At 43.0% G+C, this 72,089-nt stretch overlaps 1 protein-coding gene across 3 annotated transcripts; it reads right to left on the bottom strand.

Moving 5' to 3' along the window:
• Positions 1–22,187: 22,187 nt before the first annotated feature.
• SLC38A1 (solute carrier family 38 member 1) lies at positions 22,188–64,965 on the bottom strand. Of its 3 annotated transcripts, none has more exons than XR_012623595.1 (17): positions 64,751–64,965; positions 56,087–56,299; positions 48,371–48,446; positions 47,682–47,797; positions 41,840–41,913; positions 40,118–40,210; positions 39,727–39,808; positions 38,460–38,542; positions 37,546–37,604; positions 37,288–37,413; positions 35,005–35,084; positions 33,727–33,827; positions 30,469–30,587; positions 29,802–29,943; positions 29,595–29,692; positions 28,377–28,564; positions 22,188–25,096 (listed from the first exon to the last, which is right to left on the bottom strand). XR_012623595.1 is itself a non-coding variant. In XM_074827387.1 (17 exons), exons 3-17 carry the CDS (start codon positions 56,203–56,205, stop codon positions 28,463–28,465), a joined length of 1,470 nt encoding a protein of 489 aa, XP_074683488.1. In that variant the 5' UTR covers positions 56,206–56,299; positions 59,838–59,891; positions 64,751–64,965; the 3' UTR covers positions 22,188–28,462. The 3 variants fall into 3 exon arrangements, 2 of the variants coding, with proteins under 2 accessions (XP_074683488.1, XP_074683487.1); XM_074827387.1 differs by adding an exon at positions 59,838–59,891 and having other exon boundaries at positions 22,188–28,564; XM_074827386.1 differs by having other exon boundaries at positions 22,188–28,564.
• Positions 64,966–72,089: the final 7,124 nt, after the last annotated feature.

Raw genomic sequence — 72,089 nt, 5'->3', positions numbered from 1 at the left:
CTTCCTGCTGCATCAGAAGCCCGTATGTTTGGTCCTGTCCACCGTGAGCACTGGGATCAGATTGTCCCCTTCCTCTTTGCAACAGATTTTTATCTGCTTTTAACTTTTTTAATTCCCTCTCAATCTCCTTCTTAGGTTAAACAGCATTGAAAGGCCTACTAAAATCAAATATGCGGCAAGTGCTCTGTCTATCCTATCCAAGGGGCCTGTTACTCTGCTATAAAAGGAAATGAGATTGGTTTGGCATCCATTGTTCTTTAAAAATTAGTGTTGGTCCTTATCTTCTTATTATCTTTGAAGTACTTATAAATTGGTTGCTTGATTATTTTTTTTCAGAAATTTTCTGGGGATCTATCTCTCCCTCTTTCCAGCAATGAATTTTGATTATTGCTTTAATTTCAAATTCAACTTATGCCAAAAAATGCATTAACTGGAAATAAACTAGGTGGATTAAATCATTGTTCTAATAATGTAGCGTTCTGAAGTCTCTGTCTTTGGTACTTGCATTCTCATTGCTTTTTAGGAAATTTTAAATTTTAAAGTTCTGCCATGTGTATATCTATCCACATAAGCAGACTGTGTGTTTTGTTTGTCAAGATGCCTCGGATACTTGGCTGCACTGAGAACATTATTTCGGTGTTAGAGCTTTTCATTCTTCCCTTGTTTTAAAAAACTGTTTGATTGAGATACTGTGTTTTTATTTACATGCAGTATGTCTTTGCTTGCAAGCTTAATTGTTTGGAAATATAGCATGATATTCTATAAGCAAAAGTATGTGGGGTGAGTTAACTCACATGAATGAGGAATTCAAGACTTCTGCTTTATAGCCAAACAGAATGAGAAAGGTTGGTCTAACACCTAAAAGTATAGACAGTCAGAGTATAGACAACGGAGCTGTTATTTTTTTCTTCTATTTTTTTTTTCTTGTGTTTTTAATAAATGCTAGGGCTATGTTGGAAACAAAGTTATCAAACCTCTGCTGTGGATTTTTGGTTGATTGGTTGGTTGGAATTTTTTTGGTCTTCTAACTCATTAGAAGAGATTAATCAGCTATTGGTTCTACTATTTGTGTTTGAACCAGCCATGTTTACCATTTAGTAAACTAAATACAAAAAATCCCCTTGACTTAATCTTTGGCAAAACTGAGCTTCAAAAGAATCCAATGGGTGGGATCAGATCAGATAAAATTTGGCAGCACACATTTCAGATTCACAGTATTTCCATATCCAGGAACTGTGCCTCAGTTCCTGAGAGTTTCCTGCTCAATTAAAGTATGTTTTGGCTCTGAAGCTGAAGATCTTGGTCAAAACCCTAGGAAATTGGACTTTCTCAGTTCTTTGTGGATAGCAGCAACCCTTTTATATAGGATCAGAGGAATGTTGTAGTGGTCTTGGCTGGAATTTTCCTCTTGCCATGCCAGGTCGTGGTCATACTTTGACTGTGCTCCGTGAAGATAGACTGGAATCCTCTGGAATACATCCCACTGTAGAAATGAAAGATGTTATTAACAGCAAGATTGAATATCATGGAAAAGAAAAGGCTTCCTGTGTTTAGGACTATGAGGAAACAGGATGTGAGATAATTAGCCATAATTTATAATATATAACCATATTGTTTCCTCAGCAAGAAATGGGATGGGTGTTATCCTGTCATGGAGACACCATTCTTTAATTATTCCAAGAGTTCCCATGAGCATTTTGCAAATATTCTAGCAGTGAGCTGTGACCAACCACACTTGTGCACAGTCTTAAGACAAAAAATGCTTGGAGCTTTTAACACCAACATATAGCATGTGCACACCTTGAGATTTCTAACAAAAACCCAACGGTGCACTCCTTAGCAAAAATAGCCCGCATTCTTTTCTTATTCCAAATTATGTGTTCTAATTTATGGGGTGGTGACCTGTCTGACCAGTGTAGCACATTGGACTTAAGCTGAACCACATTATGCAATGGTCGTCTTGGCAACCCTGAACAGGCTTACTGATTTCACTCAAACTTGCTGTAACAGGTTGTGATAAATAGTACTGAAAATGTTAGGTGTAACTACCGCCCTTCATCTTAGAAGAACTATAGGAGATAGCTAAGTAAAAGCCAAGTTAAGCTCAAATCAAAGGCACATGTGGGCTTGAACTCTTTGGGTGGAGAGGTTTTGCTGAGGGACTGTGTGTGACAGAGCAAGAGGAGGATGAGAGGGAGCAGAATTAACCAGTAATGCCAAGAAAAACCTGAGAGTATAGCTGAAATATTTAGAGAAGCCATGTCTTTTACATTTGTACAAATAAACAGAATAAGCAAAAATATGGTGAAAGATTCCTTATTCCTCTATCAACCTCTTTTCACACTGAGCTGTAGGATCTCACGCTGCTAGCCACCCACTTCCATGAAGTGGTGTAGTGGTGCATAATGTATGTGAGTCAACCACACACACATGCTTCTTGAATGCCTGGGACAAACTTGGCATGAAACACACATGCAAGCTGTACATTTTGAAGGTACAAAGTGTACTAGGAGCTGGTGGCACTATGAGCTACAGCTAGGGATTGCATGTTTCAGGCTGTAATTGTGGTTATGATTACTTTAAGATATTGCCCAAGGATGTACTACATTATTGCAGCTGCATAGGTCACTCCTTCAAAAACCTCACAGTCTCAAAAGGCCAAGGAATGGCAAAAAAACCAGTATCAATTTCTGCTTTTTCATACTCTCCTTTCTAAAAGTACTAGTTTATGTTTTATATTTCTCATTTCTTGATTTTTTTGCATTAATCTCTGCATATTATTTACTTAAATAATGGCTGATTGGTGATTTTAAGATAGATCAGTGCCCTTATCTTTATCATTTAATATTACCTAAATAGGCAGCTTGGCAAGACTCAGCTTTTGATACCTCCTTCTCCGCCAACCCTGAAAGGCCCGTGCCTGCTGTACATTCAGCCATCTATTTGGGAAACTTTACTGTAATCCTCTTGGTATAGAAAGCATATAAATGAAAATAAAGTATACTTTTCCCATGTGGCAGTAGGAAGAAGAACATTTAAAATTATATGCTGAATTTTTAAACGACTGATTCTTAATATACGTCATGTAAAATCTTGTCTTCTCTTTCCTTTTGACATAGGAATAAACCCATTAACGTTCTTGATTAATAAGGGGATGGGTAAACTGCACCTTTGTGGTTATTTAATAATATTTCAGCTAAAGCAATTAACTGCAGATTCATCAGTTTGTCTTCTTTAGCTCATGTCTTTATTACAAACAGGTAATAAATTAGGCATACATAGGTATTATGGAGGAACTGAAGGAATCCCATGAAATTAAACCTTTCTGAGGCCTGTCACATAGAAGCATTGTTTGATATTTTGTTATTTGCATGTCGACTTCTAGTTTGTACCATACAGCTGGAGTCCATAGATGGAGATACTGCTCCTATTGCATACCAGCACTCTCATACATCAGTAAACTTATAAAATAGTGTTCCTTCCCTATCTTTTTTCCTTCTTTTTGTTTACACTAAGGAATGAAAGCATCTCATCTTATCAAGAGTTTATGCAGTCTGAACCATAGTCTGAACCATGGAGAATACTGTAACACTGCAATTTAATAGCTTTGTTTCATGTGGATCAATATTTTTGTACTCATATGAATAGCTAAAAGTTTTTATTTTTTAAACAGATGCAAAAGGTCCATTAGTTGATTTTTACATGACAAATAAGGGCAGATTGATTTGTCTGATCTTTGTTATTTAACCTTGAGAGGTTAGGAACACTCTTTGCCCTTTGCTGGTTCTACTGTAGAAGAGCCCCATATATTTAATTTAAAATGCTGAATCTTTAGCACAGACTTACTTTCTCCAAAGTATTGATTAACTTCTACAGTTCAAAAATGCACAGAAAAAAGAAAAAATCTGGCTTGAAATCTTTTTCTTTCTTAGTTGTCCAACATTTTGAGTCTCGCAGTGTCATTTGCCCTTTCTTGAGGTTTTGAATACACCAGACTTCTCAAAATTTCCTGCAGTTGCCATTCCCCCTGTTGAGGAATTCTGTATTCATAACTCTGGTTTAGCAATGGCAGTAACTGGAGGATGAACAGGAGTCTCTGAAATTCAACATACCATGCTATCTAGTCGTGATAGAAGAGAAGAGATAGATAGAAGAGAAGCCAAAGAACGTGATGCAGAACAGTGTCTCCAGAAAATGTTTGTCTGTTCATACCAAGAGACATTACCTTCCTCTCCTGTCTAAGCTGTCCATCTCCTGAAAGTTTCAATTTCAGGAAAAAGAAAACCCACAACAAATCAACAAAGAAATCCCAAACTGATGGCTCTTTACATTAATATTCTGTGCAGTTTGAAACATTGATTCTGCTGGCTGTTATGAGGTGGTAACCATCAGCAAAAGCAGATGACTACAGATGGTAATACTCTCTTTGATTGCTCCACCTGAGTCAACCAAGCTCATCTGGAAATACCCAGAGAGGGCAGGAGATGATCTACGTTCCCTTTTGATCATGCTGGTAGAGTTGGTGAGGTGGTGACAAGGAAAGATGATTCTATTGGATTGTTTCTATTTTGAGATAGCTCATTTCATCTTTTTGGTAAGTCTGAGTCTGCCAAGTCAGTTTGTTCCTCCCCTGTGTTCATTGCATGGGTCCTCTTCAGAGAAGGCAGAAAACAGAAATGTAGTTCAGTGTCCCATGAGTGGAAAGAGGATTTGCTCTGAGGCAGCATCTCTCAGGGGCTGGGTACCTTCTCAGGGGACTTTCAGACTGTTTCTTCTATTAAATTCTATTAACTAGTTTTAGAGCTGTGTATGTTTCTTTAAATGCATTCAGCAAATGTCAAGTCCTAAGCACAACAGGCAGTAATCCAAGTGACTAAAATAAGAACAAAACTTGGCCATAACTTTTAAAAAAAAATCATTTCAGGCTTCAGATTATGTGCTGTATAGCTCACATGAATTACATCGATGCCAACACCACCATCATCAGCTTTTCCAAACAGTCATTTAGCTTTGTATTATTATCAAATACTTTATGTTGATAACATAATTTGGACATTAGTGATTTACTGCACCCAAACTGGGCTATGTTATTACAGTCCCTAGGCAGTAATCCTCAGCTGATCACCCAGAAACAGCAGTAGAGTCACCCATGAGGTTGCTAGCTAATGGTCCAATACAAACTGAAGTGCTGCTAGCTATCTAATAAACACATTTTTCATAGCAGACTCGCTAATGAGGGCACCACTAGAAAGAATGTCCCTTAATCATATATAATACCACTGGTGTATTTTTAGTGCATAATAAATGATCTTTTTACCCAAAACAAGAATTAAGCATCCACTCTACTAAAAGTACACTCGCTTAATACACTCTAAGAATAATAGTACAGTATGTTCAAAAGTCTGTTGAAATAAATAATTTCTGGCACTTCCCCCAAAATAACACTTCAATGAGCCTCTGCTTGTCTGCAGCTGCTCGAGTTGACATGATGGAAAAAGGCAGCTAGGTGGAGGAGTTGTTAATGTTATGGTGCTCAAACTAATGCAGCCACCTTCTGGACTGAACTGGAGGAGGTGCTTAGCTTTATGCACTGGGAAGAGTTTTGTCAAATCACTGAGATTACTCACAGGATATAAAATTAAGCACAAATGTAATTATTTCCTAGGTCCATCATCACATGCCTCAGGGTTTTTCTAGGCTGTTTTGGTTTATTTTGTTCTATGGTTACATTAAAAAATGATTCTCAGCAGTTAAGTTAGCGTTTTTTCCTGTGGGGCTTTTTTCCACCTGAAGTTTCTTAGTCCTTTGAATTTAAAATGCTAAAATAAAATCTAACCAAAGCTGTAAGCACCTTCACACCTGTAAATAATAACTAAAAATAGTGAAGTAACCTTTCCAATAGGGATTAAGTGAGCTGGGCACCTTCTGACGCCCATTCCAGGGCCCCTGAGCCGTGGGGCACACCGCATGCTGTGAGGTCTCCATCTCTGCTGCTCTCAGCTCTGTGTGGGGGAACAGTGGGACTGCCATGATATGTACCTGTCACCCAAGCAAGGCTCACGGAACACAGAGGTGAAAAACAAATTTTGGAGTAGTGTCTGAAAGGAAAAGCTATCATCTCTTCAATGGACCCAGAGATGAAAAGAGTGACTGGTTTGCAACTATTATGTAATGTCAGAAATCAGAAAGGATCTGAGCTATCAAACCCAATTAGCCAGCTATCAAAGGAACCAACACTGCCATAGTTACCTTATTCCCCCAACACCTTGCTGTTACGGCAGACTTGTTTAGGTGGAGTGCCTGCAAGTAACCATCCTTGTTGCCCACAGCAACTCCTTAGAGAGCCATTGCCCTTCACAGTCTGTGTGTGCTTTTCACACTGGATGTATCCTTGTGACCCATACAGGATGGTTGTGTATCCATCTGTCTATCAGACAGAATTCACAGAATCACAGAATGGTTGCGGTTGGGAGGGACCTCTGGAGGTCATCTGGTCCAACCCTGCCTTGTTCAGGCAGGGCCACTTAGAGCTGGCTGCCCAGAACCATGTCTAGATGGCTTTTGAATATTTCAAAAAACACAGACTCCCTAGGCAGCCTGTGCCAGTGCTCTGTCACCTCTCACAGTGAAAAAGTGTTTCTTGATGTTCAGAGGGAACCTCCTGTGTTTCAGATTGTGCCCATTGCCTCAGGTCCTGTCTCCGGGCACCACTGAAAAGAGCTTGGCTCTGTCCTCTTTGCACCCTCCCTTCAAATATTTGTACGCACTGATGAGATCCCCCTGAGCCTCCTCTTCTCCAGGCTGAACAGTCCCATCTCTCTCAGCCTCTCCTCATATGTGAGGTGCTCCAGTCCCTTCATCATCTGTGTGGCCCTTTGCTGGACTCTCTCTAGTAGCTCTATATCTCTCTTGTACTGATGAGCCCAAAACGGGACCCATCACTCCAGGTGTAGCCTCTCCAGTGCTGAGCAGAGGTGAAGGATCACCTCCCTCGGCCTGCTGGCAACACTGCCTAATGCAGCCCAGGATACCGTCACCTTTTTTGTGGCAAGGGCACTTTGCTGGCTCACGTTCAACTGGGAGTCTACTAGGACCTCCATGGCCTTTTCTGCCAAGTTGCCTTTGAGCAAGTATGGGAAAAAAGAAAAGAAAATGCTATCAAATTAGATGAGCTGCTTTATAAATTTCCAAATTGGTAGACTAGAGAGCTAAGTACATCATATAAATGCCATCCTCCCAGGTAGTGAGAAGGAAATGTTATAAAGTGTTAATAAAACAGAAAGCCACGTTTCTGCTGAGGGAGCACATTATATATTTTGTAGCTATTAATAGCACTAAGCTGTTATGGGGAGTCAGTAGTGATCTGCTCAATTTGACATTAAAAATGTGGCTGAGTCCATACCTGAGGTGTGACAAACCTTACGTTTCAAGTATTGGGGTACACTGCTCAAAAGGAACATTTTAAGCTCCTAGTATAAGGGTGGTTTTTTTTGCCTACCAATCTCTTCCAGCTCTTTTAAAGTCTATAATAGAAGTGCTAGAGACTCCAAATAAAATTTTATACCTTTTTAACAAAAATGAGATCCAGCACTGAGACTGCACCTCTCCAGCAGAGATGTAATGGATACTCCGTGTTCAGGCAACCCCTCCAGAATAAGTTGGATAGGTTGAACATTTTCTAGCCCTGCAAAGGCAATGTTTCCTTGATGCCATCTTCCTGATCAACATACCAGCTCACGTGGGAGACTTGTGATGTGGTGGCCCAGAGGGCACTGCTGCCCATGAGAGCAATTATTCTGCTCCCCCTGCTTGCCAACCACTTTTCCAAGAGGACTTCAAGAATGAGTAGGGAATTGTTTTAAGAGTGAGATGAATTTATCAGATGGCAGTTGCTGGCTTCTGAATGCTCCCTTTTTTGCGGTGGGAGAGGTGGACAGCCCTGCCATGCTGCTCCTCAAAGCTGTGCAGCTTGCTCCCTGGAGAAGCTGTCCCTGAGGTGACCCTGGTGTGAGCTGGGCCCTTGGGATTACATGTGGCAGGGGGACAACTCTTGTCAGCCAGCTTGTACATGGACTCCCCCAGCTTCTGGTAACACTGCCTGGGGCAGTAGTTCATCAGGATTTCTACATTCATTTTTGTAAAGCAGATTTCTAATGTTTAGAAGGAAAAAGGTGGATTTTCAGTTGACTTTGGACTGGCTAATCTTGAAAATTTTAAATGGAAACAAAAACTTTGTCTATGCTAGCTATGAGTGCCAATATTTTCTCAGTGTTTAATTACTTAGATAATTGTGGGAAACGATGCAAAATCCGCTTTGAATAGGGCCTCTTCTCCAAATGAGAGTCAGGATGAACAGTTGGAAAGCCCCTTCAGACAACCTTCCTGGGGCAGCTCCTGCAAAGCAGTCCCCAAGCAGCTGTTATACAACTGGGGTTGTGGAAGATGAAAAGTAGCTCAACTAGCCACATGGTGGAGCTAGGTTTGAGGAGAGGAAGGTCAAAGCATCCAGAGAGATGCTCCTCCTGGCTTTGGGAGAAGAGATGCTGCCTCCTAAACTGCTGGTAGGTTTCCTGCTTGGTATCTTCCAGACATAAGTGATCAGTAGGCCTTCAAATAGAGAGCAAACACAAAAAAAGCAGTTCTCAACAGGAAAAAGATTTAGCAAGCTGTTCAGCAAAGCTAAATAGCAGGATTGAATGCCAGTGGGCACAGGACCCCAGCTACAGACCCCACTGCTGCAATAAAACCATAAGATTAGGGGAAGAGTTTAACTTTCTAGATGCTTGAACATTGTGGCTAATTTCCACCAGAAGAAGTATTTCAAAAGGATCCAAAACACAGCCTGTGACTCAGAATAAGGCTGTGATTATTTCTGTCGGCACTACTAGCTGTGAACGAGCAGCAGCATCCTGTATTTCCATGAAAAAAAAAGGACTGCTGCAATAACTCCTTTCAGACAACTTTTCTTGTTCACTGCAATGAAATTGGTTCAAAATTAATTATCAAGCAAGTATTGATTAGCCATGTCATTTGAAGGAGATGCCAGGATTTATCACTCCTGATGGGTCTTTCCACCAGCAGGCGGGAGAGCCTGGCGAGCCATGCCCTGCTCCATGCCAGACCCCGAAGTGGTAGGTGGCAGCATGTCCTTCAAGAGGACAGTTTGGTGGCTGGGAACTCCAGTTCATGACTGAGGTGGTTAGGAGAGACCACAGGCTCTGCAGAGACACTGCTTTTATGTCACGTTGCAATCTCCCTCCCTCCAGCAGTTCTCCTGTCCTCTGCAGGCTATAAATGACCTGTCCCTGGCTTTCCCCAGATAACCACTTATTCACCCCCCTCCTTCCCACCCCTCACAAACACTTCATTTTACAGCAGCAATGCCCCTTGTTTTTGCTGTAGTTTTATCCCAGTTAGCCTTTTTTAGAGACGGCTAAAGGCGGCAAGCTGTGATTGAGCACAGTGACTGTCCCTTAGGGAAAGGGGTGGCCGGAGATGTTGCTAGTTCCTATTAAGCAGCGATGCCAAAACTTCACAGGATCAGGCTTTATATGACCGGACATATTTAGCATTTTAGCAGTACTGTAAGTGAGGATGTGCATCGTTTCCTGGGATTGTCAAGCCTTTGATGGAACTCTTGGTATGCAATGAATAATATTATTACAATACTGTACTTTCTTAAACATAGTGAGCATAATTAAAGTCCCACCCGCAGAGGTCAGATCCATCTGACTTGCTATTGTTAAGAGTTAAGAGACTTGCATTTATTTTAACAATGGCTTGTTTAGAATATGAAGTCAATGAATTTCTTGTCTTTGTGGAAGGTGTCATTTTACTATGCCAGGGACAATGTGGAGTTCTGGAGTAAAGCTAAAAATAGAGGTCAGATACTATTGGATCTGTTTGTCACTTAACAAAAAATAAAGCCGCTTTGATGAAATCAGTGAAATTATTGTTTGCAGCAGTGTACTATCTGGTCCTGTATATTTAAAAATGGGTCTATACCTTTAAAGGTAGGATTGCTAAACCAAAAACATTGTAGATTATATGAAGCAATAACACTTTTAAAAATTCAGTATTTTTAGCTATTCTGCTTGCTTGTTTTATCACAGTGAACTAGTTTAGACAAAAAATTATATTTCTTATTTCTACGTCAGTTTCACCATCTGGAGCTTTTGCAGAAGCACAGAACTGGTGCACTGTATTTGTATTGAGCATTGCACTGGAACATTTAAGGGGATCCCATCAGGAGAAAAAGAGCTTGAACTATTATCATCAATAACAGCAAAATAATTATTAATGAAAGCAATTAGCAAAAAACTACCTCTATGTTTTAGCTGATTAGTCTACACATTTGATTGCCTTCTGTGTATAATTAGTTTCATGGTTTTACTGATATGGCCACTTAGACCCAGATCTTCAGAGGTATTTCAGTTTGGAAATCTAGGGCAAGCCTGGTGCTTGTGTTTATTATTAGGAGCCTAAATAACTTTGTGGAGTCAGACATTAGTGCTGATAATGGAAACATTAATCTCTACCTAACTCTGTTACTGTGAACAGTCTGGTTGTCAAGCTCGGAAAAAAAACAATGAAAAACAAAACTTCTTTCTCACTCTTTAAATAAGGAAAGCAGGCAGAAAGCTTACATCCAGCAGCGGGGAAAATACCAGCTGAGTCCCTGGTGAGTGGCATTCCACATGGCAGCTCATGCTGCCGCAAATGCTTTCACAGGGCGACCTACACAAGGCATGGGAAAGGGCAGGATGGCCAGCAGCTGTGGTGGGGACACAGGCGGGCAGCCCTCCTCACCCTCTCAGCAAGAGGACCATGCTGTAACAACCTCATGAAGTGGTGACATGGTGGCAATTCCAGGCAATGCCTCTTCTAGCTTTCTTATGGCAAACAACTGGAGCACCACAGAGGCTGGTCATCTCTGAAAGAGATGTCTCTGCAATGCTGCAAACCCAGCCTGCTCCACTTCCCACCACGTGCCATCCCCATGGTCACCCCTGGAGAGCTTAGGGCTGGCTGTGCTTGTCCTCTTGGTCACCATGTGCTCGGTGGGCAAGCCATCACCTTCCCTGAGTCCAGATTTACTGATCACTGAAACAGGAGTAAACTTAATCGTCCGGGGCTGCAAGTATATGTTATACTACTTTTCCTTCATACTTGTGTGAGAGAAACACATCGGTACACATTGCTGCATGTGGCACTGATGCACGTGCTGGATAACTGAAATAAAAGATGCCGGCAGCATCTGGCAGTGTGAACAGCCAAGCTGGAAAGGAATAGGAGGGACAGTGCCTGAAAGCCACTTCTCAAATCCTTGTACAGATCTCTGCAGTTTTTCTCCTCAAGCTGAAGGGGAGAGGGGAGATTCAACACACTGGAATGAGTCTAAATTTCATTTGTGATTGATTTTGCTGTCTTGCTTACATAACCCACCTAATCCTTCCTCCCAGCTTAGTAAATTGCAGCCCACAGTTCTCTTCTTAGGCATCAACCTGAAGGATCGTGATGAAAAGCAAATCTCGTTACCCATCAGCAGTGCAAGTGATAGGGAATGGAAAGTAAAGAGAATTATAATGTTGCTGCCTAGGTTGAATGTTTTATCTTAATTTTTATCCAATATTAACTTTGACACACAAAAAACATTGTGCCAATGGGGTGGGGAGTGAGGTAGAAATTGGACTACAGGATTGTCCGTGATGTCACGTCCCGCTCAGATGAGGGGGACAAGTGACTCAGATTCGCAAATCCCCAATGGAGCGGACAACAAGTCTCCAAGTCTAAACATTTATTAACTACTCACAATGTACTAATTGAACACACGATAGTTGGCTAAGTATATAGCAAGTTGTGGCAAGCAATATAATATGCCTTGCATTGCTTAATAGGAAAGGGAAAAGAGGGAGATAGAGGGAATGGGGAAATACAGATCACCGATCTGGGTTTCTGCGCTGCTCCTGCCGACGAGGGTTCCGGGAGGCACGGGAGACATCCGTCTTTTTCGCTGGCATCCGTCGTCTTCGCTTCACTGCACTCTCCCTCCTCGGGCCGCGCCACCCCCCCCACCCCCCCTTGATTTATACCCACTTTCCTTGGGTCCATCCCCTAGGTCGACCCACATACCTACGTATCCCATGTACGGGGAGGGGTGAGGTGTTTCATGGGATGATGTAATTAGCATGATCATGTTAGCCCTCGTTAGCATATTGAGGGGTGTTAACTTTAATATGCATTTCGTGGATAATGAAGCAAAGGTCATTCACCGGACAGATGGCCCTTGAAGTTTTGGCCAGGTGCACCAGAGCAGAGCCGTCCTGTCTTCACAGGGCTCCCTCCTCCAGTCCCATCTTGTGTTATTCGGGCAGCCTTATCAGCTTCGACCTCCACAGAATGCACCCTGTGACTCATAGTTTTGTCTTGCGAGTGTTTGAGGCATTTCTTTGACCAGCCTCAACTTTTGCTTTCTCAGGCTGTTTTTCTTAGTTTCTCACAGGCCTGGTTTCTCGTCTCTCACACGTGACCAGAGAAGTCAGAATTTCATGCTGAGGGTGCGGGATTAGGGTGTCAGGGTCCATGTTTATTCCAGCATCCCCAGTTAAACCCTCAGATGAGTAGTCAGGAATTACAAAGAGATACTGAACTCTCTGGAAGAACGCTCTCACTGATACTGAACTCTCTGGAAGAACGCTCTCGCTGACATATCCTGGCCAGTAGTAGCAATGTGGAGCACTTCTTAGAAATATGCTCTTATTTATTGACCTAAGCAGGAGCCGAGCTCTTCTGGCAATTTATACCCCGTGGGGAGACCGAGCATCTGGGACATCTGACCTTGCACACCCTCCCTTGGTACCAGGGAGGTGCAGTTTTGTCTTTCATTCTTTATGTGCAAAACCAAGGGCAGTGCTGAAAATATTCAGGGGGGGCACAGGTAGCCCCTAGTTCAGTCCCTGCCACCTTGAAAAATGTTGGGGTTTTACATGAGTAACGTTGGTCTTATTTCTTCAGGCAGTTGTTTTTTTCTTAAGGTAAATTTGCTCTTTGCTGAGACTGAAATAAGATATGGTCAATGGGCACATGGGGAGCAAAGGGGAAGGGTGAGCCTTTCCTCACAGGAGCCTTTATTCCTCAGAGTGTTTTGGGAAGCAGTGGTAGCTAGATATCTGCTGTCCTCCAACCATCTGCACCTGGAAAACTGCTCTTCTGGGGGGAAGGGCTGAGCTAGGTGTTCAAACGAGCCCCTGCAGACTTCAAGGATGAACTAAAGGAGGGTCTCCTGGTAAGACAGCACCATCTTTCCTAGGCCATCCTTCACCAAGAGCTTAATCCAGCCCCTGGCAGAGCAGGGACACAGGGTCATTGCTCCAGCCTGCAAATGATGGATGGAGGTGATGCTGTCAGAGTGCACACAGTCCCGTTTCTCTTTGACCAGCTCTGATTAGGAACCTTGTGTTTTGCAGCAGTAGCAGAACAAATATAATCAGGAAGGCCACGTGAAATCAATTTCTGTTTAATTATTCATTGCATATCTCTATGCTGTATTGAGGAAATCATTCCAAACCTTATAGTACCCAGCTACTTTCAGCTGCCTTCCTGAAGGTAAGCATGTGACTCTGGTTTCGATTGCTACTGTAAATACACAATTATTTATAAACTACCTCACAGGGACCATATGGTCCCCTTTTGAATAAAAATGCACAGACGGTGCTGAAAAGAAATCTGTGAAAGAGAGGCATAGTAAATTGGTACGTAGCATACCATCTGCTTCCATGTGCGAGCGATGTTATAACAAACTGCAGGAGGCACAGCTAAGACAACTGTAGAGATTCAACTCCTTCATGGTGTTTGCAGATCTTCTGCTGGTCTTCTGCCTAGTATCAATTTTGTGTTGTCATTTGCTGCGGCAATATACCAGGAAAGCCATATTGGCTAACTTCTACATGCTTGGGACTAACAACGCTCTGTGGTTTTGCCTGCATATGATTACCCAATGAACACCCCTTAATTTGATTTTAATTGCTTTGAGTTTTGCTAAGTTTGTGAAACACACTGAGTATCACCAATCAACTGGGCTAAAGTTAAAATGCTTCTGACAAGGTTTATTCTGTAAAACAGGAAGAAAACTAATGTAAAACTTCTCATTTATTGAAAGATTTTCCATACAAGACCAAAACTTATTACAGATTTGGTTGGATGGTGTTAGAATAACGTTTGTGTTAGCTCTCAGTTATCACCAAGGAGCTGTGAAAGCTGCAGAGATCTGTTTTGTGTTATTGTAATATCAGGATGCCATAAGTACAGGTGCCAAATGGAAGCATTGTTGATGCCACTCAGGTTACGGTGCAGCAGTGCAAACCCTTAAATGGGTCACTGGCTCCACAGGGAGAAGGTAGCTTGTACCAGCAAAAGAGCAATAATGTAGGTGGTTATGGGTATAAGCACATTATTTCTGTGCTTTGCTCTGTTCAGTGTTACAGAAGCCAGGCTGCTGGCGGTCCTTTGAAAGCACAAAGGCAATGACTGAAAATTTATGGGTTTATTATGGCAAGAAAAGAATGGGGTAGATGACAGGTGGGACGGTCAGTCCTAATACCGACCCCATGCGTTTGGGAATGGTTCAGCAAACCTGTCTGGCACATGTGGTGAGTTACTTTTGCTCTCAGTGGTTTGGGAACTCGATGGGGGCCAAGAAGCTGGCTCCGTCCTTCCTGCCCGGCCCCTGAGAGCAGACAGGCAGAGAGCGAGGGTCCCCAGTCTGCCCCAGAGTCTCAGGTCTGAGCTGCCTCTGCAAAAATGCAGCCATGGCTACACCACCTGGGCAAGGGGGAGAGGGGAGGCACCTGAAAATGCTTGGGATTTTTATAAAAACTCAGGAAAAAGATATTTTCAATAAAAAGGCAGAGGGAAGGCACATTTTAAGAATATAAATAAAGCACACTTTCTGAATTATTATAATTATGATAATGTAGCAATATAACAAGTATTATTATTACTAATATTATTGAAATGCATTCAAATTGCTTATGTTTTGACACTGAAATTTCAACCACAGGACAGAGGCTGAGTCAGACAGAAGAGGACAAAAGTGTTAAAAAAGGGAGTTATAAATAAATGGAGCTGCCTTATTCTCCTTCCCTGTCCTCCTTGAGGCCCTCAAATGCAGGATTGCAGGCGAATGAGCCTTCTGGCCAACATTTCCTTGCCTGGCCAACTCTGAGGAGGTGTTGGGTCTCTTGTGGGCACTTTCTTCCTTTGCAGTTTGTTTTGTGCATCTCTGCAGAATGCATTGAACAGAGACTTCACCATCTTGACTGGCTGTGCACTGGGGGCAGTTTGAGCCTCTCTCCTGAGAAACAGCGGTATGAAAGCCTGAGATGAGAGGGCAGCACATTCTAAAAATGAAAGCATGGCTCGTCAAGGGACCTATATTTTTACACAAAGCTTTCTGACCCTCTGTCAGTCTTTTCTTACTTCAACCATTGTTAAGGTTATGTGTGCAACCTTTTCCTCTTACTCTCCTTCTAGGCATCCCAGGTGACACGCAACTTGCATCTCTTTACGGAGTCTACCAAACTCCTTTGGTAGCCAAGATGGAAGACAGTCCTTCTAAAAGCACCATGTGCTGACTTGAAACAGAAAAAGCAGCAGCCACCCAGTGTCTTGCAGATAGGTTAAGGCTGTCACAAGCAACGTGAGATGGGCAGCTAAATGACACACACACATTAGCGTTGTGGTATGACTATTTTTTTCAGATGTTGAAGCAAAACATGGGGTGTCTGTCTTATCCCAGACCTAACCGATGAAAAATGAAAAAGTCCCAGTGAGGCTTGTGGTTGCTCTTTGTTTCCTTTCTGGGTGAGGTGGATTTGTTCCACAGGTCATCAGGAACTTGTGCACTGCAGTAACACTTCTGTTTCTGTGTGTTCAGATATAAAACAACAGTGCAGGAGGAAATACTTTTGGTGACCCAGTTTCACCGGAATTGAGAGCAGATATATTTTCTGTAGCATGCAGTACTGCTGCAAAGCTTATTGGTTTAGTGCTAAACTGCTGGTGTCTGTGCTGATTTACCTCTTGACTTGGATAAGAAAGATAAATTTGTGTCAGTGATTAGTCTGCGTGTGTAGCCCACAAGGAGAAATCATATAGCTAATGATGTTTTTGCACAACTGACTGTGGAGATGAGAGAAAAGAGCAGCAATAGCTAAACACACACATAGAAATATGAGTGCATTTGCAAAGTAATGTTGCCCCAAGAATAGAGCAGTCTCTGGTGTCCAGTTGTGCAATTCTCAACAGCCATCACTAGCCATGTTGGCTGCCTCCTCACAGCTTGGGCCTCACGCATTAGATGGGATTTCACTGAGCTTTACACCCACACTTGCACTTGCCTTTAATTTTTTTATTCTCAGTTAAGATTTGCAGTAATGTTGCCCTAAAAGACCTGGAGCTCCTACAACTCCATTGTGGTAGTTTTCATTCCTTAGAATGTTTTCCTCAGCAGTACAACACTGGCATCCTTTGCTATTTATTTTCCTGGGTTTTTGTTGATTCTCCACATCTTTACTGAGTTGGTTTAGGTGATTTTTCATTTCTTACTAAGATTGGAACCAATAAAATATAAATCCTATATCAGCAGTAAAAGATATAAAGGCTTGAAGCCTACCTAGCATTTCTTTCGTCCCCTTCATCCCCCCAAAGCAATTAATGTATAACTTAGTATCTTAGTAGAGACCCACTAAGACAGTTCTTCAGATTGTGAATGTCTGAGACAGTTCTTCAGATTGTGAACGTCTAAAACATTTTATCAGATTATATAAATCTAAGGCTAATTCCATTGACCACAGCGGACCTCAGCCATTTCACAGCAGGCTGCAAACCTTGGAAAGTCTGTGGAAGTAATGCCTGAGAGTAGCTCTGTGTATCTAATTAGTAATTTGTCTGGTCCTTTTCAGTAGTGTTCCTACCACTTAGTGGTGGCTGCTAGTGACCTTTGTGAAATAAGCTTTGTACCAACCCAAGATCTTTGTGGCTAAATTCCTTTGCTCATAAAACTTGGCAGTCTAAATGGCATCCTTGTGAGCCATTAATTCACTTTTAATTCTTCGAAGATGTACAGCATTTGTATATGGGTTCTATATAGCTAATCCGGTCTATTGTAAGTAGACTGGGTTTTCTGCCTTTGACTCATCCAGATCCTCCTGGAATGTCCCTGGGATTGAAATTTTGCTGGGGAAATGTATGTCAAGGACACATGAAATCTCTTTTGCAGCTTTGAGCCATAGGACATCCCAAAGTTAGTACTTCCCCAGCAAGGTAGCGGAGGTGATACCAGCTGTGTGCTGGGACAGTACTGCCTTTGGTGGAGCACTTACGGAGGTCCACTGAGACAACACCTATAAAGTAGTGGGGTTGGAAACACTGCATGGTCTTATTGTGGGTAAACGCCCTCATCCTGTCTGTCCCCTTGTGAAAAGTACACCTCTCAGAGCTGGCTTCAATGAATCCTGCTCTTTGTGGGTGTTGTTTTCATTGCTCACCTGTGCTAACCACAGTGTTTCCTCAGAGGTAGGTGAGTAAAGAGCATGTTGCAAAAGGTGTTTTCTAGATGTTAATTTTGACCTATTTTGTTTACTGGCATCTGGACTGTTTGTCAATACCAAAATAAAAAAAAGCTTTCCAATTTTAGATAACTGTCCTGAGCCCTCGGAGTGGTGTTCAGATGTCCTCAGAGGAAGTATGGGTCATTTCTTCAGTAAACGGGACTAGTGATCTATTGTGCTTGATAGAGGGTTGTAATGTAAATATAGACATGTTCTTACTTGAATGAACTGATTTATAATCATCCTCTCTTTTAGGATAGTGAGGTTGTCGCCAGAGAAGTCAAGGTGTTGGTGATGTGTTTGCCTGGTGTGTTGTAGTGCCAACCCACTTGCTCAGTGCTTTAGCTGCCTGCATGGGGGTTGCAAACTTCACCCCAAAGATGGGGTGCATCTTCTGCTTGATGGGCTCATGCTCTGGTTAGCCACAGGAAGGAACTTCCTTGTGACTGACCAGAGCATGAGTCCCACCAAGAGCTGAGTTTGCCCCTGTGTAATCTGGAGCAGGCAGGGACATGCCGGAGCACGGGATGAAGGAAGATAATTAGGTGGCACGCATGTGTCTGAACACACTTCCTGCTCCCTAGAGAATACTCTGCATCTTGGTGGGCACTGGCAGCCCCATACAAAAGATTTCAGGCCATTCTTTATTCTTTGGCACAGAGCAGAGGTGAGGATATCTTCCCCTCCCTGGATTAGATTGGTCCTGAATGGTACAGCCAGTTATCACATTTTACCCTAGGAAATCAGCATCCCATGTGAAGATGACACATCTGCTTGTGTAATGATACTGAGTGTGTGTTGAAGCCATGAGCACAACTAGAACTCAGTCATTCAGGCTTTTTTGTCAGCTTTCATTTCACTACCAGAACGCTTTAAGAAGACAAACAATTTCTGCATTCCTGGGTTTTATTCCATTAACTATGGGAGCTGTGGATTCTGGTTATCTGCCTCGGGAAAGTGGAGAAGTTGACCCTGTTTGTTCTGCCTGGAAAGATGCCAATTAGCGCTCGAGTCAAGTCAAAATTTAACAAAGGCTTGAATGTTCCTGTGCCTGTTGCTCAACAAGATTGTTTATCAATTTACAGGGAGGCCACGCTGCCTTTTCAAAGTGCTGCTGGAGGCCTGCCAGCAGTAGTAACAGAGACTGCACTCATTGTTTAAATGCCACTGGATGCGAGAATGGCAGACTGATGCCTGTTTTCCTTTCATTTTATGATGATCTAATTGCAAGAGATATATAATTCCTTGTTATGTCAGGGAAGTTGTTTCTCCAGCATCTGGTACTTCTCTGATTATCTACAAACAGCATCTGAAAATTAATAGGAGATCCAGCTTTCATGTAAGAAATACTAGTGGGAACTGTTGCCTGCACCAAGCCCGAGGAGACTTCAGAGTCTGCAAGAACTAGTTTTGTCAGTGAACATATAATTTTCTTTTTTTTCTTTTTCTTTTTTTTTTTTTAACATCCTAGAAAATTACAGGCTTTGGTTATGGTTTGAAGAAATGTGTTCTACAAATGTTGTAGCATCTGTATGCTGCTGTTTTTACTGCAGCCGTTGTACAGGTCATTAATCTGATCTCACGTCATAAAAATTTCTCCACCCTCTTCATGAGTTTTTTTGTTATCATAACACTTTCCAATACCTTGGCGCCTAACTCCGCTATGCTCCCTTATAATTATCCGGGGTAGAACAACTGCTTTCTTATCCTCAACACTCTTGGCTGCTGTGGTGGTGCTGCTGAGCCCCGTGCCTGCCACATGTCTGCGGCAACTGCACATCCAGGAGCTCTGGAGGACTAGTCCCAGTGGCTGGAGAGACATCTGGCCAACAGACCCTCTCATCCTCATCAGCTGCTCACCAGCATGAGCTCATGGCACAAGCCTGGAGAGGGGAAATGGCAGCCATGGGTGCTCCTGCAACTGATACTTGATTTTCACCTCTCTAATCACTGTCAAACACCTCAGTGCAAGGGCTGTTGCCATACAGTGTTGTGCAAGGGGAATGGTTGAGCAAACCCCTCCTAAGTGAGGTGAGGGGAGCTGACAGCTTGGCCTGGGCTGTGGGGCAGGTCTGTAACAGGCAGTAATGGGGATGGTCCAGCTGTTGCAAAGCCTATGTGAAGTGAGCACTGCTGGGAAAGCAGTGGGGTTTGGAAAGAATCACTTTTGGGAGCTTACCTGAGCACAGGTCCCAAAAGGTATCCAGGAAGGAAGAGCTCATGGGAGCATGTCATGGGCATGGTCAGTGCCTGGCACATTCAAAGGGTATAGTCTGAAGTAATGATTGCCACCAAAAACTAGGTGAATTTCGCCACCTTTTCATAACTGGCAAGAGGACAGTGCTTAAGTTTTGCTGACCACTGGCCAAACACTCTCCCAAGGGGACACTGAAGGCAGGAGGAGGAGGATCTGGTTACCTTTGGGAAAAGGACCTGAGACTTTAAGCCAGATGACATTTTCCAAGGAGGGGATGTGGTCCTTGTCTCCATGGTATGTTCTGACTCCTGTGATGATATGCTTCCCTCCGTTTTTCCAGGGCAGCAGCCTCTGTGGGCCCATAGCACAGGGATCTCAAAGAGGGCAGCAGTTGGCCAGGCACCACCATCAGCCTCACAAGGTGGCTTTGCTCTGCAGATTGGCTTCCGGATAGGCCTGCCCTGTGCCACCTCAGCTGGTTGCAGTTTACTTTCTTAGCCCTATTGTCTAAGCCTTGGCTGAATGACACCTTTTTCCAAGAATCCCAATAACTTCATGTTTTTCAAGCAGTGAGCCATGGCAAGGCTGAGGCACACTAAGCCAGCAGCACTGACCCTTGCCAGCACCGTGGCATTTAGCAGTGTAACACCAACAGCTTTGAGTCTCCATTTTCCGTAACTGTAAGTTGAAAGAGAAATGCATGGCACTTAGTATTTACAAAACACAGATGCTAGGCTGCCTGAAAACTTCTTTCTAAGCACACTGGGATCTGTGTTAAGAAGTCAGTATTTCATCCAGAGGTTGCTAACACAACTGACTGCAAAGCAAACGGTGCTGCTGTCCTGCATGGGTCTGAGAACAGGGTGTAAGAAGCGAAGCCCACGTTCAGTTTATCGCGGGTTTGTGGTTAGAAAGGCTTGGAAATGGACTTATCACTTGTCCCTGCTCCTACCATCTCCACCCTTCACTTAAAGTTGGCATGAGTGGTTACTTCTTGGTGTAGTGGGAAATGAGACACCTTAACAGTGGCTTGAATTTGGGCTTCAGCCTGAAAACTAACTGCAATTTCACATGAACTTAAGTCAAATTAAGACCCGACTTGAACTATATGGGGGAATCTTCCTTCAGACAGAGCTGCATCCCTTGCCCTAGGAAATAGTAATTTTCCTTTTTTTTTCCACCCCCAAGTAGGGACTGGTCAGGTGAACTCAGAGATCTGGCTGATTTTGGGAGTACAAGACCATGCCAAGCCAAAGATAGAAGTGTGTGACCGGGAAGGATGTTGGCATTTTTTCCTTTGGCTGCATGGTTTTAGGTGAACTTCAGGTGAAGCTGTCAGACTGTACTGCAGAAGGTGACAGATGTTTGTTGTCACCTCTGCAAGCAAGGAAAAAAAGAACTATAGATTCTCCTTTTTTTTCCTCCGCTCCACAACCCATGTTCCTGTGTCTTAAGGTATGGCTATGAGATGATTAGGCTTGGCTGGGTAGAGAAGTGGGTGCAAATGGTATGCCAAACAGAGGAGGCTATTAGACCAGGTCAGTGCAGAAGCTTGTACCTCTGTGCTCCCATGATTATGACTTGGAGACATTTTCCTGGGCCTGGGGACTGGGCAAAGGCTTGCCAAGGATCCTCCCATCACTTCTCCTGCAGAGGACCCCAGGGAGCTGTGCCAGAGGTGTTGGCTGTACTCACCCTGTTCAGTCAAGCTCTTCAGTCTTACGGCTAGGACTCTAACCAAGAGGTCTTTTTATAAGTGGTCACTACAACCTGAGCACTAGTAAAATTAGTGGTCAAAGGCAAAAAGTTAGCATTTTCCAGTCCCTCTAAGGCTTTGACAGAGGAACTTTGGCAGATCTACTATCTCGGAATGTTTAAGACATTACTGTCTTCTGATATCCTCCTCATCCATCTCCTAATGGCTTCTGCTTCCATAGATAGCAGAGAAAGTCTGGCAGGGTTTAGCCACTTCAGGCACCAGTCTGGCATCGGAACTCAAACCCAACCCTAACAGCAGCCCTTAAGCTAAACTGCCTGACCTGACCCTGAAACAGACTGGCAAACAAGTCTTCAAGGAGTAGGCAGAAACAAGCACTGGGCTTGAGAAACACTGTCATCTTTGGCAACCCCAGTCTGTGGTGACCATAGATCCCTGCTTCAGGTCCCTCTAAAACTGTATTGGAAACTTTATTTTAATGCTCCATAGACATCTATTGATGTTTTGCTCTATATACTGCACCGAGTCTAATATAGTTGGCTTTGCAAGAGCTGGATGCCTTGAGTTCAGTGAAAATACTTGCATAAGAGTAGGAGCACATGCTATTTAAGGCATTATAATGATGTATAGTCATCCCTTTGAAAGAATGAATATGGCCTCAACATTTGTTTAGATCACAATTTTAATGTTTAAAAACTATAGAGGTAACAGAGATTATAGAACTTAATACACTTTTTTTTTTATTTACACACAGAAACCGAAAAACTGCATCATTTATTTGGATATGAGCAGCACAAAGTATGGTGATGTTAGCAGGAGCAAAATATTACCAATGACTGACTCCAACAATCTATTAGAGACGAGCTCATATCAAGCGTACATCATTCAAACAGTATTGTTTATACTGGATCTGGGTGAGCCTTAACATACCCTGGGACACTAAAAACAGGTTTCTATAAACAAGTTAAAGTTCAAGTCATGTGGAAAAATACCTTTACAGTTTATATTTTGTTGGCTATAACACTGAAAACAAAACGTACACTTGTATTAATTTGAAAAGCTCTGTAGAAGTGACTGCATATAGGTTTTTTTCCTCTAATTTGTGCTCATGGTGAAAGCAAATGTTATTTCAAGTTTCATTTTCATCCAAGACCATAAAGTAAACATGGAAAAAAATTACAATTATTTTTAGATGCATTTCTCAACCTCAGTTTTTCAGCAGTCCTGAAAAAACATGTTTCTGTGCTTTACCAGCGAGAAAGTCCATTCAAGACTCTTGACGGAGGCACTCTCAGGACATACACAACCTTCCCCTCCCATCATCCTCACCCCTGGACATGCAGCTATCCCATGACCAAAATGCTGGCCTCTGTCCATTCATAGGGTAGGGTGTGCAAGCAGTCCCCGGCTGGGGATACTCTCATCAGCCTCAGGTGCTAGTGTTTTGGTCGTATGATAGCAGCGTGCCTGGGTCTACGGCGGAGGAGCAGCTGCAAGGCTCTGCAGGAAGGGAGCTGGCTAGAAATGGCACCAAGTTGCTGCCCATCCCTGGCTTGTAGTACTTTTTTTCTGAACTACAGGCATTTCTGGGGGCTGAAAATGGAAATGCAGAAGTCTTGCCCTGACTTCTGTTTGTACTAGTTGGGTAAATACATGCCTGGATACAACATGGCATAATGCTGGGTCAAACTGCTGGCTGCAGTTTGCTCTGGTTTCTGCATAAAGCCTTTTCAGCACTTCTACTACCACCTGACCTCAGCTGAGGAGGTAAGAGGTACCTGGGTACCAAAGGGGCCCTTTACAAGGGAGATATTTTACCCAGCAGAAAGACTGGCTAACTTGCTGTTGAGAAAACAGGGAGTCATGCACTGGAATTAATCCTAGCGATTTCACTGGACCTTTTATTTCTGTTTTTCTTGTTACATTAGCAATGTAATTTCAAGTTTAGGATTAAACTTGTGAACTCTTGGGAGAAAGGAAAGGATATACATTTTGCTAAGTCAGAAGCTAAAGTATTTGTATTTCTATTAAAATTATTCTTAATATGCAGAGCCTATCTAACACTTCTATATCATAGGGGATAAACAACTGCAAAAATATACAGCATCCTATTTATTTACAATATATATATGTACATAAAAATGAAATTTCCTACAATACAACACAACTGCATAGATTTGTCTTCAGAAACATAGGCATGTGTACAATTTGTGAATTCTAGACCTTTCCAGCCCTGTAATTTTTATTAATTCATTCTCTTTTTTTTTTTTTTTCACAGTTTGTTACAGAAATCCTTACATTAGATACAAATAAAACATTCTTTGTGTAAATTATAGGAACTAAGGATCTTCCTGACACCAAGGGCTCTGGGGAATTGTTTAAGAAAGCACCCTGGCACCAGTCAATAAAGCCATCTTGTGGAGCTGCTGATGGAGCTGAGTACATTCTGCTGTGCCTTTCTCCTACAGGCACTGGGGGAGGACGGTAGGACTGGAGGTGGGAGACCACCACATGGAAAGAGTTTTATTTTGACCAAGATGCTCTTTAGCCTTAATGTAAGGTTCAAGCAAAGAAATGTATTTATTTAAAGATAAGCTAGAGATACCATTGTTACTGTTAATATCAGAGAGCTGTGGTGCTTATTCATTGTAAGGCAGATGTACAGACAACCCATTTATTCTCCTACCTGTATTTGCATGTGTGACCTACTGCAAGTGGAGCACAAGCTATGGGTCAGTATGTGGCTCAGGAAAGCAGCCCTCGGGAGCAGATGGGGATGCCCATCCCCTGACCTCGCAGGATGAGACTGGCCATTCTGCCCTAGGCTCGCAGACGGGCCAGGCACTGCTCAGTCCCTGTCAGCCCTACAAAGTGTCCGTGCCGGTCATGGATTTGGCATTGGCCCTCTGACCAGGAGCAAGTGTCACCCAGAGAGGTCACTGCTCCTGAGATACTGTTCCCAAATAACAATTCACTGTGTTTTACTTACTAGGCATGTTTGCCATTGGACAGAGAAGGGCAGCTGTATTCTGCAACTGTAAGAGTGCTTTAAGCTCATGACTATTTTCTTTGCAATATGCTGTGGACTAGGAGAGGCAGCAAGGCTGTCTTTTAAGTGTAGGATTAACTCCTACAATCTTATTAGGAGGCCCTGCTTCTAATTAGTCCTTCCTTGTCCCTCACCAATCTATTGTTGCTATTATGCAAATGAGAATTTTAAAGTATTTTGTTGTAGTTATTTGGAGTAATTTTGCATCCAGTCTGACATTTGCAGTGCTCACAATAGTGATAAAACTCTCTATGAAAAGAAAGCATGCTACCACCTACTAAGTAGATACGGTACTCTGGATCCTATTAATTTAACAACAGAGAAACTCCTACAGCATTTCACTGTGCTCTTAAAATCCTAGCTAAAATGTGGGACTCGTACATTGTTGGCTACAAGTTCACTATTCCAAATGAACTGAATAACAGCAGTACATTTTACAGATAACCTCATACAAATATTGTCATCCATCACTGATGTTGACAGTTACAGCAGGGTCTATTGCATTCTGTTAAGAATGTATAAACCTGATGAGAAAACAAAAAGCACGTTATTTCACGTTCATTACCACAGACATCAATAAACACATGATTCCTTTCCATAAATATCTATAAATATGATGCCAGTAAATCAGTCTAAGCAAAATTCCCTCTTTTTTTTTCAGAGACCCAGAAACAAAGTCTGTTTAAAGACTCAATATTTTGGGTATCTATTTTTCAGTATCTCAGATATGCTTTGATGGTCCAGTACATTGGGTAATTTCACTCTATGCACACACCCAGCTCATTCTTCTCCCTATTTATCCAGTAAAACTCCAGAATACAAATAAACTGAGAAAAAGAAGGCAGAATAGCAAAGAGGAGACAGATGGGTAGTAATGGAAGAGATCTGGGAAGATGCAAGGAGCAATCAGTCACTCAACAGCCCTTCAAGTCGAAGGAAGCTGGGTGCCAAAACTCAGTGGTTGGTATTTTAAACACGAGACTGCGGACTATGGGGGCAGGGGTGGGGGCGGCACGGGTGGGGGAGGGAGGCGTCGCAGTTGTGACCTTGCTGGGACCCTGTGCAGCAGATCAGACCTCTAGCTCATACCTGGGTACTTGAAAGTTGCTCACAGGATCTCCTCTCTCACAACCTCACAATGCAAAGAGCTGCACTGCTCACAAATCAGTAGTAGAAGGATAAAGGGAGGGAGGAAAGCAGGAGAGCCCTGGAGCATCTTGAGGATAACACTGTGCAGTGTTCTCAGGTCTGAGTTAGGTTTTTTTAGGATAAGATCCAGAGAGATTATAAGGCACCTGAAAATGTGACCCCAGCAAGCTGAGTCAGAGAATGGAGTGAGATGCTGGACTCCTGCTGCAGTGACCACGGAGGGTTGGGTGCCTGCAAAAGAGGTGCCACAAACTTACATCCCGAGCTGGGAAGATGCCTGGAATGAGCTGTGAGGAGATAGGAACCAAGCACAGGTTCTTCTCTCCAGAGCTTGACCAACACCTGGGCTCGTAGGCTATGGTATGGACTTCTCTGTGAATACAGGCAGGGATCAGTCTCGTAAAGAGACAGTGCAGAGAGAACTGGTGACCTACACCACTGCAGGCAAGGGTTTGAGACAAGCTGCAGGAGAGCACAAGTGACCTTAGCCCAGGGGTCCTGGGTAGCTCAGCAGTTCGTGCCTTAAATGCTGGGCTGAGGGGTGCTTGGGGGGCAGGATGCCACACCGGAGACCTTGCTCAGAGCCTGTGAGTGAAGGTCTGAGGGGCCAGGAGGAAGACAGTAAGGGAACCCTGCACTGGAGTCTAGCAGGTCACTTTGCCCGGAGGGAGGAGGCTTCCAATTTTGTTCTTGCTGCTGGGCTACTCCAAGGACTTGGGCAGCCTGCGGAGTCCACTCTACCTTATTTCTGGACCCTGGTGGAGTATCAGCAGAGCTGGGTACCTCACTGCCTAGGCTGAGGTACAGATCTAGAAGTCTGGGTTTAATAGGCTTACTTTCTGCAGCATGAACATTCTGCATCTCGATGCCCAAATTCCAAGGAAGGCCCCAAATTAACCTCTCTGGATGTTACCTGTAGAAACCAATTTTCAAGGTCCTGAGAAGTGCTCTGTGGTCTCAACTCTCAGTGACTTCAAGCCATGTAGGACAAGGCAATGGCAATTGAGACTATTCAATATCTCACAGAAATCCCAAGATCCTGAATTCTACATCCCTAACCTTAAAAAGAGCAAGCTGCAATGACAGGTTCCCCACAGCTGATGACACTCTCCTTCCACAGTTACAATGGGAGTCGGAAATGAACCAGCTACTGGGAACAAGAGGGTCACTGCATACTGACAGGTATGGCTCGAGCATACCGAGGGCATCACTCAGCCCTTGGGTGTGATGCGGGGCTCCCTTTAGACATTGGTTCTTTCAATGGGAGCCAGGTTCATATTCTGAGACACTTTTGAGCTCACATGGTGAATGACACAAAGTGAACACATTTATGCTGCTGGCAGTGCACTAATAGAAGATGTCTGCTCAGGATGGTTAACAATCACCTGCTTAGCGTTTGAGTCTCTACAAGTAGTTCTCTACACCAGCTCTAAGGCAATAGGCAAATGCTTATTTTGTGGACAACAGATGCAAGTTACAGTGTTGCTGCTAGTAGTAATTGGATGTCTTTTATGGAGAATGGATGAGAAATGTAAATGAAACATTTTAAATATAAAAAGTGTTTCTGTTTAAAGAAATGTTACAGATTTCAATTTCCATTAGAAATCCAGTAGTTTGGCAGGGTGAGTCAGATCCTGCTTCTGCTGCTGTCAAAAAACCCGCTGACTTCAGTGGGAGGAGCGTAAGATGCAAGAAAGGAGCCAGTCTCTACAAGGTATGTACAAATGAATCCCAGAATGGAAAAGGCATGAGGTATGATTATATGCGTAGGTTTTGATCAAACTGGAGCTTGGTATTTTTTTTTCTGAGAGAAGTGGGGCATGAGTAAACGGTTTAATGCTGAAGAAAATGCAGACTTCCTATGGAAATCTCCGAGCGTCTGCAGCTCTTCAGACTCAAGTACTCATGGTCTGGGGTCAAGTCTAGTTCTGGTCAGGCTCCAGCTGAAGTGTGCCAGGGGAACGGTGGCTGATGGTGGTGGCTGTCCTCCTCCCGCTCCCTGCACCCCTTCACGAAGACACACACACACACACACACACACACACACACAGGTCTACACCCAAAGCCATGAAAGGGCCAAGCCCTAAAACTAACTCATTTACCAGAACGTTAGAGAGAAGCACCAGATTTAGGACCTACGCTTATACAACACTCATTTACACTCTCGTGGTGCCTTTTGTGCCTGTATCCAGAGTGGTACACTTAACCCAGTGAGGCAAATGGTGCACAAAACAGCAACAGAACAAATAAACAACAAACCAGATGCGTACAATTGGAGAGCAGAGTTTTGGCTAAAAGACAGGGGTGGGGAAGGGTGTGAACTGACATCACTCCAGTTGGTATTGATAACAACAGGCGCTGCTGCCCTAAAGGAGCGGAGGTTATGGTTGAAGGGCTAAGGATAATAACAGAACAATGCAATTCATGGGTGGAAGAGGGGATACAAATTAATTGTGATGAATTCCTATGAACAACACTCTAGATAGTCTCACAGACAATTAACACAGACTTAGTGCTGATCTGATAACTCAGTATTGGGGGCAGAGTGATATGCCTGTTGGAAAAAATGGGTCTGTTTTCTGCAAGAAAATACACCCATAACAGTATTTTCAGTACTGGATAATCATTATTTGGATTTGATTTGAGTAAACTCACAAAAGATGGAATAGATAAGAGAACGGATGGTTGTGATTTTGGTGTGTAGCAAACAGGGGTGTCTTCTTTTCAGAAAGAGGTGAACTTCAGTGGCCTTCGGCACTGCCTCCTGATTGTACCCAGTCATAGATGACCAAGGGAATGCTCACTAGGGAAAACATTATCCCCAGTGCCAAGAAAAGAGAAGCCTGGAACAAAAAGGAGAGAAAATTAATGACTAAAAAGAAAAGACAATTAATTCAAGTATGTTAACTTCTCCTCTTAAGGAGATTTACAAGGTGATGTATCAAAGTTATCAACTAAAATGGGATAGCATTTCTGGTAAAGACCAGACCCATAGATAATTAAACAGATTAGCATCATTAATAATTACTCACTGAACACCAAAACCAATTTTTTTCTTCTTTCAATTCAATTCTTAAACACCGATCATCCCTAAAGAGGATTAAGCGAGTCTGTTTTTAGGACCAATTGGCTCTGCTCTTTTCAAAGCCTCATGGAAATAAGTCTACTTTTCCCATCGAATACATGTCCATCAAAGTTCAGCTCTTTTGCCTTGGGGTCTGTGGATGGAGCCACAAGTGAAACACGGGTTTCCTGCCTGCTCAGAGCAGGAAGGTCTGACCTTACGATGCTTCCAGTACACGCCCCATTAGACTGGGAATACAAAAAAGTGTTGCATATTTTCAGCTGCAGCTCTTCCTGGGGCTCAGGAAATCTTTCCAAGGCCCATTCCCATCTGATCATGCATGCCAAAGGGCTAACATTTCAGCTGGCTGCTTCTGGGGGAAGAACCCTAAGTCTGACTCATTAAACCATAAGAAATACCACAAACAGAGAGCTTTGCACGCTTTCTGGATCTACACACTGTAATGGAGAAAGCTTGCTGGGCTGAAAGGTTTACTGAAGCAGGCTGGAGGGGTACCCACACCCTGCTGACAGCTACGGATGCTTGCAAAGCTGCTGCTTACCAGCCAGGGAAGAGCTCCTCACCTGCAGAGAAGGGCCCCCTGGAACACAAGGTGCCCTCCATGGTACGGCCCCTCTACTGGGTAAGCAAAGGAGAAAGGCAAGCATGGCTGCCAACTGGCTGAAGCAAGGAGGGAAAGTAACGTAAAGAAGCTCACACATATGTTCAGATTAGGTACGCTTTGCATCTAGCACATTATAAGGAATGACAAGACAAAAGCATTGCATTGATGGGAAAGGAATGCATACCCAAATCCTCTGAGTCAACTTTGATCCATCCTGCTGTGTAATTTTTAAATACAACGATGAAGGAAGAATGAAAATCAGCATATTGGCAGAAGTGACCCCTGCAAAATTCAAATAAATGAGTTTTGTTAGCTGTCAGCAACAGCTGATCATTGTTGTTGCTGATTAGCAACAGTCTTTTATTGGTAGTACAAAGCCAGGATACTGTACCTACAACTCCGAAAATATCCTTCATGGTTGGGATAAAAATGACTAGCAGGTTGATGATAACCAAAAGAACAAAAGTAACCAAAACATGACGGCATAAGTCAAATTTTGTTTTTCTAGCCAGCTCAAATAATGATGAACGCACCTGTAGGAAGAGAGAGAGAGTTCTCTGTCAGAAATAGTCTATAAGGCAATTCAAAGCTTCCCAGGTTTATTTTAACGGGTTCTTCATATGACATGCTGCATAGTTCTGTCAGAAATTCTGGGGTCTCTGATGCAATATCCTTTGAAATAATCCTTAAAATTAACTTGATATTTCAAAACTGCAGTAGGATATTCCTCTCTTTCCAACATGCCTCTTGGGATCCTTCTGCACTTAAAAATGAACTTCACCTCTGAGCTTGCTCCAGAGAAGTAACGTGAAGAAAGAAGGGGCCCTTGTGGTTTCAGTTTAAAACAGATTTAAGACCAAAAGTGACTAATTTATTTCCTGTAGGGGGAACTTCTCCAGAAGTTAGTGGGAGTCTGGTGTGGAAAAAGACTGATCCAAGCTCAAGCTCTTTTTGTAGCTGCAACATCACTGTCTTGGCAACTGCTGGACTGTGGTTTGAAGAAACACACTGTGTAGAGATGTTACCGACTTCCAGACCGTGTGGAGCTTTTTACTTACAGTGAAAAACAGCACCGGCACCGTGAGTATCACCGCAACGATCACAGCCAAGCGCACGGTCAGGATGAGGATGTCATCTTTGCTCTGGTACTTGTGAAGCAGATCTGACTGCACATTGTCTACGGAAAAGACAATAAGGTGAGTGTTCTGGCAAACAGGCAAATAGTTCACAAAAATCATTGCTTAACAACAGCCTTCTTGAACAACAAGTGATTTATCTGCAAACAAAAGAGTATGGAATGAAACATTCTGAGTTAAAACAGTGCTTTGAACCAAATCCTAAAGACCCCATTATTCCAGATTAATCCTTTGGAGGTCTGATTTAGGAATGCATCCTAATTCAAGACAGCACATGCCTAAGTCTAAGGTAATTTTCACTGTAGGAAAGACAACAGTGAGACATACACGAAAGCTTGCTTACAAATAATACATATATAAAAAAATAAGTAAAGTGAAATAAGCTATTTCTAATTGGTTCCATGGGCTTTTTTTTTAAAGTTTCAAATGATATAAAAATAACCACATGCACTGCAATGGCTGAGCTTAATATAAACTACAAGGTTTTGAGCTAAATTAGTCTAAACAGCAAATAAACTTCCAGCAAAAAGCAGTGTCCCTGTTCTCAACCAAGAATAAAGCCTATCTCGGGTCAACTCTCAGCAGGACATTCTGACATCTGCACTCAAATCCCCTGGCAGCTCCTCTGAGGGCTGCCCTGATGTTTTTTTCTCTTGAACCTGCCATCCCCGTCACAGTGCCTGCAGCTCGGCCCTGTGCCGGCCGGCGGCCCCAGCGGCCAAGACAAATCACAGAGGGGTGCCTAATGGGGAGGCGTTGGCGATATTTTAATATGACCTCCTGCAAAAATGTTTCCTTGAAGCTGTGATAAATAGTGCAGAGCAGGTCTGTGTGTGCTAACCAACAGGAAAACCAAGTTGCTGAGGGACCTAAAGGGGCATCTGTTTAAGTGCACCACAAAACATACTCGCTGCCCCTTTTTAGGCTCATGTTTTGTTTCTGCCTCTAATCTTAGAAAGCTGGTGGTAAAACATAACAGCTCTTAAACTGAAGTCCTTAAAGGGAACTCGGTGGCCACATCTAATTTAAAATCTCTGGCACTTGGTAAAACCTCATGTATTCCTGGAGGCAGAGGGATCTGTCCTGCGGCAAAATGTGTGCGCTCCCCCAGGACACTTTTCTGGGGAGAGACCACTGGTCAACACCACCTATGCAGTGCTTGAATCCCCACCAGGAGAAAGAAAATGCTCTCCCACCTCCCTGCAGATTAGGAGTGGGGTTTTCAAGCCGGGCACATGCACAGCTTCTGCGACACAGAGCTTACTCTGCTCCTGCAAGCACAGACTGCAACTTCTGTACCGCTCACGGACTGCAGCCAGGTAGGAAGTGAAGGGCAAGGCTTACAGTTGAAGGTCTGTTTTCCTTTCAGCTAGATACACCACAGAGCCCAACCACAGTGTGACCTTTTAGGGGAAGAAAAACACCTCTTTTCTGTAATTCTGCAATGTAAATATAGTCATCACTGCAACACTTTTGAGAACACAGCAAACAGACAAGTATTACTGGTGTAAAGAAGAAATGGCCACAATAAAAATGCTGTTCTTACCCAGGTAAGGGTAGAGAAGAGGGTTAGAAAACTGTAAGTGAACATATGAAAGGTAAGGTGTTGTCAATCTCAAGGGGAAGAAGGATCAAAGTAGAGGAATTTTATACTCCCTTGGTGTCTTTTTTGCTGCCTGTCATGGCACTGACCCTTGCAGAAGCCCCAACAGAGCCGCACAGCTTCCGCCCGCGGGCTCTTGGCGCTGGGTAGCAGGGACACCTGATGCGGGGAGAGGCACATGAGACACCCCAGGGATTCCTCCACCATTCCCCCTTGGGAAGGCCAGAAGGACGCAGCCCCTACCTCCTCCATGGACTCCAGACCCTCGTCCTTGAGGGGTGTGGGAGATTCCCAGAGAGGAGCGCCACGGATCTGCCTCCTCAGATCCCTGGGGCAATCACATCAGAATCTCCTCCCTGCCAAAGCGAAGGGGTCCATGCTGATTTACACCCACTTGCTCCCTGGGGCTGCTAATTTGATGCATTTCTATGAAAATGTGTTAAACAGGAGCAGTTGGATGAGAATGGCTGTTGCTGTTGTCACTTGCAGCGTATTTGCGGTTTTATTGGGAAAAACCTCAAGTTACTTCAATGCATGCAGACTCAAGGCCTCATAATCAGAATGAGAGCCTGAGAAAACAAATATGAGATAGGTACACCTTTGAAAAAAAATGCCACATTTCATATTTACTTATTTTCTTTCTCTTGCAATACATGGCTCACAAGGAACAGTATCATGAATGAGGAGATTGTAACAAAAAGGTCACTTGGAATAGGGTGGAAAACACTGATGACCTTTTGGTGACTCTGAGGTAAAAGGCAAACATCAGTTTTGTCATGTGTCTTGTAACCTCTTAATGGTCCATGGAAAAAGGCTTTTACTTTTCAACATTCCTGTTATACTGGAACACAGGAGTAGCTTCCTGGGCAACATTCATATTTTATCCTACTTTACTTAATAATTGTGCCTTTAGGGCATACATGTTGTATCCTTTAGCAATACAGCATAATTTGTTTGTTTCTAACTGAATTGATATGCATGAAAAGAGACAGGGTGCAAGTCTGAAACACTGAAATAACCATCCTTTGGCAGCTGAGCTGGGACAACACTCGAAGCTTCCCCACCTTCACTGCCAGTTTATTTAACCAAGACCTGAAGGGGTCAGCTGTAGGGAGACAGGGAGAATATTTGGTCCTTTGCCTCTAACATGAAAGCGTCAATAAAAAAATGAAAAAGCTGTGATGGCTGATTTGATACTCATTTCCTAGGACCTGCTCTCAAATCTGTCTCATTTTATGCAGATATGCACACTTCAGTCATTACCATTGTACACAACATTCAGCTGAGGACCTTGGAATGAAAATCTTAGTGGGGCCCAGCTAATCCCCAATTCTGTTAAACAAATCTCTCCCTCATATTTTGAATATGCCTTTTGCAAACAATACTTTCACTTGTGCCTTTCATCCACAGGGGGAAAGGAGGAAAAGATTTGTACCTCCGTATGAAAGCTTTAAGGAAAATTATTTGAAAAAGTATTTTAATATAAGTGGATGGGACTTTCTGTTCCAGCTGGGATATGCTATTGATTTCACATTTATTCCCTTTCTACTTTGATCAGTAAAGAACTGCATACTTACCGTAGAAAGTCAAATAGCCAAATATGGCAGTCATAAAGTACATCACAAACATGGCAAAAAATGAGATATTTGAAACCAACTGCATTTTTTTCTGTGAACGGCTGGAGAAAGAAGAAAAAAAGAACACATAAAAATGTTTGGGCTGGATTTTTCAATAGCTGTTTAAAAATGTATTAAGTCTCTGCATAAACATATTAATTCTGGGAAGACTCACGAATGCATTTTCATTTGAAACAGGAATTCATTGACAGCAGCACAAGGAAGAGAAGGGCTGGGGAAACAGACCCTACTTGGGGCTTAAGTCAAGAAATGGTGGGTCTGCCCTGTGGCTCTGGTCACTGTCCATACCCACTTAAACAGAATGAGGTGAAGCTGAGAGGAGAGGGACGGCCTTTAAACACTTCAGTAATTAAATTAAAAGGTCAAAATAAAGCAAAAGTAAAATTGTACAGAGGGAAAAAGAAAACATTCTGAATGTTTGCAGAGAAATATCTGTGTCCTCGTGAGTAGAAAATAATGAATGATGCAGACTACTATAGACCTGTAAAACAGGCTAAGTGTAAACATTTCATTGTTAGCTATTTGTTCTGAAATATTCACACTCCAGTACCTAAACTTAAGACTTTTAAATCCACACAGGGATGCCCTAAATAGGCACCTGGGAACCTGCTGAAGTCACCTGAAACTCAAAGCACCCAGCAAGTGGCTGGGACCTGAGGGCACCCATGAGTCTGACTGACCCTGACCTCTCCCATGGTGCTCCCCCCATGGCCCAGGACCCCACTGCAGCCCCCCAGGGCTGCCAGTGATGTCGCAGCAGGGCTGGTCTCCAGCTCCCCACAGCCCTGCCCAGCCAGAGGTGTCAGCGAGTCAGACGCACTGGCAAAGGTCTTTTAGTACGAGTCTGAAAGTACTTTTTTTTCCTGGTACCGCAACAGATTTTTAGTTTCACTGGGACAAATGCCGTTAGCTGAACACACGCCTCTCTCCTATGCCAAATAACAACTGGCACAACTTGGCTCTCCCCAGGCTGCCGTGTACTTCCAGCGAAAAAATCCCAAAGTATGCATTATCCTCAACTTCCCTCACCCCCGCCCCAGCCGCACGCCTGGGAGGCCAGATTTCCTAGCTGACAGCCACGCTCGTTGGCTTGTTGGGTGTTACTAAAGTACATCTCCTCCGAATGGCATGAATGACTCAGAGCACCTCTGCACTAACATTTTCCATGTAAAGCAGTTCAAAACAATTAACTGGGAAAAAAAAAAGAGAAAGGCTTACTCTTTAAGTTCGCTGTAAATCGGGAGGACTGATGGATGACACACAAATGCAAAAGCAATGGTGGGCAAAGCGTACACAGTCTGTTTGGAGAGAATTTCAGAAAAGAAGTTAAGAAGAAGTATTTCCCCCAGAAGCGTGAAGAAATGATCCATGTTCAACTACCTCAGCTCCCAACTCTCTGGACCCTTCAACCAAACATTGAGAGCCTTCAGAGAAGGCAGAAGACCTGTCAGTTAGCACGTATTTAATGAAATATGGAAAGCAGTGCCCTTTCAACGGGAGGACAAAGTCTTCACGTTGGTCGTGCGAGCACAGTCCTGACTGCTCACAGAGTGCAGCGCTGGACACCACGTGGCTGCTGGTTTTGCTCCCTGGGATGGGTTTCCCTGCCCAGATACTGCCACCGTTACTAACACACCGTCACGCATAAAGGGGATGTATGGTGGGTCACCGCTACGCTACCCTGCCTTGGCATGGAGAGGGGTGCGCACCCATGGTGCTAAGGCTGAAGTCCTGAAGAGGAAGCCCATATCCAGACTGTAAGAAAAGAGAAGAGGAATGCAGAACTTACAAATAAATGTATATTTCAAGGTACCAGACTGAGTCCCTTCATTTCCCAGGCCAACAAAAGGGCTAGGAGGGTGTGGAGGGAGCATGCTTTTCCTTGGGGAAAGAGAGAGACTGTTACGTCACCAGGAAGCGCAGGAGGCCTCCAGGGTGGACCTCACCCCCTTCTCCACCAAAAACCTGAGTGGGTTTCAGTCCTCAGTGTACAGCCAAACTTCACAAATGATCTCAGCGCCCAGGAACTTCCATTCTCCCCAGGGAATGGGTATGAGCAGAGATCACACGAAAAACAGGTCCTCCTGCAAGGACAAAATGAGTCCATCCCTACATACAGCTCTCCTCAGCCCTCTGAGTTCTGCTCACACTGGCCAGAGGCATCCCCTTCCCACAGAAGCTGTCCTGGGCTACGCCCCAGGCCTGACAGTCAGTAAACACACTGATTGGTCTCCAGAGGTCCTTCCTCACCCAGGCCTGTGCTGTCTCCTCTCCCTCACTCACAGCATGTTACTGTTGTGGAGTCTCCATCCGAGGAGATATTCAGAAGTTGCCTGGACATGGAGCTGGGCAACTGGCTCTAGGTGGCCCTGCTTGAGCAGAGGGATTGGACCATCTGACTTCCAGAAGCCCATGCCAACCTCAGCCATCCTCTGATTCTGTGAAACTGTCTCTCCTCTCACAAACCAAAGTTGCTAAAATGATTGGCAAACTGTTGGCCCCGAGGGCAAATCTGTAGAGTTCAGTTCCACTGTGCCTAATTCAGATGGACCAATCCTTCTGATAGGTCTCCACTGGCTCTGAGGCATGTAGGAGAAGGCTGCCCTTCAATGCTATCTAAAATATACCTACACTTAAGCTGCTATTGCACATCAAGTTAACTAATTCTTGGTCTGTCACACCAGATCTGGGCTGATGGCCACCCCCAACTAAAGAAAAGTGCTCAGACTGGCTTCCTCAACTGAAGCTGGTAGGATGAATTTAAAAAAAAATTAATTTTTGCATACATATGCTATACAGGCGCATTACCTATGAATGCAACTGCGACACCCTGAGGACCCTGTTCTGCTGGATAAGGTGCTGCCTAACGAGCAGTGCGCCCCAGCACAGCTGACAGGAGCAATCCTCCTGCTCTCACAGCTACAGCCAGTTGCTCTTTTGCATTCTCTTGGCACAACTTTTCCTGCAGCTGTGTGGCGATGGAGGAAAGCATCCAGCTGAAAGGCAATCAAATTTTTGCTGGATTAGCTTTCAGCTGTATCGTTTTCACAATCCAGTTCACCATATGGCTATGGAAACACGTACCCTGTCACAAAGAAGTGGTTTGTGTGCAGAAGGACAGAGGGATTACTTCTGGGTTTTGGATGCAGGAATGGCTTACTCAGCCTCTGCTGAACTACAGCCTAAAGGCGCAGTTGCAGTACAGATAGTAGAAGAAGTGGAAAGGAAAACTCTCCCAAAGAAAGCATTAGTTGTCCAGTGGTAGCTCGGGCTCAGAGCCTTAGCACATCTACTACCAGGGCAGAGCAAAACCGCAAGGAGGTACATTCAGCACAGCATCTCCATAAGACTGCGCGAGGAGACCCACTGCGTGTTCACCATCAGAGCATGAGTGGAAGCATGGAGGATCAGGCCCTATGTGGTGCTGATCGGATTAAGAACATGGGGTGTAGGTGCATATATTATGGGAATTAAAAATAAGTATTATAAAAAGAAACATACCTTGGAATTAAAGATAACATACTTTGGCTTACACATATGTTCATGTGCTGAGCTATTTGACAGAATAGATGATGTTGCATTTAGCTCCGATCCGCCACAGGGAATTTGAAACTTCTTGTAAATAACCTAGAATAAGAGCAGAGGACAGCTAATTGTTAAAAATAATAATAAAAAGCAAATTAATATTAAAACATCAGAGAAATTGTGAATATCCTATCAAGTGACTCTCATCCAACAAAGAAAGCAAAGTGAACTTACCACTACCAGGAAGAATACCATGCAGCTTAATGAAAATCCACTGGTATAGCCAAGATACCCTGAAAGAAATTAAAAGGAAATCTCATACAAAATTATTTTATTAGCCATATCTTGGTTTTTACTTCGTTTTGCTGCTTCATGAAAAGTTTAAATGTATTATACATTTAATATGTATCATGAGCTTCTGGAAGGACAAAAGCATGTCCTCTTGGTGTGGGAGTCTCCCATGTTGCAAGCCTCCCGGCTTTCAGACAGACCTGAACTTTGCTCTGACCGGTTTGACTTCCCAAAGGTCACCTTTACAGCAGTTTAACTAATTTTACATTTGAAAGGGTCTGTGATAATTGAAAATGTGCAACTGCAATCAGAACGTGACCCAGATTCCCTGATATGAGCCATCTCAGCTGAGTGCTAAAACTTGTTACGTGGTTTTAAAAAATACATTGTGTACCTACTGGCATCTCTGTGAACTCAAACACATTTGAAAATGCAATCTTCTATACACATCTTACTTCAAAGTCCAATATCTCCAATTAACCCCACCACTAAAAATTTTGATGCTGACAGAAAAATAAGTTATTTTTTGTAATCTCACAATTTGTGAACTTATTTTTATGGGCTACACATAAAATAGAATTGCCTTATGAAATGAATACCCTCTTAACTATAATTTTAAAAATCAATTTCCACAACTGTATGGATGAAGCTGGTTTATACTGAGTTCAACCGCTGTGACAATTTAGGCCTACTTGTTCCAAGATGTGCAAAACACAGCTTATTCCTGGACCAGGGAGGCTGCTTAGATTACAATGAGAGGACTTTTTTTTTATTACAGCTGAGTTACCAGTGTTGCTGTCAATGGCATGATGTCTGGGGTCCTTTATTTTATTCCCACAAAGGCATTTGCATCTTACCTAAGTTCTTAAGGAGACATAAAGGGAGGATTATACCAAACGTCACTGTGACAACAAGAATCCGCCCATCCACGTACCATGCCCTGCACAAAACATTAAAAAAAACCCACCATGAGCACACCTTAAACCCTCTCTGGTTTTCCTCACACTCAACCATCATCCTCTTTGTTTGCTGCAGTTACAGAGCTATCTTTGGTCTTACCCTACAAGCTCCTACAAAAGGAGCAATGGGGGACACATCTAAACTTTGTAGACTCATTAAGTATTCAGCCCTTAAAACTTCTCTGACTCAGATGTGACAGTTTTTCATAGTCACTAGACAAAATATCATCCTACTGCTGAGATCAGTGAGTGGGACTGCGAGGCAGAACAACACCCTCCGTAACCTGATATAAGCCACCCTGCCAGGACGAGGAAAGAGCATGCAAAGGGCCACACATACAACACAGTGAGGCAAGGGAGGCCACTGTGATTTGTTTGCTAAACCACTCGGGCACGTGCCTGGAGTGGCAAACCAAGCTCCTACAGGCTGGCACACCCTAGCCAGCCCAAGGCTGCATCTCCTTCTAGCAAAGTGCTTTGAATCCTGGTGGAAAGCAAGAAAGGGGAGAAGGGACAGTGTTAGTGACATTCTGTATGACCTATTTCCACTGCTCGGTCCAATTTAGTATGAAAGCCTGAGGAATGGGATCTCTACCTTCTTCTTGTGCACTACAGCATACCATACAACCCAGTACAAAGGATATTTACTGCTATAAAGAAACACCACCCTCTATTAAAGAAGCTGGTAAATGTCAAGGAGTGGTAAATGTCAGGAATCTAAGTGTAATATTCTGCTGTTGTCATATGCTAGTATCAAAGAATTTCATACTATGGACAGTGCTTCAGGGGCAAAATCCTGTAAGATGCTAAGAACGCAGGGAAATACATAATAAACTTGCATTGTTCCCAGTATCTTCAAGTGTTGCCTAACACTGTAAAAGATTGGATCCTATGGTAAGAGGTTTGTATAAATCACAATTCTTCATGAAAATCTGGTGTGCGAAGAGAGTAACTACTGATGACTTAACGTTTCATTTCCTATCCATCCTCTTTTCCTTCCCAAAGTTGTCTTGGTTTTTATTAACCCCTGAGATATTCCTGTGAAAATCTACTTTGACAAACCTAAAGAATATCCAACACTTAAGAGCTTTTATAAACATATGCTTAAACTTACCTACATAATGTTAAATTCTATAATCTCATCACCAACATTAATACAACTTACGAAAAAGATTCTTCTTTTCCCATTAGAAACTTTATGGCAGAAGGCAGCTCATTTTTGACTATGAAGAGATAGCTCAACATTGCTGGAGGAAGAAGAAAGTCAGTTTAGAAAACAGGTAAGATGTTTTGCAGAACAAGTACAGAGAAGCATTCTGAAACTTTTCACACATCAGTGTCTGATGATAGAAGACCCTGAACTATAATTGACTGTAAACTGATCATTTGGTAATACAGCATTTTTAAAGGGCTGCATGCAAAGTGTTAGCCACAGCTATACTGAGGGGCATGAAGATCCCAAGATGTTATTGAGAGGATGAACTGACTGGTTCGTAGCTGTAACATTATTAAGATGTTCCTGTGTTTTGTTTTTCAATATCCCTCATCTCCTTTACCTCCAACATTCTGCAGAGATGTAGATCCAAAGACAATCATTTTCCCTGGGGTACCAAAGACCTGCTCACCCAGCTTTTCATACACCATGCAGCCTGAATGAAAAGAAATGAGAAGAAAGGTAACAAACGCAGCAGTGAAAGCCGTTGAGTTGGAACACTTATGATTCCTTTTCCGCTAACCACCCATCTGTGCAGCCATATCTGCCCTTTGCAAGCAAATAGAGAGCTCTTTTGTAATTACTAGTGCTGAAACTTATGTAGGAATGTTTTATTGACGTCTATAAATGTTATCATTGGCTACTGGTCACTTTTGAAATTGAAGCTCTTAATGAGGCTATTACACCCCTTTAATAAGTCTGTCTATACCCCTAGTGACATGTTAAATTCTGGTATCCCCATCCTGGCATATTAGGGTTGCACCCACAATGAGAGTGACGTAGAAAGCCTCCTCTCCAGACAAAATTTGGTTCAGCCGGATCCACAAGTCAGCACTGGCAGCCTGGCCACAGCAGACACAGTACTGTGATTCTGCAATTTTGCTTGCCTCGACTAAACAATCTAAATGTGGGCAGCCACTGGTTTACAGGATGATTTACAATTTCTAATGACGAAGACTTAACTTGTGAATTCTCAGTGTGGTATGGTTTTGGTAAAAGCAGAGAAAGGTGTAAATTATAACTAAAACTTCTTCTAAAATATCTGTCAAGCTTGAGAAACTCCTCTATTAATTGGTTCGTGTTTCTGTTAAATGTTTTTTCCTTGGCTGTGATTTAGGCTGAGAAGAAGACTGGACATTGTGAAGATGGTGAGATACATGAGAACAGAAAGAGAAATATTGCAGATGTTACACTGTACAGAAGATTTTAAAAATGCATCCCATTGTTTGGTTTTCTCTATATTTCCTTATAGCTGACATTTCTGCTTTGAAGCTTGTATAAAAAGTAAGTTTGAGCTTAAATGTACCAGTAGCATAAAACCAGGGCTTAGATTTTGGGAACTAACAGGGCACAAATGTGTCCACAATTAGGCATACGTACCTAATTTATTAGGTAGTTGTTGCCATTATACATGTGTGTCCAAATCACATATTAATATATTACCATGTTCTTGTGCACAGATAATTTAAAAAATCTAGCTTCAGAGATTGTTACCCAAGGAAAGAGACTCTTGGACTTCAGAGCACAGTGACATTTAACACTGTGGGTAACTTCTAATTTCTGTGTTTAGAATATATTTTGCTTACAGATACACTTCTCTCTGTGGAGGAACTGTTCCCTTTTATTTTCTTCTAGGGAACCTTGTACTACACCACAAAGGCTATTAGGAACTTCACACTAACCTTTAAGGACAAACTGTATTTTCATGTAAGCTTCACCATAGGCAAAGATTCATTATATTCCATTTGCAATTGGTTTTGTAATGCAAAGAAACTGTATGAGCTGTTCCTTCTAGCTCACTGAAGACAACATTTCATGATAGCAGAATTCACTCTTTGTCCTAAGTTTTTCTTTTTACAGTGATGGTTGGATGCTGTTCTCCATTGCCATGTCATAAATGCTTGTTAATTCTGGGCTTCTGACTCAAAATGTGTTAGGTCTTTCTATTGTATCAGCAAAGTGATAGAAACTCTGTCTTACACAAAGAACCTGGCCTTATTTGAACTCTTTTCACCTCTTGTTCTTTATGATTCTACAGAAATGGTATAATAACATCTTAAATTACCTGTTTCTTTTGAACACACCAACAGGAGATATATTGAATAAATAGACAGCAGCGTCACTGAAACCAAAAGCAGCCTACAAAAGAATGGAGAATAAACTACTGTAAGAGCTGAGCTCTAACATCACAATATTTCATGTTAGGTCATATTCCTGTTGACTTCAAGATAATTTTTGTACTCTTCTGACAATGAAAAAAGCCTTAAAAATACATGTGATTCACATGCTGTTTGCAGTTCTACAACATCACCGTGGAGGCAGAAAGCCCTACATGCAGAGGGATTCAACCAAGCAAAACTTTGCAGAGCTGCAGAGCACAGCCTGTCAGTGAATTACACCTCCCCATATTGAAAGAAGGAAGAATAAAGATGTTTTATCAGATAGGAATTAAGATTTAATTAGAACAGGGATGAGCCAGGTATGTGCCTCACCACTCACTCTATAAAGCTTTTTTTCCTGGAAGCAGAGTAAAAATTTCAAAGGGAAGTCCTCTATTTAAGGACTTGAGTACGAAATGGAAGCATCTTTTCCCAGGACATGTTTCATATGCTACCAAAGGGGAGCCCAAGTGGCTTTTTATGTGCCTCCCAGTGCTCAAGGAAGGGGAAGAGAAGGGAAATTAAGGCTCCATTGGCTTCCCTTGGGAATAAAGGCAGAAACCAAAGGCTTATACTCTGCCTAGGTAGAGACTGGTGTTCCCTCACTGATGTCACTCCTAGTCTGCCATGATCCATAATTTGACTTCATGTAGAAGAATTGCAGGAAGTAATGACCAAATTGTTTGTGTAGGGAACTTGCTGGCACAAACGATAATTAGTCAGTGCTGGGGGCTATGTGGATAAAACCACATTTGCTCATTGCTCTATGTCTTTAAGCCAAGCACCATGTGTGCCTTCCTGTCCAACACTCTGACACACAAAGACCTGATGATGTTTTCATGATGTGTGTGAAGAGCATTCAGACAATCTGCTGGCAATTCCTCTCTTTATTATGACAACTACCCTCAGGACACTGAGAAAAACAAGCCTAAAATTTAACAGAAAACAAGCTGCTGCCATAGACAGCTGCAACACATCTTTTTCATAGGAATACACAAAAAGAACAGGATGAGAAACCTCCTCCCCTCACTTTTTTATTATTTTAGACTAGAAATACTTTAGTGCCAAATAATAACCCACAAGTTTCTTGGGGCCAGAGGAGCAGGGAAAAACATAAAGAGGTGATAGGAGGAACTGCTCTTTTGCCAACAAAGATTGATGATTGACAATAACAACACACTCTGTACAGCCCAAAGGGTGTTTCTCTTCGAGAAGGTGGAGAAGGGAAGGGAGATTGTGCTGGCTGAGGTCACTCTGCTCCATTTTTCACAGATTTGCTAAGCCCTGCTCCTGCCCTGTGCTCCCTGCAGAGCTGTTCCGCCCCTGTCTGCCTGCAGGCATGGTGCTCACAGCCCCCAGTGCTCCGCTGCTGGGCTGACTCACTCCCAGCCCCAAATGGCTCTGGCTCCACATGCCAGCATCAAGTCTATTTTATTATTAAAAGCTCCCATTTTTCAGGCACTGAGCTCATGGAGCCTTTGCAGTGGTAAAAATAACACTCCCAAGCAGCCAGGTATTTATCTGATCTGTTGTCCTTAGCTCCCCATAGGGTTCTTACAGAGACACTTGGCATTTTCATTAGCGCTGTATGAAAAACTTATTTGTGTTAGGACTGCGGTATGGACAGGGATATTTGCGCCAGAACCACCCCTTGGAAAGGAATGAAAATGTCCATGCCACTCGCTCTGCACAAATTCAAAACAGAAGCAGGGGAGCTTGTGCTGCAGTCCCAAAAGCACTCCCCTAATTTTATTTTGCCTGCTTTTAAAGAAGTGCTGGCAGCTATGCAAGCAACTGGCACATGCAAAAGCCACCTCCCCCCCAACAAATCTAGAATAAACAGTTTAGAGCAGGGGACTGATACAGTGCTGGGAAGAACAAACTGTTCCTGTGATGCCACTGCTGTTTGCTCCCAGCTGCCACATTACCAGATCAGCTGAAACACGTGCTGTCCCCAGCCCTCTGTAGAGTTCCAGGATTTGGGGCCGGAAGACCTGTGAGGCTCGTGCAGTCACCTGCCTCATTGCACAGAACAGCTCTGAACACTCATAAGGCACAGGGTGCAGAAGAGCATGGCAGAGCATGGGGTTTGCCACCGTACAGCCTCCCACAGGGCCAGTCTGCCAACCTGCCCTAAACCTCTGGAGGAGTTAGGCTGTGGCTTCATGACTGTTTCCAGCCAACCCTAGCAGAACGAGCTGCAGAAAGAAGTGTGAAACTTCAGTTGTAATCTCACACTATACCTCATCTAACAAGCCCCTGTGACTCAGCAGGGGTTTTCAGATATTGTGCACTGCCGGGCTAAATGCAGGCTGAAGGCACCTTGCACTTGGCTGGCCCGTATGTCTCTGCAACACAATCTATCACTCTGGTCCTGGCTCTCCAGGATGAAACCACAGGAGCAATGAGTGCTCCTGCCATCCCTAGGTGGCCTGGTCCGTCTCTGACTTTCCAAGCCTTTTGTGTCATCTTTCTGTAGCAAGGTTTTCTCCCCTTTTGCATACAGGAAAGGATGCTTTTCTTTGGTCTAGGCCAGTGGTTCTCAACCTGTGGCCTGCAGACCCCTGGGTGGCTGAGATGTCGTCACAGGGAGTCTGTGAAGGCTTAAAGCAGGGGTGGGGAACGTCCAGCCTGGAAACATTTGATCTGGCTTGTGGCAAGCACTGCACCTCCTTTTCCCACAGCCCCCTCCCCTCAATGCTCCTCTCATACTCAAGCCCCCCCTGCTGCCTGCCCTGATGCGTTAGTATATTCAGTGCTAGTATGGTTGGTGGGACCCACTTTAACCAGGCTTTTTTTCTCTTAAAGACATTTTCTTAACCCAATGGCCCTCTTTAGGGCCACAACGGGGCTGAAGTCTGTTCCTCCAAGTGGTGGCCCTGGACCCGTAAACAAAAATATATGGTGACTGAACATGGACAAACAAGGGGGGAAGTGAGAAGAATTGTAAAAACTTTTCATCGAATTTTAATGTAAAAATTGGCATCAAATTCAGAATTAGCATGTTAAAATACCATAAAATGGGCTATTTGAGCAAGAAAAGTGTTGATGCTATTATTTTAAATTCATACAGAAACATTGCAATAAAGATATTATGAGTGTGTCCATTAACAGATTAACTTATTTCCCCTTCTCTCCAAACTTGAAGATCCTTCATGAGAAAATTGAAATAAACATTTGATGTGGTCTAGCACTTTAAATCTTGAATTAAGTCTCGGTGGTCCACAGCCACAAAAGGTATTTAAAGGGGGCCTATGGTGAAGGAAAGGTTGAGAACTCCTGGTCTAGGCCGTAGTTATCAACAATACTGGGATTAAGCTCCTCTGAGTTCCTAGCTCAATTGTTTTGCCTAAAAAGCATGACGCTTTGCTATGGCACTAAGTTATGCAAATACGATGTGAGAATATATACTCACTGTCATGTTTATTTTTCCTATGCCAAGAATATAGGATCTGAACTGATCCAGGTGTGTATGGGAGTGCATACTTCACGCTGCAGGAGCCTAAAAGTTGTGAGAGTGGAAATCAGGCTGAGTCTCTTTTGTTAGCGCTGGAAATGCTCCTTTAATTTTTCTGTCTCTGCTTTCTACTTTTCAGGGATGGTGCGTGCCAATACTGGATAAAGCAACCCAGAAACTTTCCAGAACTGTGCTACTTAAGAGTAATGAATTTAAGTGCTTTCTCATGTGCAAAAAGCAATGAAAGCATTTCCAGGACTCTAATCACTTGCAAAGCAGAAATAGTTCTAAGATCTACCTGTGATAGCGACAGTGGATCTATACATTTATGAGAAAAATGCACTGAATGAGAGGGTCAGAAAAAATCTAATACTAATAGACTGGGTTTAACTCAGATTATTGCATGATAAAAGAACATTAAAGCAGTTCAACTTTCAGGCATAACTACAGACACAGACACCACATTAGGATCCTGTATCTCCAGGCTTCAAAGGGGAAAGCTCTGCTAGCCTGGTCAGTTAGGTCCTGCTAACTTCCTTACCTTTGATCTCAGCGGGCTGGTCTATCTCCAGGCCACCAGATCTAAAGGCATTATAAAGCTAACAAAAACAATTATCCACTTTTAAATATACACAGTTAATTCTGTGGAGAATAACTCTGTTATTTACTGTATAAAATCTCTACATTCAGGTTTGGCAGCTTTTCATACAATGTGGCAGTAACAGATCTACACACTCACTACTCAGACCAAGACGAGCCCAGTCACCATCACATATTGCTAGAAGTTTCTCTGGTTGTTCACATCACTGGTCTGATCTACTTCACTTAAAAGAAACTGCCTTTTTACATCCTTTAGAGTCAATACATTTCACATTTCACTTAACTCTCATGAAAAACTGCTGAAAGAAGGAGAAGAGGATGAGATTATAGAAAACTAAAGCAGTAAGGAGAAATTGAGAGTGCTCCTTGGCTGAGACACTATTATCACAGAAGAGGTAGCAAGGCTGAAGAGAGGTAACTTTTTTTTTTCTGGTTACAGCAGTTTTTGCAACCACCAGTCTGCACTGTCAGAGGTACATTTGTCAGGGCATGGGTATCACATCCAGGTTAAGAGTAATGGGTAAAAAAAGCAGCAAAACTGAAATAATCTCAGTCACTCTGCATAAGAAAAACCTGGAGTCCGGCTACGTTATAGCCTAGCTTAGTGATAACACAATTATAAGACTTTGTACATTCTTACTGTAAATGGATTAACTCCTTGGATTATTCCTAGATTTTATCCACCCACAGCAAATTGTAAGGTAGCAGCATGAATGTAGCTATCCTGGCACAAAATCCCAGAGCAGACGGCTATACGTACCACTTTGGCTATCCACTCTGCTATATACTGGGCTCGTATTATATATTTCCCAAAAACCTAAGAAATAAAAAAAGTTCTAGATTTTTAGATATGACATTCAAGAAATGACATCTCTTTAGAGTAATCTGTAATCTCAATAACTGTGTTGAACAGTTCTCAAAGATTGTAAATGGCTGTATTTCTTCCCTCAATGAACATTTATCACTGAAATCTGCACACAATTCCCAACTGATTTTTCAACAATCACTTTTCACAATGAAATGTCTCATACTGCGATTCAGAATAACACAGAATAACACTGTGTCTTACTCATTCACTGGCACTGTGTCATTTTTAAACTATAAAATTCTCCTTTACAAAATGCCTCTCTTTTGCTGGAGTTAAGTACTCTACCTCAACTCTTTTTTTATACTAAAATCTTGGCTATATTTATGTTGGCTCTCAAGGACTCTCACATAAGAAACTGAAGAAACTGTGGGAGTGAGATGAAAATATTATATGTAACATATAAAGGAATATAAATATTCTTTTTCTTGGTTAAAAAAAAGTAGTTATTGCACCATGCTTTGATGAAAGCTATGGAGATGCTGTGACACAAGTAAGAACTAGGTACTATCCCACTGCAACTGTTACTACTGAATATTTCCGATGTATGTATGGCTTGTGGACCATAGGAAAAATCCCTAGCTAGGCTCAGGCCTGTAGTAAATAACATGGACTTAATTTGCTCTAGCATTACAAGTAGTGGCTTTTCCCCCAAAAAAATCTGACTGAAAAAAAATGTCCGAAACTTGTAGCTAACATTTTCAGGCTTGAATGCTGTACTTGATTACAGATGGACTATAAATCCCTCTGCTTGCCGGCAGCATACACATTCTCTAAACGCAGTGAAACTGCATGGAGATCAGCTACTCACCACGTGAATACTTACAGAAAAAGGAGAATTCCTGTGTTGGCCAAGGCAAAAGCGAGACCCAAAATACCACTGCCCATGATTGCATTGCTGAGGTTGAAGACGGACATCCCCAGCGAAGTAGTTCCTGGGATCTGGAGAAGTAAAGACAGGCATGTCAGCAACAGCTTGCAATGGAGCAGGGAAATGCATTTATGCTTCAAGCTCCACGTTTTGCGATATATTAGGTATAAGTAACTACTGCTATGGAAATGACTTAAAAATTGGTTTGAAAGAGAAAAAAGCATCACTGAAGCCTGTCACAGCTACACTCTCATCACTGCCCTGTAGATTTTGGAAACCAATGTTGAGTGGTAGAGGCAATACACAACTCCTACTACACTTTCCATTTTAAACTCCATCTTTCACTATGCCTGTGAAACATCTTCGGTATGTGATTTATGTGTCGTAAGGCCATAAGGAACCACCAGGACTTCCTGCCAAACACAGGCCAGAGGGATTCCCTTGCTTCAACTAGAACAAAATGCTTAGGTTTTTTGTCTTTGTTTTTTTTTAAAAGTGCTGAGCACAGGCAGTTCCTACTGGAACATGAATTTCAGTTACAATTGTGTGTGCCCAACACTTTTGAAGACCATGTCTAAAGGCCCTTCACATACACAGCATAAGAGTTCATTTTGACAGGGAAAAGAACAGCAAGAGATACTTACATATTCATCGCATTTTTTCTTCTCCAGGTGGCTGTTTGTGAGACTTCGTCTGCTTTCTCGATCCGAAATAAACTTGCTAAAAGAAGTCAGAGGATTTATTTACAGCAAGTGTTTAGAAAATGTGAACACATTAATTCCATGAGCAGCATGTGATTACAAAATATGAAATGTATAAAAACTGTATGCGAAAAGAGGTCAAACTCATAACTATTTAATGAGCCAGATTATGCTTCACTGATACCAGTGTACATTGGACATCAATAAAGGTAACACTAGCACATGATCAAAACAAATGTATATATACAGAATGGTCTTTTAGGAGCTTTAGTAAAGCAGCAGCACCGATTTTGTGGACAGGAAAGTAATTTGTTTGCACATACACTAAGAGGAGATACTTCTGCAGGTGTCCTGCAGAGGTGTGTGTGTGACTGGTACCCCCTGCTCCTGACCCCTGCTCATGTGGTTTGTGTAAAAGGCAAGCAGCCGTTCTCTGTGATTGAGCGGGTCACGTATTTATTCCCTTTCCCTCACTATCAGGCCCTGAAGGTCCTGCGAACCAAATAGACAAACCAAACAGATTTCTTCTTCCCCTCCCTATCGGCCTCAAGACTCCTGGGTGCCAGCTTGATTACTCCTTTCCTTGTGAGCCTTCAAGGTCCCAGGCACCTGGCCCACCAGCTCATGGTGATGACCCCCTCACAGAAGAAGTAAGCGTAACAGCACTCAGAGCACTGGCTGTAAAAGCAAACAGTCCGAAGTGGGGAAGCTGGACTGGAGCTGCTGCTGGACAGTGAGACCCGGGACCCCTGGTGGCCAGGGACACCCTCACCAGGGACACCCCCACAGTCGTCTGCTTCTGCTGAGGATTGAGGGAATGATTTGTATTCTTTATATGACTTTTGAGGCTAGATTATGATTGTTATACTGATGCAGCAAACGATGTATTAAAATCTGACCCGATCTGCAGAGGGTCCAGGTGATTAGAAATCATAAGTTGTATTATTAATTGTATTATGCTACTTACAGATTGTACTACACTGATTCTGTTTGTAGAAATCCTGTGCCATTCTAATCATAAATTCTGTGTTACACTAATCATAATATCATGGTAAGAAAATAAAGCTTTAATTGTAATTATGATTTAGTGCTGTCTTCATTCTGACAAGGATCCCTAAAAGACCCTGTCTGCCCCCTCAGTGTTGGGTGACACTGTGGCACCCTACAAAACCCTAAATTGCCACCGTAGGGTTGGTATGGCCAGAGTTAAGAGGAGGAGGAGGTGCTGCATGCAGCCAGCGCTACCCGGACCATGCTGAACCAGGCAACGTGCTCTGTTGGTGCATCATTCTGGGCTACTGCATTTTCGTTTAAATGTCTTTCAAAACTCAATGCTGAATTCACCATACAGCAAAATTAAACATTTCTGTGCAGGGAAACATGGAATAAACAGCTTTTCTTTCTCTGCACCCTTTACTTGTTCTGTGTCCTTGATATATCCACATTTAGGAACTTAACGTCACCAGAACAAGATTTGCCTCCTGAGTCTGTGTTGGTATCCTTGGGATTTACAACACTTCTGATTTAGATGAGCTGTTATTTTCTCCCAGATCCTCTCTTCAGCAAACATTTTAGTTTGTATAAACCATTCTTTCAGCTTTTCATCTTTTGAAGGTTTATGCACAATTAAGTCCCTGGCATCTTCGTTAATCCACAGATGGTTCTTATGCTGCACTGGCTAATGCATCAGTCATTGTACATGTTACATACCTAACCAGGGGCTGTCACCAAGTGTCAGAGACCTTTTTTGCTGTAGATAAATTAAGGTGGCTCTTCTTAAATTAAAATAGACAAACAATAGGCTGAACACAAAGAGCAGCCCTGCGTGGGCCTTTCTCACAGCTGGGAATGTCTACTGGCTGGGGATGTATAGTTCAAACTGTGACTCAGGATGGTGCATCATTTGAGTACATCCAGCGGTATTCAGCCTGGTAATATAACCGTGAACTCATAAAGACAGAGCTCTGTCAAACTTCCCTACTATCCCAGTTGTGGCCTAATTACTAGCGATATATGCTAGCACAGCTTCTAAGCGTATGCCAAAATCATGCAGTTGTAATGCTGCTGACTTGGCTTCCACAGCTGACACATTGGGCCCCGTGTCTTTAACATTTTGTGTACTACATATGCATTTTGACTTTATCCCTTAAATCTAGGCATAGCTGGCAAAATGTATGTAGTATTTTTGCTGGTTTTGTTGCAACCTTCACTCCTACTCGTTGGTCTGCTTTGACTTCCTTGATATCAATAAAAACCAACTATAGGCTTCTCCTTTATTTCTTAAACTACTAACTTCTACAACTAATTTGCTGCAAAATATGGACAACGTGCCAGGTTTACAAGCCCTAATGCAGCTGGAATAGATGGCTGAACCTCCCCCACTGTTTTAAGAAGTGAAAAGCAACCGCTTCTAAGATAGACTGATCCAAAATTAACTTTCCAAAGCTCACTGTGTAGGTATTTCATCCTCATGGAATAAAATCTCAACCTGATTCAGAGCGTGTGCTTTTTTTTTTTTTTCATGTCTGTTTAAAGCCCATCTCTTGAACGCAGGCAGCAGAGTGTGAACGGTTTGAAAAAGACATTCCAGTTCTCTCTCGAAACACCCCGCAGGCAGTTTGTACAGGCAGAAGCACAGAGAAGAGTTTTGTCTCTTTTGGATTTGTAAGTGATGCTGGGAACATCTGTGGACTTTGCCTTCTTCTGGCATTTATGGAGATCATGTGTCATTTTAGATTTTGTCAGAGTTATGACAGAAGTAACTAGTCTGCTCTCCCCACTTCTCCTCATCCCTCTGCAGTCAGTCTCCCCCTTAATAATTACAAAAATAACAAATTTGTAGATACTATTATTATTGCCACCTGGTATTAAATTTCAATTAAAATTATTATTAAAGTACTAAAACATGATAAAGACAACACTTGAGTAATATTGCCTGAATATAAAGCGACCATGGGACTTTCCATTAGATTTTGACCAACAGCTTCTGTAGAACAGGTATCTTCTGTGGCCAACAAACACATTATTTCCTTCTGGATGGGACCTTAACCTATTACAAGCCAGGCTCCTCACCCACCCCACATTTACAATGTCACACTGCACGTTTTTCTCCATTTATGCTGTGTGATGTGTATGGGAGGGTGAAGTCAGATATGGGAATGTGGCTACCAGGCTCCCAAATCACAGGGTACATAGCACTGCGCCCAGCTTTTTTACAGGGTGCTTCTCAGCACCTGCCTCCCAGCCCCAGGACGGCTTGCCCAGAAAGCTCAGCACCAATGCAGTGGTGAGGGCTGTGGGGTCTGCCTGATCCCGAGGCTGTGCTGCATCTGCCATTGCAGGTAACTTAACCTGCAAGTCCAGACAAGAAGGTTGCCTCAGGACCACACTCAGTAGGTGGTGCAGACGTACTGTATGACAGCCTAAGGTTTCCATAAATGGAATGTATTACTGAACCTAAATTAAAAAAAAAAAAAAAAATGTAGGGGGAATGTAATCCAATGGATTCAACAGAAACAAATTTTCCCAAGATTTTGCTTTTTATAAACTTTTTTTTTTATTTCAGGGTGTTTTTTTCCCCCTAGAGCATATGAAAGGGAACATATGTTGGAATACTGGAATTTCTAGTTAAACTGTGACATGCATCTGCTTTGCTTAATAGATGTGCTTAGAAAACGAACTATTCATTGTCACAGAATGTTGTATATTTGACCTTTATAAATATGACATGAATGAAATGAAATGACTGTTTACTCCAGCCTCTCCCAGCCCTCCCAAGGACCACAGGCCACTGTGACAGGTGCTGTGGAAATGCGCAGTAGGACCGTCTGTGCCATCAAAGCTTTGTGACTCCCTGACAAGCATGAAATCCATTTGCGCTGTTTGTTGTCTTCATTTCAAACACTTTACTCATCATTAAAAGACATAAGCTGTCCTTATATGCTTCTGCTTTCCTCTTGTGTTTCCTACATCACAGCTGAGTAAGAACAGCTTATACAGAACTTTTCAGATACATTAATAAAATATCCTGGCCAAAAAATAATCAGCTCATTCCTGTAATGCATGAAGCCTCATGGTCGGCTTGGAAAGAATTTCTTCACCTAATTCTTTTCCTGGTTTGATTTAGCACAAAGTAGAAACTTAGTCTTACTGATAAAGTGGCTTTAAAAGGACCATGTTTAACTACAGTTTCCAAATTTCAAGTTATTAAAGGACTTAAATGAGAAATATTTGATTAAGGTGATATCCCCGAGCTAACCATTTTGGCTAAGCAGACTTAGCCAAAAACCATTTAGCCATCTCAGATATATTTAAACATAATTAAAGTGATATTTGACAATGCCTTAAACATTTGTTAGGGAAAGCTAGTTTTGACAAGATGACAGAACTTTATCCTTAGGCAGCTTCTTAAACTGAGCTCTAACTTGAGCAATGGCAAAGGTTTCCAGGGCAGGCAGGAACAAGAAATGCAGAAGAAACCTTGGTCTGACTTACACTATGAAACTTGGACCAGTTCTGGGTATACCTACTAACAACAACAAGGGGTGCTGGTAACTTAGTAGTAGCTGTAAACCAAGAGAGGCATGCAGCCATCCGCTTCCTGAGAGCATCGTCATAGTTACAGATAAGGAGTAAGTCATCTAAATAATGGTTTACAGTTATGTGTGGAGATGGCAAAGTTTTATAGCCAGGATACATGGTATCCAAAAAAGTAACCAAATCCATGTCTGGATTTGATGCAAATCTCTTCACTGACATTCCCAGAAGAAATTCAACATCTGCATACAAAGAAAAACTCCTCCCAACACAGCCCCTTCCAAACAACATCCCCTTCCATAAAACTGCATATATAAATGAATATTTAGGCCCAGAAAAGGCTGGAAATCCAAAGGAAACTAGATAATGCTTTTCCAAGATCAAGAAATATTTGGAGTTTACAACCAGACCTGGAATCAGCTTCTCCCTGGTGTACCTTCTCCAAAAGACCCTTAAAAACTCTGCTCTACATTGAGCTTGAAAAATTATGCACTGGGAGAAAAAAATGTTTAAAATTAAATACAGAGTGCAAAATCAAACAGGTTGAAACAACAAAAAAAATTAGTTGAAAATTACAGATCTAATCTAAAGCTCAAGTGAAATCAACAGAAAAAGTCCCACTGATTTTGATGGACTTTGGAGTTTCACAAGGCCTTGCACCATGTGCCAGGCAGCACAAAATCTGTTCTTCCATATGCCCATTAACCTCTTATTCCATGGAGACAGGGCGTTTGCCAAAATAGTTATAGAAAGGAAATAACCACATCCTTTCAGGATGTGTTTGGCACGGGGTACAGAGCAGGGTCTGCCTGCCGGCTCATCACCCATGTCGGCAGGGAGGTGCTTGCACAGGCCACGGGTGGCTCAGCCCCAGCCTCGGCCCCAGGGGATGGTGACAGGACTGTGCTGGTGCCAACATGCTGCTGCTCTGGAAGCTGTGGTCAGCGTGAGCTGCCTTGACACTCTTGATTTAGACATGGAGGGGAACATGAGCACACTGGGATATATAGGGCAAAATACTCATGCATGAGATGCACGAGTAAATAGCTGTCCTGTGAGCGCCCCGGCTGAGGGATAATAGACAACCGTAATAGGCTACAACCTACAACAAAACCATACTGCAGAGGAAAAACGTTATCCAGAAAGGAATGGAATGGAAAATTGTGGAATATGTTAATCTGCTCAAAAAGCCAGAACAGTAATCAGAAATTCTGCCTCTGAGTTTCTGACACTCTTTCCTCACCCCACTTTTTTTCTTCTTCCCTTTGCAGGCAGGCTGGATCTGACCCAGACCTTGCCACGCTTGCTACGCCCGAACTCCACAAAGCACATTGTGACCGCAGAGGATCAGGCATATATGGCACGCTCCTTCCCCACCCTCCATAAACATTCACTGAAAGACAAAGCTGTAACAGGGTTTTTCCCCATAAGTTATTGGTGGCACCTGCCAAAGCACTGGGGAGGTGCAGCCAGCCTGGTACAGCCGCTCCTTCTCTCAAGGATATAAATCCTCAGCAGGCTCCAGGGAGCAAATTTACCACTGTCAGCCCCTGAGCTCCTCGCCTTATGAAGTGAGCGAGCCAGCAGGAAAACAAGCAGGTTCATACTGGAACTGTTTTGTTTTGGCAAAGTTGGAGGGGTTTTTGTTTCTTGTCTTGCCTTTCTGTTTTTTTTTTTTTTTTTTTTACAGAAGTGGTTTGCATTTTGTTTTGGCACTTTCCATCAAAGCAGTTGCATCAGAAAATTCCTGACCAGCTCTAATCTTCATCAGTGCAGCTGTGCTGCGGTCGCACTGCTACACAGCACAGCTGGTGACTGCCCCAGGACTTCCCCAGGGTGGGGCAGGTTGGCATCCTTCTGCCGGAGGGGCTTGCCCACGCCATCAGCCAGGGGCCCCTGCTTGGTCCCAGGGTATGGCTGGCTGGTTTTGCTATGCACATGGCATGGCCAACACCAGGTGCTTATTCCTGCACCCGCCACCAAGCTCCTTGTCCACCCGTGCAGCTGTGAGAGCCACACAACTCTACCCTCACTTGGATAAAAAACAGTTCTTAATTTTGTTTTTACACACTAGAAAGTGAGTTTCTTTGGGTATCCAGAGAACCTGCTGCCAAAAAGAAGAAAGGGAAAGAGAAAGAGGTTTTTAAAAACCATAAACACAGACGGCAGCAGCCCAGCCATAAAGGACCAGGATGATGTGCTGGCAGAGGCTTCCCAGCAGCACCAGTGCCGGGCAGGGCTGGATCCCTGCACAGGCACCAGCCAGCCTGTGTGCTCCACCTTGGTTTGCAATATTTGAACAGGAAGCTTGATTGAAAAACAGCTTCTTGTTTTACAGCTCACAAAACCCAAACAGGGTCTGTCAGCATGTCTTTGCTGTGAACAGGACAGCTCAGCACCTGTTGGAGGCTGCTAGGAAGGCCTGAAGAGTCGCTCTCAGGTGGAACAGGCTGATCTTCGGAAATGACTGTACAGCTTAGAGGAAAAGCCAACAACTTAATAATTTAAACAAACCTGATGATTTTCACCGATATTGATAAACAGGAGCATTTTTTAAACTTGACATGAGTTAGGTGTAAGTCTGTTTTACCAGCTTCTTGCCATCCCTGCCTCAGAGAGCAGCAGCCGCTGCCTGGTTTATCTTGCTCAATTGTGAATGTGGCCTGGGACTACACTTGCTGCCAACCACACCAGCTGTACATCCGCAGGCACTTGGATGCATGGAGGTGGCCAGGCAGGTTAAAATTGTCATATCAGAGATCAAAAGGTCAACGAAGAGATTTGCCCCAAGTTATGCTGTTGGTCTAATTGTATTAATTATTATTACTTCTTTGCTGAGTGCAAGCAGACATTTCAAAATGTTGGCTTTTTGCTACATTGTATGTTTGTGCATTTTATTAGACTAATTTGAAGGATTCAAGACGATGAATAAATTGCCACTCTGTTTGCTTTATCTGCTGTTGCAGCCTATGCCCAACAGATGTCACATATGAAATTCAAATTACATCTTCAAATGGAGCATGACTTGGTAATGAATAATTCAAGATATATGCTGAAAATTAGAATGCTGTTTTTAAACAGTGTGTTTCTTAGCACAGGCAGCGTCAGTGGAAAAATACTCACCTATTTATCTGGCCATTTTCCACCTCTGTGAAATCATTTGAATCATTGCTGATGTTATCATCTTCAGGGACAGTCATATTCTGCAATTCAGTCAGTTCTAATCCAGCTTTGAAAGGCATCCTGGGTGAGGAACTGTACCTATCAAAGTGTTTCTCCAAATACTAGTGTTTGGTTGGTATCACGTGAGTAAACTGCAGCCACAGTGTCAGCAACCTAAATAAAACACAAGAAAAAAAACCCAAGATGTATACCACTGACAGCAGGCAGTATCCCCAGAAGAAACCAGTGAAACCTGGACAAGAAAGATTGTCCTTACCAACCAATTTTGTATCATTAGAAGGACCTCAGGTTATAACCTAAATGCATTGCAGAACAGTATGAGATCAACTTTGGTAACCTTATAAATTTACCCAGTCCCACAATCAACTGCTGAAGACACTACTTGTATTTGTAAACTAGTGAGCAAACCAATCCTATTTGTTTCAGGAGAAAAGATTAACCACCTACAGATTAAGGAATAAAAATGGAATAAAAATGATTTGCTTGTTTAAGTAAGTCCCATTTTGATATTCGGTGTTGTTCTTCTGTATGTTCTCCATTCTTACTTAAAAATATAAAATATATTGTGTTGATGATGTTGCTAAGTGGATGGAACAGAGGAATAGTTATATCAGTACTCTGTTCTACTAATATCTGTATTTCAGATATTTGAATATGTTAAGGTTTTTTTGGTAAAGAGGATGGGCAGAGGATGCTTTGTGTATGGTTAAACTTATTCTGAACAAGGACAGAAACAGACAAAACCAAATCCCTAAACTCATGTATCATAGGAAGAAAGAATAATGTATATCTTGTGTCAAGCAGTTACTATCTAGAGATCAGGTGATCTTTCCTCTGATAGAGATGTGATGCATAAAAGCACCAAGAATAACACCAAAGGCAGACCAGACAAGTCTGCTGCATTGACATATTTCCTCATCAGCAATGCAAATCAACTGAAAGACCAATATTTTCCAGAGTCCAACCACTCTCGGCTGAGCTACAACTAGAGCGTGGTGCTGAGGCAACAGGATGTTATTCACAAACAAGCTCCTGCATCACAACTCTCTCAATTCTCATTTTGTGAATGAATTTCCTGCAGTATTGCCAAACAGCTATTCACCCTGGGGTACGTGGTGAACACTCAGATGCCAGATTAATTTAGGGATATTTTCAAATTCACAGGGCTACCACAAACCCATCAAACTGCTCACATGCAACCAAAGAAACAGGAACATCCCTGGCTCTTGTAGGGCACTATGTCAAGGCAGGAGAATGTAGTTCACTGGTTCAGTTATGACATCTGCCTGTTTCAAATTAAGTTTACAGAACCCAATACTTCTGGTTTATACCACACAGAGAAGGGCTTTGCAAATGAGCAGTTTTTTCTCCGTAAATACTTTCTCAGAAATGTAGTTTTAAAGTTTAGATGTGCTATTAACATCCCCTCAAGTGCCCAGACTGTACAGGTGTAAAGTTTAAAGGCAAGCCTCCAGTCTTACAGTAGGGCAGTATCTGTTCTTTTCTACTGAAGGAGCAACTAAGAACGTGGTTATGGTGGCAGACAGGGCCTGGTACAGCCTGGTGAGAGGATGGTGTTAGGGGGATGTGAGCTGGGTCCTTTTCAACTCCTCTACAGAGGAGATTTCCATTACAGATACCAGGGGAGCAACTGCTTGGGTATTAAAATGTTGGCACAATAAAAAAAAAAAATTGGTTTAAGGCTGATGATAAATAAATGCAGACTGGCAAGCAGAGCGTGGTTCTAGCAGTGACATTCTGGAACAGTCTTCCTGGAGGCTGGAGGGATAAAATAGTCTACCTATTTTGGAAGAGAAGCATGATCTTTTTATAAAAGGAGAAAGCCACAGGAGATGCCGACTGCTGAGGTAGCAAGGACTGAGCCTGCTGAATCCTGAAGCTTCTTGTGACCGTGAGTTCCTAAAATAAACAATTCCTTAATAGACCTGACAACATCTGTACAGAGATCTGTATCCCCTGGCATTTAAAAATCCATGTAAAGGTTCATCTAAGATTCAAGCAGAGAGAAACTTTCCCTTTGGGCACCGTTTTGCATCATGGCCCCCCGGGAGGATTTTCAAAACTGCCTTGACTTTGCCTGTGCTTAATAAATTCCCCATTAAGTGTTTCAAAAGCAGGTGCTGAAATTAGCACTCCTGTGAGGTAAACAGCATACTGGAGAGCAGACTTCACAGCTCACTGACGTGCAGCTCCTGCTTCGCCATTCTGCCCCTCTGTAGCTGAAATGCTGCATGGCCAGACTGGCAGGAAAATGGCTCACTGGTTTATTCGCAAGGAATCTTTGCAGTGCAAAAGTGACAATCTTCTTTTTGTTTTAACCAAAATTCTGACTCTATGGAAAACTCATGGAATGAAGATGCAGCAAAACCTTAGTGCAAGCGGTGCCAGCTGATGCACCAGCAATCATTGCAGCAGATCCCAGGTGTCAGGCAGACGAGTTGCTCCTGAAGCAGCATGACACATCTCTGAATCTGCCACAGGTTGTTGGTAGGTTAAGTGATTTACTAAAAAAACCCAAAACTCACAAAACAAACCCCTGAAACCAAAAAACTGTTGAGTGAAATAATGCATTACACCTCCAACTACGAGAAAAACTGATCTCAGCGCCAAAACACAAGGAGGGTGAAGAGACAGTACTAGTAGGGCTGGGGGGTCAAAACTTTCACTGTCACAGCATGAACTCATCACAAATCTTTGGCAAAGGATAACCACCTCATCCTTAGCACCTCCATCTGTAAAATTAAGATGATAATAGCAACAATAACACTCAGTTTGTGAAGAACTTGTGGATTCAGAGGGAAAGGGTGACAGAAGTGTGATACTTGGAAAAAACCACCATGCAAACGGCCAACTTTTGCAAAGATAACTTTACCTTAGATATACATACAGAACAAACCCTTTGGCATTGCTAATCATTCCAGGCACCCTCCACAGTCAGTGGAGTACTGGTGGTCACATGAATTTCACCCCCAAATCACCTATTTTAAACTCCAAGTTCATGGATGCAGCAAATCACAGAGTCTAAATAAAATCTATACTCTCAAAGGGTTGGGTTCATATCATCAAGCTTTATTCCCTACAAGTCGAGCGTCTGCTTCAGGCTTGTCACTTGGCCTCTACAGCGGAGCCTGGCACTGCCAGAGGACAACCTGTCCTGGCCCACAGGAGGGGTTTGCAGCCATGCTGAGCTGGTCTCTGCAAGTACGATAGCTTTGCTCCCAAAGGGAGCTTCTACACTGGGATAGCTGAGCTAAGCAAGTCACCACCTCAGGTATAGGTGCCACTGATGCTGTGGGAAGAAAAAAAGAATTGCTTCAACTAATAAAAATTCACCATATGTTGATGCTGACCTATATATTGGAAGCAGCACGGTAATATTTGTACTTTAAAGACCTTTTCATTCAAGAAATGCCATGAAATAAATGCAAATAAAAATGCTATGTTGGCAAAAGCTCCTAGACTGAGCTTTATTCCCAATTCACATTGAAAGGCAGTAAATAATAATCTGAAGAGTGACTGTAGCAATCCCAATCACTTCCAGCCACTGTGCCCACTACTCTGCCCAGCCTTAAACCTCCCAAAAAGAAAAATTCCAGCGACCTGCCATCAAACCTCTCTCTCGACACACACATAATAAAACGACAAGAAGAAATAAGAATTTTGCTCTTACTTCAAATTTTTATACTCGGATGGGCAAACACTCCTTCTTGAAGCAGGAATCACCCTGAGAGAAAACAAAGAAAGAGCTAATGACCCTTCTAAAGGAACCTCAAAGGTCTGTGTTTGGTAGCTGATCCAGCCCCTCCATTTAGTAGAAAACGCACTCCTCTGGCCTGTGAGCTTGGTTTTCCCTTTAAACATCCCATGACATGACTTGTAAAAGCCATAATGGATGATTTATTCATCGTGTGCTCCTTGCAGAATACGGGAAAGATTACAACTGGTCACAGACTTCAGAAGGAGGACTGTGAGATGACACAAAAAGATAAAATGAGTTTATTTTTCTCAAGAACACTGAGACCTTCACAAGCCATTAAAACACATTCCAAGAACTGGGGTAATTTTCTTCATTGCTTCTGAAACATCAAAAAAAAAAAAAAAAAAATCCCTGCAACTCCAGTTTTCTGGACTGTTAAAATTCCACAACAGGAGTAATGGGCTCAGATGTTTGTATTTGAAAAAATACAGCAATACAGACATCTAACGTTATTTCTTCTGCTGGCTCAAGCATGAATTCTTTCTGGGCAGTACCTCGAAGAGGTGTAAGCTCAGAAAACGCTTCACTACAAGTTGTGTTTTTAACAGTAACATCATCACTCCTGGTGATAATGGTGATGGCTTAATTCACAGGCAACTTTTTTTCATAGATGTCATCATTCAAAAAAGTGCCAACTTAAGACACGTGGCTGCGCGAAAGCTGACCCAGTACGTGAGAGGCATTTGGGTAAGTGTCGGGCTGGACACCATCTCGCCCATCTCTGGGTATGGGTTTTGTCATGCGCCCTTGCACACTCACTGGGCACTTCATTCACTGCACACCTCCCGTAGTCAAATGGTCTTAGGGATGGCAAATATCCAAGAAACGCTAAGCAATTTTAACTATGGAATTCAAGATAATTTGCTTAAAAGCTGAAATATGACTCAACTTTCTTCTTGAAGGGAGTTTTGCCAAGAACTTCTCTTGGTCCATTACAAATCATCAGAATCCAGTGCTTGAGTTTCACACAAGCTGTTTTTATTCCTGCAAAGCCTGAGATGTGATACGTCTTTCTTTGCTCATACTTCTGAAAGTTCTTTCAAAGAAGAGCAATATGACCAGTAAGACACCATGGATATAAATAATGAAACACTGAGCCTGAAACTCTGTGTACAGACTATTCACTTAAATGACAAAAAGCAATAATAGGCTTGATACGTAACAGTATCATGTTGGGAGGCTGGGAAGCAACTATCTCCTTTTTGTTCAGCATTAGTGAGACCTGACATGTGGAACATAAAGCTCCCGATGTACTCCTCATCTACAGGAAGGACAAAATGGAGAGATTAGAGAAGAGCCACCGAGATAATAAAAGCTCTTGGAAATTAAAGACTGACTCACATCCATTGAACAAACATCTGCAGTGCTTGAAATGTCACTGCCTCCAGCTCCACCGTACTGCCCCTCTGCAGCAGGCTGCAGCCGGGGGAGCGGCGGAAGGAAGGGGGTTCACCCTGGCCCAACTGGTGGGCTTGAGGGTGCCATGAAAAATGACCAAGGTGCTGGCATGCGCCTGTCCTGCCCACCAGCAACACCACCAGGCTGAGGGCAGTGTGGCAGCCAGAAGGCCTTCCAGCTGCTGCAGCTGTTTGCTTGGTGGCTGCAAGCCATCACCTTTCATTTCCAGGCTCCTTCTCTCTCACACAGCCCCCACAGTGCGAGGGATGGAGCAGTTAAAAGATAAGGGGGGGTGGGGGGAAACAAACAAATGGCAAAAGACTTGAGAAGGAAGCTCAGAAAAGGATACTATAAAAGAGAAGTGATGAGCACAAATGTGGATTCTCACCCTTTCTCTCAGTACTATGTGACCTTGCGCTGCAACAGGAAAATGTTCCTGCTCTGCCCCATCGCTCTCCACACTGCCCTTCCATGCTGCCATAAAGAAAGGGAAGACAGTCCCAAATTAAGTCTCGACAGGCTACTCAGCTGATCAAAGGCAGGCAAATAAGAAATCATAAAATCCCAGTCTGATTCACCCAGTGATTCATTACTTTAGGCAAAACACTTAAAGATGAGCCATAAAGGAAAATGGTTTTAAGTACATTTTTGTTTTGAGCCCTTCCCAGTCAATTTAGGGAAGGCATTTGGCAGAGGAATATAGTCACATTTTTTCCTAATTATATTTCTCTGTGAAATCCTCTCAACAGTCTTGGTTTTGCTGAAGAGATCCCAGAACGCACTGCCACAAATAAATGAACTCTTGTCTTCTACAGAAAGTGGAAGTGCTGTACGAGTGGGACTTTACAGGTTACAGCAACAAAACAGACTATCCAGATGTATCTGTAAGGGCTAAACAGCAGCTCTGAAATTCTTACTTAAAATAAGTTTTGTACTATGGAAGAAAGAACCCTTTGCATAAGTTCATACGTAACTCACTTCTTTCTGCCCCAGCTTACAAGTAATTTCTTCGCTTCAGCTTTCTTGACTGTAAGCGACACAGAGTGATATTTACCTGATAGGCTTACACAAATATTATGAGACTTAACTGCAAAAGGGCCATGAAACACTTTCAACATAAAAAAGCTGCCATTTTTCCCAAGAGTGGCTGCTCAAACTTTGTGGATTGGGTTAAGGTCACAGCAATAAATACCTATCAGAAAGGAAACTGAATTCAGGCTTAGAATATTTAAATATTCCCACAATGTCTCATTTGCCTTCACAATACAAACTTTTACAGCGGTGGTTATTGTCACACTATGTGCTAAACGTGCTTCTACAGAAATGAGCAAGCTGAGAAAAAGACAGAGGAGAACATGGGAGGAAGGAGAGACCTATTTTTGCTCAGTCACCACTCTTCCCCTGGTGAAGAACAAACCCCAAAACCAGAAAAAAACCAAGAAAATGTAGGACAGAGACCCAAGATGAGCATCCTGCAAGCAGAGGAGCTGACAAATCTCTGCCTCCCCTTCCATCCTTTAAAACCCTTGTCAAAAGCAGGATTTGGACACGAAGGACAATTGATCCTCCATGTTCTACAGCAGCCTGTAGAAAGCCTTGAACAACTCGGAGGATAATCCTCTGCACGGGGGTATGTGGAACATGGTGCTCACTGCCAACATGTCTCACCCAGGCTGGAGAGCCCAGTTGGTCCAACTACAGCATAAATAGTCTCAAGTGACAAGCCAGAGGATGCTGCAGTGTGCTTCAGTGAAGTGCTCTCTCTGTGGTGCCTCTTAAAAAGAAAAAAAAAAAACACAAACCCTTCCAAAAAGTCAAAGTCAAATAGGAGTCATTCAGTACGACTGTGAAGCAGATCCCATTTTAGTCAGTGAATTTCCACCGAGCCACAGCAGAAGGCCTCTGCTCACCAGCAATATGGCAATTCCTAGATTTCAGACAGGTTTTGACAGTCGGTTTCAGCGCAATTTCAGCATGGGCTCCTAGCCTGAAAAGGGCAGTTACTGATACAGCAACAGACAGAATTTCCTTTTAGAGGCTTTTTAAACAAAGTTGGTATTTTGGTGGCAAATGAAGTAAAAGTTAGATGGAAAGATGATGCTCTTTCTCCCCCTGTAGCTGTTTTTACTTCTGATCTAAGATGGTTAGAGTCAGAATGTCTTTTTTTCCTTCCAGAATGTATTTTATCAATTAACAAGGATCCTTTTCTAATACTTTACTTTTAGAACAATGGCTGGTCCATAACATGGACATTTTGCCTTTCAAGCACGTGTTAAAACCCAAACAAACCTAAAGGTGAATGAAGCATCACAAAGCACAGGTTACCATAATTTGGAATAGAAATACCTCACAGCAGTCCGTGGGACACTGAATAGCCCAGGAATATGTGGCGGCTTCAGCTGGTGGCACAAGAAGGCTATGGCTTTGCCTTCCATAAAACCAGCTGCCAAACCTGGGGTCTCTTTCAGTCCTTCTAATGTCCCATAAACAAAGCACGGGTTTACACACCTCCTCGTCTCCTCTTTCACAAGGAGACACATCCTAGCTACAGGTTGCATTACAAACTCTGCAAAACAATGGAACAAACCCTCTTGCCGTAAAGGCAAGGTGGACGGACATACACGTGAGCAAACGCAGACCCAGGCATTCAAACCTGCCCCTTTTTGTTCTCGCCTAGGGCTCATTAAAACCGAGCAGCTTAGCTGTTACTATGTATTTACGGGCAAACACACACACACACACACACACGCGTGCGCGCCGTGGGCCGAGCCTGCATTTTCTAAATACCGTAAAACTTCCACTGACCCTGTGGCAGCGCTGGATTTAAGCGAAAGGCGACAGCGCTTCGCAGCAAGGCAGGGCGAAACCCGCGGCCGCGCATCTTGCGGGGGCTGCGGCACACGCGGCCCAGCCGCGCAGCTCCAGCCATCACGCTTGCCGGGCTCAAACTATTTTTTTTTTTTTTTTTTTTTTTTTTTTGCCGCTGCCAGCGAAAGCTCGTAGATGCCGACTGCCGTTTTTCTGGTTTTCTTTTTGTGTTTTTTTTCAACGGCATGCTGCAGCGGCTCGCTACGGCAGCCCCCGGCGGGCAACCCCCCCGCCGCCGCGGGGAGATGCCGCATGGCCGGCTCCGTGTCCCCCACCCCGTCCCTTCCCGCCCCGCGACCCCGCCGCAGCGATGCCGCTGCGCTCCCTCATCCCCTCCCCGACTCGCTGTGCGCTTTTAGGGTTTGAAATCGGCAGCGCCCGGGGGCGAGGAGGCACGTTTGAGCGGCGGGGGGAGGGGGGTGGGGAAGCTGCGCACACGGCGGAGACAAAGCGCGGCCCGCGGCGGGCTCCGGCCCGCGCTGCGCGACCGCGGCGCGGAGACAAAGGCTGCGCGGGGAGCCGCGTCCCCGTCCCCCCCGATTGCATCAGCTGCTGCCTACCTTCCCGAGGAGCCGCGGGGATCCCCCGAGGAATAATCCACCCTCTCCGGTTTGAATCGGCCGGAGCACCCGGACAAATAATTACAGTGATAATAATAAAATAAAAATTTTAAAAAATTAAGAAAAAGGGGCGAGGACGGGGGGAAATTAAATTGGCGAAACGAAGACGGCGAAGAAGATGCCGCTCCTCCTCCAGCCGCGGGTGTGTGCATGTGGAGGTGGGCGGGCGGGCTGGCGAGCGGGCGGGAGCGCGCGGGGCGCGCCGCCGCGCTCGGGGCCGGGGCCGGGGCCGGGGCCGGGGCTGGGGCTGCGCCGCCAGGTGCTGCGGGGCGCGGAGCACCCGCGGAGCCCCCGCGGCGCCGCCTCCCCGGGGCCGCCCGGTCACACGGACGCACGTGGCCCCGGGCAGGGGACCCGTGGGGCTCCCCGGCACCCCCTGCTCCGCAGCCGCGCATACTTTCAGCACCTTTCTTTTTAAAAAAACCCCATTTTTTACAGTTTTTACAACAACAAAAATAATTTTTCTCTCTCTTTTTACACCACGGCTTGCCCACAGGAGAACCCCTCCTGGCAGGCAGGCCGGATTTTTGTGGCGTCTTCCCTGAAATGGCCACGGAAGATCTGGCATCATCATGTTACCCAATTTCCTGTTTCGTCACGCAGAATGTATATGCTGAAAATGCTGCCATTTGTGCGAGAGGTCAGAGCATTTCCAACTGGGGCCAGGCACGCTTTTCAGAGACAAAGGGGAATTTGATGCCCAGATGATTTGCTGTAGCTTGTTATTTCCATACTAATCTCTAGAAAGCATTGTATGAGCTTTTTGGCTTGGAAAAAAACTTTTTAAGGACAAACCTGAAGCAAGATGGCATTGCAGCTGTTGATTTGAGACCGCAGTCCTTGGTTTCACTCCACACAATGCATGAGTTGCACGGGATGTCACGAGGTGAAGAGTGAAAGGATGCTGGAGCATGCGGGTTGGGGTCAGTCTGCCTGGCCATCCGCAGGCCTCCGTGGAGGGGGGACAGCTGTTGGGAAGCTCTCACGGTAGCTCTGCCAGCAGCTTCTTGAGGCGTTTGCTCTGGAAGTTCCCTTACCGGGTCTCCTAAATGTCAGGCCAAAAAGGCAGATGACACACACGAAGAACTGTGGTTTTCAAATTACCACCTTTACACGTACAAGTTGGATTCCCATTTTGCTGTTTGCACTGCATTTTTTTTTTTTTTTAACTAGGGTAGCTCTTTGAATGTGAAGCGCTGTGCAAACAATAATTTAATTAACACCCATCACATCCCGCTAGGACGAGAGCCTATCATCCCAGTAATGAGGGTGAAGGCAGAGGAAGAGCTAGCTGCCCAAGGTCATTAAGCCCGGGGCTGCTCTTTCAACACTTCCTTATGCAAATAAACCTCTCTGGGGCTCACAGCAGCACCATGTGCAGCCCCGTAGAAATTTCAGATCCACAAAGGATGGGGGTTTGGATTCCAAGTCAGGGCCTTGACTCCCCATCCAGGCCTATGGGCAAGGCACCATGCCCAAAAGCAGAGAAGAAAGTATTTGCAATTCACTCTTACTCAATTAGGCTTATTTCTCTTAAACTGACAATCAACCTCCCCCCCCCCCCCCCATTACTAAATAAAAATGTGTATTATGTAATGGATGTGGTCAGGTGGTATTGTTGTAGAGAATAAGAAGAAACGCTACTTTGTTTCTTTAAAAACAAAATGTGTATCAGGCTGAGTATCAGGTGAATTGTTGTTGATTTGATGTGTTCTGTTACCACAATTCATTTTATACTTGTAAATTTGATTTAGAGATAATTTGATTCTTACCTTGTCATGCATATTCTTAGCACCAAGGTAATTATTTTTCATAGAATTTGGAAAAAAATTCCTTTTAGCGTATTTTACCACAACTTCACAAAAATAATAGCAGTTCTCAGAAATGAAAACTGTTTTACTTTGCACTTTTAGTATTTCAAATTTCTCCACTCTCCCTCTCAATATCTTTCAGATTTTTTAGCACTGCTGGTTCTGTTTACTTCGAGATGCTGTGAAACCTTCATGCTTGTGACCAGCATCTCGGCATCTTCTAGTTCTAGCTTTTATGATTTCTTGTAAACTTTTTTCAATAGATTTTCGTGCCATTCACTCCTTATTGACCTCATTCACCCCTCCTGAGTCTTTCACTTTAGCGTTTTCACTTACTATTTTGTTCCTATATCTATTTCAGATATACCAAAGATTCAAGAATTTGCTTTTATATTTCATTTTTCTTCCTCTTGTCCTTCTAGAACTGGCCGTTCTCTTCTTGGATGCCTTTCAATGCACTTTTATATAGTCAAAATGGATCTTCTTCTCTTTCCTCTGAAATAGTGCTGAGCCTTTCTCTGTCTGTGATAACACCTTTCCCATCCTTCTTTTGTTCAGACCTGCACCTTCCAAATGCTCTTTAGATTATATTTCAGCTGCCTGAAATGCATCAGCAGCCATGCTTATTTTCAGAACTACACTCTGAAGTGCAATGTACTTCCAGAGTCTGGAAAATTCCCTTCTGAACTGCCCTTCAAAAATTTATGCTTATTGACTAATTTAAACTGTCTGATGGAAACTGCAGGTATGCAACAAAAAATATACCTATATAGTAAAAGTGAACTTAAATCAAAAGACACCAAATGCTTCTTTCATTGACTAAATTATCACGTGTGACCATTTGGCAAGCTTCTCCTTGTGCAGTTTTTACATGCTGTTTGATTTGGGGTGCATTTCACTGAAAGTGGGGCTTGGTTGGCTTCTTTGTTGTCTTTTGCTTCCAAATTGCAGTGAAGCCTACAAGAGATTCCAAGCACAATTCTTGCACCTGGCACAAAGCTGATGACAGAGGGTCATTAAATTTGGATGATGCTGTTCAAGTATTTTACCCTTGGGCAAATATATGGCTACAGCCCAGGGGAAAGCAGTTGCTGGAGTTGGAGGTAGCTGTGCCCGGGGTGGAGGGATTCACGGCTGACGTGACAAGCCTGGCAGGAGGAGATGGAGGTGCTTACAGAGTTCTCTTCACGTCTATTTTAGTACCTCCGTCACTGGCATGTTTGAATTTACGTGTTAGTGCTTGTGTGAAAGAGAGGCAAATAAAAGAGAACAGATCAGCAGCAGAAAGCCAGCTGAAGAAGAAAAATCCTGTGTTTTGCAGAGAAGCTGCTTGCTGCCAGAAAGTGACCTTGAACATCTTTGAAGTCTCTGACTGGCCTTCAAGAATGGGCAAGAGTGATGAGGAAGCACAGGGTGTAGGCAATGGCTATTTTTGCATCTCAGTACTACATCTAAATCTTGTGCTAGTTGAACTAACATTCACATAGACTTTTGGGGCTTTTTTTGTTTGGTTTTGTTTTTTGGAAGGAAGACTTTGTGTCCATTTGCTGCAGAGACCCACAAGCTTAGGTTTGATAAGGCAGCATCTAAACTACGGGGCTGCTCACAGGAGGGGGCAGTACCGGTCCTCTTTTAGGAAGTAGTGAGATCCTCTTCCAGCCAAGGCTTCACAGAGACTGTGGGCTCAAAAAGTGTTGCAAATGTGCTGCAAGGAGGAATAAAGTCCTGATACCTACTTGGGCTGAGGATGGTTCAAACCCAAATGGGGGCCACTGAGATGGGTGATCTCTTCCAGGGTAGTACAGTGAGCTATTGCACTGCCTGGTGCAACTTTCTTCTTGGAAATGAAGTAAAATTATCAACAAATATCTATGGTTTCTCTAGTCTGCAATGCCAGGATTTGCTATCAGATGTTTCTTGGAAATCTACTGCCATGTTAAAAGCCTGCTAGTGTTAGCAGGGTCCCAACGTTCATTCTGTGACATTAGCTGACAAGGATATTTTGCCTAGCAGCTAAGCAAGGAAAAACATCATTGACTATGATGCATAATATACGATCTGTACATGACTGGTCTTGCACGATACTCTGAAAAGAACTGCCCACACTTGTCACACATTTCATGAACACTGATAGCATCAACTGTGTTTGAACATGTGTTCAGCCGCCTCCAACTCTGCATGTTGAGACAATCAGTTTTCGAGGGCTGCGAAATCTTGCATGCATGTCTGCGACTCTGTGATCATGAGATGTTATCGTTTGTTAGTTTCCTGGCCAAAGTGTGGTATAGAACTACAATGACTAATCCTGGTTTAATAGGAGGCGTTCTCCTCTGCTATTCCTCTTTAGATTCAGGATTTCATACAATGAACCAGGTAGTTGTGCTTTTTCTCCTTACCTTCTGATCATCTGCTCTGACTTTTTCTCTGGTCAGAGTAAGTGTTTTGCTGGAATACAAAGGTTTCAAACTTCTTGCATTAGGCTAAGGAAATAGCAGTGACTAAAACAAAGAGATCTGCAGGTATGATAGATGCCTGTAGTGATAGTAAAAGCTTCATTAAATCACACTTTAAAAGTATGTGTAATAAAATGCTCTTTTGTTTAATTGCTTTTAAGGCATTGCTTCTTACCATGCATTTATAGTGTTATAGACAAATTTATATGGTCTGAGTAGACCATAAAACTTCGATCTTTCTGAAATTAGTAGATTCAGACTTTGTCAGTTTGCAACACAAAGAGGAGATCCTCTCTCCCGCAGAAAAGGATATTTTTTGCCATTCCATTTGTATAGAATAACTTTAAAGGCTTGCTTAGCTTATTGAGCGATAGTACCTGTTATGTCGGGTTGCCAGAAATGGTCCTGGCAACTTACAACTCCTAGTACCAGCATAAGGCATGGCTATGGAAGATGGGATGCATCCAGAAACATGAAATAATTGATAACTATTGTGAATTAAATCATACTAAAGATAATTTCTTTAATCCAGGACTGGCCTGATAGTACACAGCCCAGGAATTGATTTCTCCTTTGTTAAAAAGGATAGATTAGAAGATACGTATATAAAAGAAAAGAATATAAACTTTAATTCAGAAATCGGATGCCAAATATTATATATCTAAATCCCTATCACTAATTAGAAGCATTCAAAGTTGCTGAGCATCTCTCACTCTTGTTTAAATCTATGGGAGCTGAGGGAACTCACTATGTCTGGAAATCAGAATGCTCATTTACCTGTCTATATATGAAATCAGATGCTAGCCTGTAAGTATCCATGTTGCACATACTGACCTTATTGTAATCCAACAATAACATATTCTGGAGTAAGTTGTGGGACCATCAAACATAATGAAGTGAGTGAAGTTGAAAAAAAAAGGGCAAATTCTTATTTTTGACAATTCCTATCTAATAAGATGACAGATGACATAAGCCTTTCCATATGGTGGTAAAATGATGAACTCTTTAAAATCACCACTGTAAAAAACCAACCAGTATAGATTAGCTTTACACTCGAGAAACTCATAGTAAAGAGTAGAGGACTAGGGTTTTTTAATTAAGTCCTTTGAAAATATTTTGATAGCTAAGAATAAACCAAAATAAAGCTATGACGTGCCCAAGGGCATGTCAGGAAATATGGCTGAAGTACAGCAGAAATAGTAAGCTTATTTAAAAGCTGAGGTTGTTAAGACATCTGTAAGACCAGGCAAGTGCCTCATGTGGTGCCCAGTACCCATCCCATTGTTCCTCTGGTATTTACATTAGCTTTTGCAATTCTTTAAAATGCAAACAAATCCCATTTTCATTAAACCTAAGTGAAATCAGTGGAAGCAAAATTTAATCCATAATTTACAAGGCTTTGGGTATCATGTATTCCATGTAAGTCCTTCCCTAGAGATTGTGACGGTGCTGTAGGCCAAAGCAGTGCTCTGTGCATGCTTGTTCAGTGGTTATTAAATGTGCCTGCATTTAATAATGTGTTTATGGTGGAGTCAAGTTCTGTAGAAAAAACATTAAGCCGATAAAATTAAGCTAACCGGAACTTCATGTTATAAATATAGCAAAACTTCCTGATCTGCTTGAGACAGGGAAGTCTCCAGCACTGCTGGTGTGGCTGCTTCCCCCAAGCCTCCCTTGCAGCACCGAGCTGGTCAATGCCAGTCACACCTCCCTGACATGCTATTGAGCTCAAGCTGCAAATAAGGAAAAAAGGCAAATAGCAGACAAAAATATCAAAGTATACAGCTCTACTAGCAGTTGTGCTTAAAAACATTTTGAGGTATCTGTGCGGTAACCTATTTCTCTCTCTGGTTTTGGGTTTCATATAGCAGCTGTCATTACAGTAATGAAGTGATTAGATCTGCTCTGTTGCCTAATTACAGGACTAGAAATGGCATGCATTCCTGCAATCTAGTTAAGTACTTCATATCTGAATCCTCTGATTTCAAGGACAGTCTTTGGGAAATTATCTTTAGAGCATATAATTTTTTTTTTAAGTGCACTTGATTGAAGCAAGGAGTCTATCATATTGTAAAATTATTGATTATGATAAGTACTTTGAACTTACACAGTGTTTTTCATCTCAGAATCTCCTCGTATTTTGCTGCAAGGGGCAAGTATTAGTCCCATTGCCGATTGAAATCTTGTAGGAAAAATGAAAGAATATGTTATTTATTTAGGATTCCTGACAAATGGTGGAGCAAGACTAGCTAGTTCAAGACTAGCTACTCTTTCCTTTAATGTCCTTGAGGGGCTCCTACAAGCAAAAGGCCTTTTGTTACATTTCTTCAGAATGGAAGATTCTTCCATGCAGGACCTGGTGCTATAGAATTTGGGTACAAAATGAGACTGCTCACAACCTCCAGCTTGGACACAGCACCTGCAAATTTTCTTTCCCAGAGCAGATCCCCTCTCTTTGTACAATAGCCAGGAAATTCTGTGAGGTCATATTAACGATAGGAGCACAGTATTACAAGAAAAAAGACATCTTAAAAGACTTTATGTGTCTGCCTTAATTATCAGTATTTGCCTCTACAGAGGTAGGTCTGCCTTCATGCCAGCTCCTGACATCTTTGGAGGTGTAAAGCTGAACCTGCTCCCTACCAGCATCTGTTTTATTGTCTTCTAGCAGCTGTATATTTGCCCACCTAAAATGCGTTGCAGAATTGTGGGCTTACATCCCTCTCCTATCTGGGCTTACATCTCTATAGCATCCTATCTGGGATGCTCAGTGTGACCAGAAGTTGAACATCTGAGTGAACACCACCTGCCTTGTCCTACAGCCTCTTCTGGTAAATGGGAGTCAGTGGAAGATGCTGTTCACTTAGCAATGTATACAACTAATGGTGTACATCTTACATCAAACAAGATAATGATTATCAGTGGAACATACACAACTCAAACATTGGTAGAGGCTCTTCACACTGAAAAGGAATTCCATAGTTCTGATTCCCACTGCTTTCTCATCTACAAGTC

This window comes from Strix aluco, chromosome 5 (assembly GCF_031877795.1).
Source record: "Strix aluco isolate bStrAlu1 chromosome 5, bStrAlu1.hap1, whole genome shotgun sequence".
Lineage (NCBI taxonomy): Eukaryota > Metazoa > Chordata > Aves > Strigiformes > Strigidae > Strix > Strix aluco.
Note: the sequence above shows the minus strand (reverse complement) of the source record. Positions and strands in the feature narration are given on the sequence as shown.

Excerpts from the sequence above, each read along its gene's own strand:
- SLC38A1 (XM_074827387.1), bottom strand. The coding sequence starts at position 56,205 with ATGCCTTTCAAAGCTGGATTAGAACTGACTGAATTGCAGAATATGACT. Across the intron at positions 37,605-38,459 it reads ATGTCTCCTTAAGAACTTAG|GGTATCTTGGCTATACCAGT; the intron begins GTAAGATGCAAA and ends AATTTCTTTCAG. Across the intron at positions 29,944-30,468 it reads TGCCGGTGCTGTTTTTCACT|GTGCGTTCATCATTATTTGA; the intron begins GTAAGTAAAAAG and ends CTCTTCCTACAG.